The 72,089-nt window shown below is 45.2% G+C and overlaps 3 protein-coding genes across 6 annotated transcripts in view; 1 reads left to right on the forward strand and 2 right to left on the reverse strand.

Annotated features, from left to right (window-relative positions):
* Window positions 1-10,122, forward strand: part of LOC119659597 (sodium-coupled monocarboxylate transporter 1-like) — a 16,447-nt gene extending 6,325 nt beyond the window's left edge. Inside the window, exons 3-11 of the mRNA XM_038067762.1 lie at window positions 1,123-1,240; window positions 1,297-1,364; window positions 1,429-1,583; window positions 1,641-1,781; window positions 1,840-1,948; window positions 9,039-9,148; window positions 9,220-9,484; window positions 9,551-9,711; window positions 9,823-10,122. Of these exons, the coding sequence (XP_037923690.1) occupies window positions 1,123-1,240; window positions 1,297-1,364; window positions 1,429-1,583; window positions 1,641-1,781; window positions 1,840-1,948; window positions 9,039-9,148; window positions 9,220-9,484; window positions 9,551-9,711; window positions 9,823-10,099 (1,404 nt within the window). The 3' untranslated portion in view covers window positions 10,100-10,122. The remainder of the gene's footprint in view (window positions 1-1,122; window positions 1,241-1,296; window positions 1,365-1,428; window positions 1,584-1,640; window positions 1,782-1,839; window positions 1,949-9,038; window positions 9,149-9,219; window positions 9,485-9,550; window positions 9,712-9,822) is intronic.
* An 11,527-nt stretch (window positions 10,123-21,649) lies between these two features.
* Window positions 21,650-39,773, reverse strand: LOC119659598 (protein pygopus). Of its 3 annotated transcripts, none has more exons than XM_038067763.1 (3): window positions 39,260-39,773; window positions 22,200-23,862; window positions 21,650-22,122 (listed from the first exon to the last, which is right to left on the reverse strand). In XM_038067763.1, exons 2-3 carry the CDS (start codon window positions 23,666-23,668, stop codon window positions 22,002-22,004), a joined length of 1,590 nt encoding a protein of 529 aa, XP_037923691.1. In that variant the 5' UTR covers window positions 23,669-23,862; window positions 39,260-39,773; the 3' UTR covers window positions 21,650-22,001. The 3 variants fall into 3 exon arrangements, with proteins under 3 accessions (XP_037923691.1, XP_037923693.1, XP_037923692.1); XM_038067765.1 differs by lacking the exon at window positions 39,260-39,773 and adding an exon at window positions 38,865-39,029; XM_038067764.1 differs by lacking the exon at window positions 39,260-39,773 and adding an exon at window positions 38,577-38,839.
* Window positions 39,774-65,984: 26,211 nt separating this feature from the next.
* LOC119660303 (tubulin polyglutamylase TTLL13P-like) overlaps window positions 65,985-72,089 on the reverse strand; it is a 14,751-nt gene continuing 8,646 nt past the window's right edge. For both annotated transcript variants that reach the window (XM_038068776.1, XM_038068775.1), the window contains 2 exons: window positions 66,569-66,858; window positions 65,985-66,508 (listed from right to left, as the gene is read on the reverse strand). In XM_038068776.1, the coding sequence (XP_037924704.1) occupies window positions 66,412-66,508; window positions 66,569-66,858 (387 nt within the window). In that variant the 3' untranslated portion in view covers window positions 65,985-66,411. The remainder of the gene's footprint in view (window positions 66,509-66,568; window positions 66,859-72,089) is intronic.

The raw sequence follows: 72,089 nt of genomic DNA on the forward strand, positions 1-72,089 counted from the left end.
CGCGCAAGATTGGGAGGGCATGATCCCCTGACTGCAATGGATGCCAAGGAGGACCGATAGATGATGCGGTGTTACGCATTACGTGCAGGTTCTTCTTGGGCAAAATGGCAGGATTGATATATTTCCTTGAACTCCTCCACTTCCTCTAAGGCGGGGGCGGAAGAACGAAAAAATGTGTCAAACACTTCTAAGCCAGTTCTTTGATGACGGGGAGGTGTTCAGTAGCTAGCACGACGGCATACCAACGGATCACATCTAGGCAATAGCCTTCTACTTCGCCGGACCTTAATAGTGGACTACAACGTGTGATATATTTTGGAGGTCATAGTTAATGATACATTCTACAAAAATTTTAAGTCACTAAACCAATTGCTGCACAAGCAGTTGCTGAAAAAATTTGAGGCTCTGTATCGCTGCTGGAACAGGCCTCATTGTTCTAGATGTGGTACAGGGCTTAGACAATATGATGAGGGGGCTAAACGAAGGTTTCAAGGTGAATGTGAATATAGCTGCGTAGATGATCAAGTTAGAGCGAAGTTGCCTTTTTTTCCCGTAATTATAAAAATCTAGATCGAGCTAGACTACTGTATTTAATTGTAAGTGCACTCAGGGTATGGTTCTGTGTGTTGTTACGAAACACACCGCGAATAGATGACCTGCCATTTTCTAATACGTTCAGCGCAACCCCAGCTCTGCAAGCGCAAGTTTCCGTGTTGATGACTAGGTTGTCCGTAGCCTATACAACGGCGAATTTTATGAAAGATACCACGACCACCGTTTGGTTGTGGATAGAATACAGTTCAATAGGTTACAGTGGGCGAGTTACATATCCAGATGAGTAAAAATGATTCAGGCCAGAAAGTCTAAAAATCTGTATATCTATGGTAGAAAAAGAAGACATAGCAGACACTGCCTAAGATAGCGCAGGCCAGGACACCAGAAGGCTTTGAAAGCTATCGGATTGGTTGATTTCGGTGCAAAGTCGAGATATGTCTTCTGGTGACTGGTTACTTCACTCACAGCAACGCCTTCATCTCGACATATTGGAATTCATTTCCCACACCTGTAATATCATATATCAAATCACTAACACTTATGTAGTCACCTTTACTTTTTTTTTAGTATTTGGAGCTGCGGTTCGATAAGAAAACTAGGCAGGTGGCAACTGTATCTTTTCTTATAACCGTCTACCTACTCATGCCAGTTGTTTTGTTCATCCCTTCGTTAGCCTTTTCTCAAGGTAAGTAGGCAGTTCCATAACATTTTTATTTGTAATTCGAAAATACCTAATTTTAGTCAGCGGCATTAATGTTCACACAATAAACGGAATGGTTTCCGCAATCTGCGTGATATATACAATGCTGGTATGTATCCCTTTACAAAAGAACACTTACAGGACTAAGTAAAATGTTGATCTCAATATTAAAGGGCGGAGTCAAAGCTGTAGTCTGGACAGATTTCATTCAAGGAATGGTGATAGTTGGATCCGCTTTTATAATTGCAATTTCGGGAGTTCATAAAGTTGGAGGACTTGGCGAAGTTTTTACCCGTGCCAGTGCAGGTGGTCGTCTCGATATATTTAAGTAAATATCTAAATGTAATTGAAATCTTGCATTTATGTCAATTCCTTTTTGTTCCAGTTTTTCACTTGATGTTACAGTCAGAGTTACATTCTGGAGCGCTTGCTTCGGCGGAATGATTGTATGGTTCGGTTTTTTGGGCATCAACCAATCCTGCGTCCAAAGGGTGATCGCCTTGCCATCTTTAAAGCATGCCAGAAAGTGTAGTATTCGAATTGTGACGATTTGTTTAGTTTTAACTAATTTCGATCTTTTCTAGTACATTGTGGATATTTTTCGTTGGGTTCTGTATCATCACTGGATTATGCTGCTTCAATGGGATGGTTATGTATGCCAAGTACCACGATTGTGACCCAATTACTTCAAAGGTAAGTAATGTAACGTGAAACCATTTTTGTGGAAAAGATACAATTATTACACGCAGCTTAACGTTTATTATATAAAGACAATAGTACGCTGTACGGTATGGAGGGTTTGGGCAATGTTGATAAAAGGAGTGGGCATCATAAGGAGGATGTGGAAGCCTGGGAAAAATTGGCACCTAAAAAGGAGACAAAGGAGGATACGACTAGAAATGATTGTCATCTCCAAACGAGGTGGAGATTCATGCGTCGACTTTCTCAGAAGATTTAAGACAAATCCAGAACTTACCAAATCGGGTAAAAATGTTACTCGCATTAAATGAAGCTCAAGAAACCCAACGTTGTAACCCTCAACAAATTCTTACGCTGGAATGAGAAATCCTTACGACAAGGAGCAACATAAGCATAAGGATTACGCAAGGCAGAGATCGTTATACAGTGTAAGGACATTGATGAATTCGCGAGGTCTCGGAAAAGATCTTCGATCTTATCGGAAAGCCTACCCTGGGACACAGATCGCTATCATCAGCCTACCCCTGGGGGTAGCACTAAAACTGATGGTAGCAGGGAAAATCAAAATAGACTAAGGTATTGTCGACTTCGGAAGCAGGTGGCATTAGAGCATACTTCAGGTGCCTTGGCTTTGGTTATACAGCGAAGACATGTCTCAATCCACTATCGACACATTGCAGGTAGCAGCAAATAAAGTAGAGCTTTCAAAGCAAATCCTAGAAATTAACATCAAATTCGCGGGAAAAACTGCTATGTGACCATAATTAATAAACCATATCGGCAACATGCTGAACGCATATCATCTAGAGATTAAACGGGCCAAGCAGTGCTATGAGCGTGCGCAAACCAGGCCTTTTAGGAAATAATAGTAAATCCGGAAGAGAGATTCATCAGAGCGAAAATGAAAGATATAGTTGCTATGCTCCCTCTAGTTCTACATTTTCCTAATATTAGCAGATGATCTGCGTTCCAGTATTGGATATGAGAGGACATGAATCGAAAATCATAGCAGCGAATTTTAACACGAGGGCTCTTGAGGGAGGCAGGCAAACAGCAAATGTCAAAGGACGTGTTCTCTTCGAAGTATTCACAGAGCTAGGTGTGACACTCGCAAATGTTAGGATCTCATACACTTTCCGAGGAAGAAGCCTGGGCTCTTTATCTGACATACGTACTTGACATGTTAGTGGGGAGTATACCCACAGCGCCCATCAGGCAATCTGCACGGAAATTAAGTTTCAGGAAGAGCTCCCGCAGATTGCCAAGTGGACTGCTCGGATGAACGGCGAAGGATTTTAAGGGGGACACGTTTACTGCAGCGCTCGCGCTGGATTGTACAATCATAAAAAAATTTACCCAAATTCCCAATGGACCACGGAAGCATGCGATGTTGCTATGTCCAGAAGAAAATCGCACCTTTCCGAGCTACATGTTTTCAGTCGAAGAGACTTTAGAGGCTTAGAGGAAAACTGAGTAACGACGTGTGCGATATTAGAGAGAGAGGGGGGGAGGGCTAGCTGTCAAATATCTGGGGATGGCGACTGAGACCAAACTAAGATTTAGAAAGCACCTAGAGAATGTGTACCAAAGGACATATGCTATCTGATGACTCTTAGATCTACAGCGCTGGCAGTAGCAGGAAAACGATATGGTGAAAGTCGCATAATCTGTGGCAAGGCAGATCAGATAATTTCTCAATGTAGCAATTTACACATAAGTTATTCAGCTCATACCCTTTCCGAAGAAGAGACTTTGCTAAGCCATATTTGTTACAAATGGTGCAACCTCTAATCCCTATGACAATTACGTCGGCACCATGGCATTCAAAGAACATATATATTGAACGCTATTTTAATTAAAGGAAACTTAAGAAAGGGCTTGATCTACAGACAAATGCGAAGTGCCATTACTGTCCCTGCGTATGGCAAGAGCTCATAGTTAGCTACGCCATTCAAATCGAAGGCAACAATGAAAAACATTCACACACATTTGATTGACCTTATCAGCTTTCTTTTCAATTTTGGTTCTCTAGATACCTCATATCGGCTTAATCATATTTCGTTAGTTAATTAAGTGAAGTGGATGGTGGGATTCTGGAGAATACTCCTCTTCCTCTTGCAACACTCTACTTTTATACTGTTGCTGAGAATCACCACAAGGCACGGTTTCTTTCCTCCGGGAGTGGGTTTCAGACAGAATCTTGGCTTCGTATTCTAGTTCAAGTTAAGGACCATCACAATTTGATAATGCTATGCACTAACAGAAATTTTCAATATAGTGAAGAAAAATGCTTTCTATGAGCAATTACATGCAGTTCAGGAGTGGTTTCCTAAAGGTAACATTATGATCGTGATCTGAATGCGAAGGTGCGCTCTGACAACACCTTGCTCGGACATGTAATAGGGAATCATTATCTCAGTGACCACAACAACAACAGACTGCTACAAATTCAATTGAGTGTCGACTGGCCAATACGAACATCTTATCAAACCGATTAGCAGTGGATTTAGCGGTTATCTCGTTAATGTGCGTAACAAAAGAGGTGCTCATATCGCAAACATATGGCAGGGAAACAGTGTGGCCGTCATCGAAAGCGCCTGTGTTTCTAATGCGACATATGTTGCCGGTCACGTCCCAAAAGGAAGTGGCATGACCTTATTGAGACAATCAAGAAAGAATTTGCAAATGGTCGTTGGCCTTTCGATGGTTCTGCAAGGAACATTAATGATGCAGAGTCGTTACATTCACTTATTGGTAAAACCTCAGAATCCAAGATCTTTCCCAATGAGTGGAGGAAGGGGATAATCATTAAGATTTCGAGGAATTCTGAAGAATGGCATATTCGCACACTGTGATCACTGTGGAACAATGTGTGGAGAGATCAACGCCAGAGCTGCCTTTCATCGATTTCGAGACAGCTTTCGACACCGACAACAAGAAGTGTATCTGGAATGCTAGCTAGCTATATAGCTAGCTTCAGAGTCATATTTAATAACACAAAATGTCACGTTTTGCATCGAGGTAAAATTTGAAGTCCAAACCGAAGTCCGCTAGGGATGCATCTTGTCACTAATACTTTTTCTCCTCGTTATCAGTGATGTTCTTCATGCTTCCTTGATTGGAGGACGCGGAGAATGGACGATGGCATCTTTCTTAAATATTTGCACTAAGCTGCAATAAGGGATTTATGGCAACAATAATACATTCATCTTTCATACAGGGGTCACACAAGATCCCTCAATTGACAAAGCAAGTACGTAGTCCAAAGAGAAATGGACCAGTACCAGCTCCTTTCACAGACAACTTGATTTGCAAAAAATGTGAACCGAAGAAAAAGAGTTTCGGCCAATGGCGGAATTGGATTTATGTTGCGCATCGGTGGGGGATATTCGGTTGAATATCCTGAGTAGTACATTGTCCCCTTACGTTATTTTATCATATTCGTATGTTTTGTGCCAGACGCATTCTGAACGAAGCCGGTCTTTCGAAGCAGGCTTAATGCTTAATGTAACACTGTCTTGAGCACGAAGGGCGGATCCTGGTCGGAGTGTCTTCAATACCAAGGAACTTGAATTGGGCATGCTCCACCAGACTTCACATGGAAGCGAATTCTCGAGATGGCGACGAGGACAGGGCTAGTTGCTTTAACCCTCGGATCCACCACAACGTACCGGCGTTCAAGCTGCCAAGGAAACCTTCTAGATGTAACCTTGGCATCGGAATCACTGGTGTGAGATTTCTCAGCAAGCGACCATTAATACATTGCGTTCGAAGTAGCTGACGCAACCTCTCGGTGTGCACTATCCCGGCGCTCTTTCTGCGTGTGGACCGTCGCGAAGGTGGACATCGAGAGATTGTTCGAAGCTCTTGGAGCAGATGGGGTCGCTAACACTCTCGTAAATTACGTTGTGAACCTCATAACGATAGCGTGCTGAGCTTCCATGCCTATGAGAGCATCGAGATGTGGCAAACCTTCTATGTATTGTTGGGCGGCGGAAATTGCCGACCTGCGGAAGGAGTGTCACACACTGCGCCGTTTGACACAACGCCTAAATGACCGCGTGAAGACATGTCGCACAAAAGGAAACTCCACAGCGCGATAAACGAAAGCAAAGCTTGCTGCGGGCAGGACTTGTTGGATGAAGTTAATTGGAATCGATGTGACTGTTTACTCAAGGTCAAGTAGATCAAGTAGGTCCGTATTGTACAGGCACTTTTCTCTATTAAAGAAAAAAAGAAGGCACCAGGACCCGTGGTATCCCGGCAACGGCATGCAAACTGATGTTCCAACATCGACAAGACCTACTTCTTGTTCAATTCAACGCTTACCTGAAAGGGGACATTTTCCTTTCCGCCGGAAGGTACGAGGCTTGAGCTCATAAACAAAGAGAAAGACGACCCTGAGCGACCACTTTGTATGCTTGACACTGCCGAAAAAGTGTTCAAAAACTTTTCATGCTCGCTGAAGCAATACGTGCTACCAGAGATTTATTTCCACGACAGTTCGGTTTTAGAGAAGTACAATTCACAATGGATCTTGCGGAAGTACATAGCCGTTGAGCTCGACGCGTGGTGCCCCTCATAACGTTTGATCTAAGAAATGCCTTTAATTCTGTAAGATGGAAACACATTCTAAGCGCACTAGACAATATTTCCCAGGTGCCGAGCTATCTATTACGGATATTGAAGGATTATCTGAGAAACCGCCCTCTGTTGAGACGTTAGGAGGACAGAGGAGGATGGAGATTGCGTGAAGGGTAGCACAGGGATCCATCTTAGGGCCGGACCTCTGGAGCGCTTCTTAAGATAGTCTGCTAAGACTGGACATGCCTGATCGGTTATACAGATGATGTAGCGAGAGCCACAAAGCAAAATTGGCATATTGATGCGACGTGAAAGCGTTCGGACAACTGTTCACGATTTCAGTATTACACGGGAAAAAACCGAAGTAGTCATCCGAACTAAAAACAGAATTCCGACCCTGCGGCCCATATCGATCGATAATCGAGTAAACACTAATGGTTAAGTACCTTAGACTGACACTTGGGGGGTTTTCCTGAGCAAATCAAAGCAGCAGCAGACGAGGCTCCACCTGGAGTTTCGGTTTTAAATCGGCTAATGGCGAGGATCGGAGGTTCTTCGTCCAGCAGGGAACTTCTTTTAGCAGTTTGCTCTGCACTACGACGCAACAGTATGGGCTGATACTCTTGATAAGGAAGTACATCCTAAGCACCTTGCCCAAGTACAGAGACGGCGCATTTTGCGATTGGTTTCGGCCTATCGCTTTTCTCTAAACCGATCCTGATGGTGATCGCGGGAGTGATGTTTGTTTCCTGGGGCATGATGTTTTACAATGGAGTTGCAGATGATATTCGTCAACAACTTTATTGAAATACAGGGAAGTCCCCTCCAGAGAACATTGTCAATGTTGAGGAGCGCTGACAGACAGGGCCGATAAGAAGAAAAATAGCGGAAATTGGAGGCAATGCCAAAGATTGATATAAATTTTCGCATCCAATAAACATCGATTATCTCTAGAGATAGGAGCTTCGGAAAAGTCTAGGCGCAGAAGTCGTTTCCTGAGATGCCCTGTACATACGCTACAGTCCATTCTTCTTCAATTCAATTCACACTTGCACACAATTTGATCTCTCACCAGCAACCACGGAATATAGATCCCAAATCGATCACCCATTTAACGGGATGAGCATGATAATGAGCGCAACTTGAGAATTAAGGCTTCTAGTAGATTATTGATCTTTCTCCAGGAAACTACTCCGCACGAACACGCGCTTGAACTGGAGAAAATACTAACCTCGCAAAATATCGAGGAGTTTTCGTTACTTCATACAATTTCAGAATTTCTTATAGAACCTAACATATATGCACTTGACTTTGTCAAGACCGGAGATGTCTGTTTTACTCAAAGAGTCCGCCTGAAACGCCCGGGGACGGCCGAGAATGTTTTTCATAGAGCAGCCGCTCCAACTTTAAGGAAGCAGAAAGCGATCTTCGCTCCTGCTTCAAAATCAAACAACTGCAAACTACGCCTTGTGTTCAAGTACTCGCAAGAGAAGAATTTTCTTTATAGCTCCCGCCATGATGTCATCTGTTACCGCCTCACTGAGTCATGGTTCTAGATTTGGAGGAGAGAAAGAGAGTCGGACTGAATATAAACATCAATGTTCATAGTCTGACAACAATCTTCCTATCTGCATTAACAGACAGAACATCGAGGGATTAATCAACTTGCCTACGATGGTAGCGCTGCCGACGCAGCGTTGTGTTACAGCAGTTTTAACAGCGCTCAATCCACTTTCGTTGTTTTTGTCTAAGATTTGGACATACACACATCTCAACACCAACATCAAGTTGAAGTTATTCTGCGCCAAATTTTCTCTCGATGGGGTTACATGGGAGCAACACATCAGTTACTCAAAGGCTCCAAACCTTCGTTGAAACCTGTCTCAACGTAACGTTTACTCTGGCCCGAAGAAATCTCAAACGAAAAGCTGCATCAACGTACGTACCAAGCGCCTGTAGATGTGTTGATTAGGAAGCGTAAGTAGCAGTGGATAGGTCAGACTTTAAGAAGGAGCGACAACTCCATTGCTGGGGTATTGAGAATGCAATGGAATCCACTATACTAGGGTGATCGACGAGTGAATCAACCTAGATACACAACATACAGAACAGCAAAGGATGAGTGTACAGGTGTCTAGGATTCTCAGAAAGACCCGGAGAGAGCTGAAACACATTTCGGCGAACCGCTGTGATTCATATTATTGGATAATGGCTGCCATATGCCAAAAGGATGTGCACTTACAAAGTAAAGAGAAGGTTCAAATTTTGTAGACTGAAAAGGCTAAATATTGCTTGCATATCAATTTCATTCCCGCATTAATTTTGAATAATATGTTACTTTGGTATATAAGATTCGAATACTGAAAGATACAACCAATGAGCTATGAATGAAAAACAACACAAACATCAACAAAGACCAATTGTAAACAGATTCCTTAGATAAATAATTGTTTGTAAAAGTAAGTGGAAAATAGTTATCTAATTTTTCGCTTCTCCACAGCAAGTGACTAAAGCGGATAAAATGATGCCATTTTTTGTACAAGATATTCTGGGTCATATTCCAGGGATGGCTGGGCTTTTCATATCCTGCGTATTCAGCGCTGGATTGAGGTAAGGTTCCTATATATTTTTGACATATTCGTAAACCCATCCTCTACCTATCATTTTGTTAAATATTTCAGTACCCTATCTGCAAATATCCACTCCCTATCTGGGGTGGTCTACTTTGATTACATTCGCCCATTCATCAATCACACAGAACATAAGGCGAATATTATTATGAAATCATTGGTTTTCGTCACTGGATTCTACTGCATCGGAGCGGGATTTCTAGTGGCTAAATCGCCGTCTATACTCCAATTGAATATAACATTGGCCAGTATTGCTCAAGGAACAATGGTTGGAGTTTTCTTGTTGGGGATGCTGTTCCCTCGGGCAAATTCGATAGTAAGTAATGATTTGGATGAACGTTTCCTTCTATCTCTATATGATATCGAATCTTCTATCTTATAGTCTGCCTTCATTGGAAGTATCACAAGTTTATCGATAATGGCATGGATAATTATTGGAGCGCAAATCAAGCAATGGCAGGGGAAGGTTTTGCAGAAGATGTTGCCACTTCGGGTAGATGGATGTCCTGCCACAAATGCTACCACTTTAGTTGACCAATTCATGTAAGTTCATTCAAAACTCAATAGGACTTTAGAGATTTCACTCCAAAGATACATTGAAGAAATGAGGATCGGAAAAGAATGAAGAATTTATATCAATTTAAACAATTTCAGATCGTTAACGACAACCCCTCGCTCAGTCAATTCTCACTTTGAGGAAGGCTTCTCTGTGTTCAAATTATCCTTCATGTGGTTTGCGTTACTTGGAGCCTTGATAGTTTGGATTGTTGCGGTCCCATTAAGTTTTATTATTGGGAAAAATGACACGAACAAATTGAATCAAAATCTAATATCGCCGGTGGCTCGCTTTATGATTCCAAAGGAATATCGATGCGAGGAGGTGCCCCAAGACGATATTTGTAAGAAGATTGAATTGAAATCAGTAGAATAAATAAAATTAGAACTGATATCCCATTTTCGAGTTATATTCTTTTATTTGTGCCTTGTGTAAATGACTAACAACTATGCTGATAATAACTTTCTTTCTCCCCCAAGAATTATGCCGTTCTGACTCTAAAAAGAAGGTTTAAAAAACAAGAGATGTTGGAAGCCCTGTGGGCGGTTTATGAATTCCATCTTTAACTGGATCGTTAAAAAATTTGTCCTCACCATCATGACGGATTTGACTGCACTGTGATATCTTGCCTTAAATCGACAATTGAGTTCTAACTCAGTTTTTCAACCCTCTGCATTATATCAGCCCGGGCTTCGTAAGGACCTTCAAAATGTGCTCAATAAATTGATTCCTTTGGATCGATTCGAATGCAAGTTATCACAATTGTAATGAAGGGACCACGACTGAGGATACCAATAAATTAATAGGAGGGACGAAGAATAAAGCCAGGCATTCTGAAAACTCGACTGATATCAAGGAAATATTGATTAAATTGAATCTTCCGATAAGTTGAAGGCACTCAAGTTACTTCGGTTACATAGGTAAGGCCTAAGCCAGGAAAAAAGGACGTAAACCAAATGATTTGAATTAGAAGTTGAGCTTTATCTCGGCCAGCGTCGAATGATGTCGGGTGAATCGCTGGAAAATGAGGAATAATCCCTCCTATCGTCCTTAAATCAATTGTTTGTTTATTTGAGTTTGAAGGGCTCGAAGCATCTTGATGAAACAATAAGTTAACGCAGAAAGCCTCATTGGTTCGTCTATAACGCCTGCGATAACGTGAATTGAAATTAACTAAACCAAGTTTATAACTTCCAAGTCACAGAATTGAATTTACCTTACCTCCGGAGCACCGACGATCCTCCATAACAACAAAACTTGCATGTGCATCGGGATCACTTGGTACTTGTACCCTCTATTACCGCTGCACTCGTGGGATCATATGTAGATCATTTCATAAGAACAAACAATAAGAAACCAGAACAGCAACATGGAGAAATTGACTTGAGAACAGCACCGGAGGAAGCAGAGCACCCATAAATCAATGTATAACTTAAGGAGAGATAGAACCCCAAAGTTCGATAGCTGAACAAAGCAAGCACAAACTCTGCAAAGAAATCTATGGATACAATCACGTCCGGAATGGGTAGATTAACCATATCGAGAAATAAATCTGACCGGAGCCAAGAAGTGAAAGACAATTATAGAACATTCAAACGAGAAAAGGGCACCTATTCAACCGTGTAAGCGACCCCACCCCTGGTTCTACCCCGGAGATAGTAACAAAACTCAGAACTAACTTACAAGGGAAAGCTTGGAATTCACAATGTCCATAATTTCTATTAGGCGCTCCAGGGTTTTTTCGACTCCCTCAATAGATGAATGTGAAGTTAACTACCTAAGTTCAGTAATCCACGAAGCAGACGGTACCGTTTAAGGACGATCCTGCAATTACACCTCTGGGGAATTCCAGAAACAAGGTATTCGCTTGCCTTAAGCAGTTGGAAAGGCGCCTCAATCGAGATCCGGATCTTTGGTTTCCTTCACACAAAGCATTGCAGGAGTATATTGATCTGGCGCCACATGCAACAAGTACTACCATTTACTGGGGAAGATAGAGACGGGTTATCAAGAGGAAGAGCTCCACTACAAAGGTTCGACCAGTATTCAACGGATCTGCAATAACAACAACCGCGATCAACCTCAACGATAAACTGTATCATCATCATCAATGGCGCAACGATCCGATTTAGGTCTACCCCATCGCTCCATCTCAGGCAGTGTCTGCCTCTTCTTTTTCTACCATAGATATTGTCCATATAGACTTTCCGGGCTGGATCGTTCTCATCCATGCGGATTATGTGACCCGCCCACCGCAGCTTGTTGAGCCGGATTTTATCCACAACCAGACGGTTGTAATATCGCTCATAGATTTCGTCACATGCCTGCTCGTCAGAACGTTGTTGCAGCTTGCCGAAGATGAAGTAGCGAATTTCCCACTTCCGGCAAAGAAGTTAAGGACAGATTTTTATGTCGACAATTTGCTAAGTGGTGCAAGCACAACACAAAAAGCGAGAGTTCTCATCAAACCAATCTCGGGCATGTTAAAGTCCGGTAGATTCAACCTACGTAAGTGAGGAATCCAGGGAAATGGGGTTGCATGTGTTCATACAAGTCTCAGCGATTGACACCCTTGGTCTGATATGGAAACACATTAGAGCAACAGGTCAAAATGGAAGAGCGTAACATTGAGATACAACTTAAACCAGTAAATGATTACCTAGTACAGTGACGGATTCCTTACGCAGAGGGAGCAGGGGCTGGGGTTATTGGTCCAAGAAAACCCCACTTTGAACTAAAGAGTAAACATACCATGATATTTCAAGCGGAAATTTACCCCATAGACAGATGTGCCTCCTTCAACTTTGAAAGCAACTATAGGAGGCAGAACATTGCTATTCTAACCGACAGCCAAGTGGCTATTAAGACGCTTAAGTCCTACCAGGTCAATTTCCAAACTGATATTGAAATACCTTAACAGAAACATGCTCGGTTCGCTCAATAAGGTCTAAAGACTTTGGGTTCCAGACCAAATAGAGTTAGAAGGCAATGACGCAATGGACGAGCTGGCCATTAAAGGAGCAGCGATACCGCTATATGGACCAGAGCCATTCTGAGGAGCCGGAAATGGGTTCATTAAAAAAAGGGCTTAGTCCAGGGTGCTCATGGCGGGATATGAACCCAAGCGCTGAAAGAATCGTTTAAATTTTACCAAGAAGAGCCTCTGGATCATAGTGGGAATACTCACTGCCACTGCAAGCTAAACTATCACCTAGGGAAGCCAGGGATATCTACGGACACTGTCTGTAGATTCTTTAAGGAGAGTGATGAAACCTCCACACAAATTGCAAAAGAACCCCCACGGTACACACATATGGTAGATGATCCGAAATGGAATATTTGGTCGGTTGTTTATATTTCGTAAACAAAACGTGCCGAATGCAAGCCAAAATTGCAAATTGAGATACGCACAAATATATGAGCTGGACTATTCTCCATTTAGGAACTTAAACATTTACATATGCGTATTTCGTAAGTGGCAATTATTTACATGCACGTACTGTGTGAGTTAATCAGCCAACCATGTTTGCTTCAGACACAGACATGTTTACCTGGTGTCTGATACACATTGTCTTAGATAGGTTCAGACATTTCCTGTGAGGAGTTGTCAGATTTCCCATCAGGCGGGTCTCTTCATGGGGATAAGGGAATGCTCGACAGATGCGTATGAATATGTTCTTGTACGCATTCAAAGTTGTGTGTGCATGTTCTTGTTTATGCACAGCTCGGGTAGGTGGGAGAAAAATGTCCAACCGTGGATAAAAAAGGCTACGGGAAGGTCACCCAGAATAACAAACCAATATGGACGAAGAGAAGGTATAAATCCCTCGACTGCAGTGCCTCGGTGGTGGACAACTTGGCGACCGTAGCATCTAATGCTACAAGCAACTTAGACAAGCTGTTTAAACCGAGCGTATCGCCATACTAAGAAGAGTTAAAGCTGACCATGATCTCAAAGATCCGGAGGATCCATGCTGGAATTGAAAAGGTCCGAAGAGAGCAAAGCCGAAGTCAAAACTTTACTTGGGAAAAGTGCTGCCGTGCCTGTTCAAAAGCATGAGATCGCTACACAGTGCAAGGACCTAGATGAGGTCATTTCTAAGGCGGAAATCTGCACTGCCTTAGCGGAGCAGTTCAAGCTGCACGACTTGCAGGAGGCATCCATTGTAAGCCTTAGAAAGACGTATGGAGGTACACAGACGACGACCATCCGACTACCAGCAGAAGCAGCGCTCAAGCTGGATGTCGGAAAGGTCCGTATTGGATGCGTAATCTGGCGCCTTAGAAAGCAAATCTCATTGAAGAGATGCTTTAAGTGTCTCTTATACGGACATCCAGTGAGAGTGTGCACGCGTGGGGTTGATCGGTTGACCGATGCAGACGTTGTGGAGAAACAGGTCACATTGCTCGGGATTGTAATAAGCATCCCAAATGTATGTTGTGTGGTGAAAATCAGGGCCCTGACAGCGGGCATATTGCCGGAAGCGACAAGTGTCCCGAGTTTGAAAAGGCGCTAAATGCAGTAAGAAAATGAGGTTGATCCAAATCAATCAATCAAATCACCCACGTATCAGAAGTCCAAGTGGCTATAATAAGCGAACCTTATAGAAACTCTAGCAATAATGTATGAGTAACCGATCTAACAGGCGGGGGGGGGGGGGGCCTTGTGGGCATGCGGGGACCACTCATACGGAAATGTATGAGGTAGTCCACAAGGTGGTTCGTATGGGCAAAAATAGGCGGCATATACGTCTACAGCTGCTATGTTCCTCCAAGCCTGACGTTGGCTGAATTCGAGGACATGCTGGACAGATTGCTTATGGATGCAAAAAGACGGAAACCAAAAGTCATCACCGGTAGCTTCAATGCATGGGCCAGAGAATGGGCGCTGTCTCTTGGAGGGTTTCACGCAGTTAGATACCATATTGGCTAACGACGGTCAGGTTAATACTTACCGGAAAGGGGGATCCGATTCGGTTGTGAATTTGACATTTCTTATTCCTTGACTATCTCGCGATATGTGCTCGAACGTCAGTGAACAGTACACCCATATCACTATGGGCCAGGCAAGTCTTTGACGTGAAGAGCAAATCAAGCGATTGGAAATCTGCTCGTCCAAGAATGAGGAGAACGTCAACTTCGTCTGCGAAAGCAAATGACGAGCAAACATTCATAGATGTGTGGTTGGGCCAGGACACTATACCAGGTACACCCTCGGAATGAGCCCTCCATACCACAGTGTATCGCGAACGCATGCGACTCATCGCATCGACTTTAGATGTGGCTGTAATACCCCCAGTGACAACGAAAAAAATACTGGAGCTTTGCAGTAGGTTGGGAGACAACAAAGCGCCCGGCCTCGACGGCAAAACAAGCAAAACCCTGAAGCTAGCCGTTAAGTTGCATGCTTGGTGGATAGAATCTTTCCCGAGACATGGAAAATACAAAGGTTAATTTTGTTGCCTAAACCTGGTAAGCCTCCTGATGGACCATCTTCCTATAGATCTATATGTCTATTGGACACTATGGGGAAAGTGTTGGAGCAAATAATATACAACAGATTGCTCCAACCTGTAGAAAGTCTGGGAGGCTTATCAGGCCGACATTTCGGCTTCCGTACGGCCAGACCAACCGTCGACGCCATCAAACTGATCACTGGCTTAGCTGAAAATGTGATGCACGGAAGGACTGGCACTAGCAAGTATTGTGATGTGATTACTCTTGACGTGCAAAAATGCCAGTTGGAACATTATCAGGAGATTATTGGCGGCGATTGGTGTACTCAGTTACTTAAATGCCCTAGTCGACAGCTATTTAAAAGATAGAAGACTCTGGTACGACACAGACAATGGAACCAAAGAATACATTGTCTCCGCGGGTGTTCTACAGGGATCTGTGCTGGGACCGCTTTTGTGGAACATCATGTACAATGATGTCCTCAACGTGCCATTTGCTAGCGAGTCCACAATAGGGGATTACGCCGATGACATAGCGGTGATGGTTGTTGCAAAAGATCTGGCGGATGTGGAATTATATTCATCTGAAGCAATCACTGCTATAAAGAAGTGGAGGAAAAATGTAGGTCTTGCACTCGCGGAGGATAAAACAGAGGCGATGATTATCAAGAAGCGGTGAAAGGAAACCACTGCCGATATCAGAATTGTGAAGCATATCCTCACTTCAAAGCCAGCAAATAAATACTTTGGAGTGACGATAGATCTGAGGCAAATTTTCGAGTAACACATACAAAATTTTTACACCAAGGCGTCCAATGTTAGCATAGCCCTGGCAAGGATGATGCCAAATGTTGGGGGCTCGCAACGCACTCGTAGACTGATTATAGCTAGAGTGTTGAGGCCTATAATGCTCTACGCAGCGCCAATTTAGTCAACTACGTGGTATACCGCATGCAATGCTCAAAAGATGAGCACGATTTATAGAAAGAACGCCTTAAGAGTGTCGTGTGGTTATAGAACCATCTCGGCCGAAGCGGTCTATGCAGTAGCCGGAATGATGCCGATCGACATTTTGGCCGTTGAGATGTTACGTATCTTTGATGGACCCAATTCTTCCTCTGATCGGCACGTGAACAACGATGAAAGGGAGTAATCGTTAAGCAGGTGGCAGCAACGGTGGGAACGGGCGAAAAAGGGTCAATGGACCTACAAATTGACTCCCAACATAAAGGTGTGGACGCAGTGAACGCATGGTGAGATATACTATGATCTCACGCAGTTTCTCACGGGACATGGCGGTTGCCGTAAATACCTCTATAGGTTGCCATAAATACCTCTATAGGTTTAAACTGGGCAGCACATTCAACTGTCCCAGCTGCGATGGTATTCCGGAGGACCGGGAGCTTGTTTTCTTCTATTGCCCTAGATGCCCTGGGGAAAGGAGGAATCTAGAGAAGACACTGGGGCGAACAGTAGCACGAAAAAATATAATTGGGGGAATGTTTGCGTGTCATAAGAACTGAAAAGCAATGAACATAGTAGGGCGGATTCAGTGCCGGTTGAGAGAGGCGGAAGAGGCGAGAAAGGCGCGGCTGCGAATGCAATCAATAAGCGAAGGGAGAGGCTAGAACCATGTCTACCCCGCGACGAAATACTTTGGGGTGGTTTCGCGGGGAAGAGGACAGGAATTAGGTGGTGGCGTTAATGGATAAAAATCTCACGCTGGAACATATGTACCAGTCTCTTTGGAAGAGAAAGTCTATGACATTTTACTAATGCAGAAGCACACTTTGTCTGAAACAGACATTTTTCTGATGTCTGATACAAGGACAGACATTTACCTGACAAAATCACAAACGAAAAAGAATGTTGTGTTTGCTTTCAAGTGTTTTCTCATCACGAAATAATTCTTTAGCCTTGAAAATATCTTTCCAGTTTATATGTACATTATTTTTTTTGTCTATACCTGCAACGTCTTTTAATTTTCTTATTGGATATTAAGTCCGACTCCACTATACATACGTACAACATTATCATTAAGGGACCAATCCCAGCGAATTCTAATATTTCAATACAAAAAAATCGTATTCGCACTTGGAAATACTCGTATTAACAAAATACGTACTCGTACTCATAAATACGAATATGTTTGCATTCACATTCGAATGTACTTGTGTAAATCCCAAAATTTTCACTTTTTCTATGAATACGAATATATTCGTATTCATAGAACATCGTCGTACGAATTTATTCGTATTTACGAATATAAATATGCCCAACACTGCGTATACATTTTCGTGATCCAACTTTTGCTTAGTGGTGTGGGAACGATCTCTCTGACCGGAGAGCGGACATCTTGCATCATTCACGGGGGAATGTATAGAACTATTATCTCACGCGCAAGTTATCGGCTAAACCCCGCTATAAGAGTAGACTGACTGCAGGCGGATGACCGACCATAAGGGATGAAGATGTAAAAGTGGAGGTCGGTGGACATACGGTCGTATCAAAACCGGCTATCAAATACCTGGGGGTAATAATTGACACCAAATTGAGTTTTAGGGAGCACCTAGAGTATGCATGCCAAAAGGCAGCCAGTGCCACCACGGCACTTGCAAAAATGTTGCCAAATATTGGTGGGCCGAAACATTGCCGGAGGTTGGTGCTGGCCGGAGTGGTGCGCTCCATCCTGCTCTACTCGTCGCCTGTGTGGGCAGAGGCGCTTGCAAACTCTCAGAGACGGAAGCAGGTGAACTCGGTTTACCGGCGGATGGCTTTGAGGGTTTGCAGTGCTTTTAGAACCACATCAGATGAGGCAGTATTGGTGGTGGCAGGCATGATCCCGGTTGACATTCTGGCCAAAGAAATGAGTGTCCTGTACAATGCAAGACATATGGAGGAGCATGCACAGCGTAGAAATGCGGCAAGGTCAGAGTCGCTTGATCTCTGGCAACGCAGATGGGACGAGTCTGCGAAAGGTCGGTGGACGCACAGGCTCATTCCCAACATTAGGGTGTGGCTTGAGCGAAAACATGGGGATACCAACTACCACATTACCCAGTTCCTCACGGGACACGGTGGTTGCTATAGGCAGTATCTGCACCGCTTTGGGTTGGATGACTTTCCGAACTGTCCCAGATGCGATGGCATACCGGAGGATCCAGAGCATGTGATGTTTCACTGCCCACGATTTGCGATGGAGAGAAGGAGCTTAAACCAGGTGCTGGGCAGGAGTGTAACCCCGGAGAGCTTGGTTACTGAGATGCTGGAGTCCGAGGAGAAGTGGCTTGCGGTTGGCTCCGCAATCATCCAAATGCAGGAGGAGTTGCTGAAAGAACAAAGAAGGAGGAAAGCTGCAAATAGGAGAAGGATGAGTGCCTAAGGGCAAACCTACCCCGCGAAGTAATACCTCAATGGTGGTCCCGCGGGGCTGGGGCTGGAGAGACCGGGGGTGGTTTTTAGTGGGTGTGAATCCCACACGCGCCCGTTGTTGTTCCGCCGTTCGGGCGGTGGAGCTGCGGCGGACGTGTCTTTCTAAGATTTTCCACCTCCGTGTACGCACAAAAAAAAAAAAAAAAAAAAAAAAGGGATGAAGATGCTTGCTGCCGGAAGTCTTGCACTTATACTTTGATACCGGTGCTCAGAGGTGACGGTGAGGAAGACGGGACGGCAACCCTGTCGGCCAAACTAAAACCAAGTGGTCGAGGAGAACCTCCATAGTGGTGGCACCGGGAGACACTGTAATCACTTTGGTTTGCCGGCCGTGATGCAGTAGGCGAATGCTCCAAAGGCTTAATCAGGGCGGTCAGACCCGAGTCTGCACGGGGAATCTGAAGTTGCAAATTGGTCACTAAACCTCACCAGGGGTATACTGGTACCATGGGAACCGAGATAGCCCATGGACTCTCATACTTCGGGTGAACTCCCGTTGTATGTGAGTACAGCTCGGTTATTTGCGGTTAGCCTCCTAGTGGGAGCTTCATGGGGGTTGTTGGTTATGTTCAAGCGAGAAGAGACCTTCGGGCCTCGGCGTGGTGTTGCGTTTAAACACGGGTGCCGTACTCCTTAGTTCGCTGGAGATTTAGGTAGGTCTTGCATCCACCAGTATGAATGCTAAGCCATGCACTTGGTATAGACTGGTACCGTTGTTGCTTGTCTCAGCGGAGCTCTGATTGTGGCCACAAAATGAATCCGTGTCTTAAGACCATGGGATTAAGTTGTCCAGACAGGTGCTCACGTTAAACCGTCAAGGACTTAACTATACTTTGGTACCGCAACAATTCTCGGGAAGTGTCATTACAAATGGAATTCCATCTATCCATAACATCCGATGAAGTACCACCTGGCGTGGATGAAATGGCTTTAGTTATCGTAAGGGGTCATTCGCAATAAGACCAACCGACTGAGTGGCTAACCACTTTTTGATTTTAAATTCTTGTACGCACCAGACCGCGGCGGTGAATAGAGAGCAGCGGGCCAAACAAAGCGGCTAGCCTCCAACTTGACTATACACTAGACGATTGTATTCCGCGGCGACCATCTGTGGGCTTCCATGAGCTTCGACACGACGTATTTATCAACGGAATTTGGAATTTATGCGGACAAGCGCGTCTGGCGGTTAGCTGCGGCAGTCAACCGCCTAAACGATTGGCCACGAGTGCTTACAAACCCTAACAATTGGAGGATTATTTGCGATGATATTAGCTAAAATCATCCGCTGTCCAACAGGCTGATTTCAATTCTCGATCCTCGTGCACTGATTACATTAACACCCCTCGGATCGCAGCAATAGCAACTAAATCAAGGATCTCACTCTGACCCCGGTCAACGCAGACATCGTAAATGATTAAAAAATTGAAGAACGTTAATTAATTTGTATACATCGGAAGGGTTCTTTCTGCGACGGTGGCACTGAACTTGATATCACTTGTCGTATTAACAGGATTCCTGCTGGTTTACTCAAAATCTGGAAATGCAGTTATCCCAAGTCCTAGATCAAGTTGAGACTCTGAGATATGGAAGTAGCACAATGAAAGCGACCATCACTGTTACTCGAAGCCTCCAAAACTTCGTCAACAATTTTCTTTGTCGTGTCATCGGGATACACTGCCCTAATAAAATTTCAGCGAAAGTGGCAACGGATAAGTCACACATTGGGGAAAGGTTACAATTCCATTGTTGACCACTTCATGCAGTGGAATCTACCAATCTGCAATCTGGCCGAAAAATGTGTCGCCCCAGGAAAGCATGGTGCAGGAATGCAAACGTCTCGGCAAGTTCAGGAGAGAGCTGAAGCCCATTTCAACGAACCGTAAACGATTGATGCGCTACGCCACATATCCAAATGGCAACAACATATCTAATGCGCAACTCACAAATCTGCTGTGATCTTCCAATTAGACGTCCCAATTATTGAAGGTGATCATTTCCAAGTTCCAAATATACCGGGTACCAACGCCCGTCAACGAGCCCTTCTTTTACATTCAATCAAAAAAGCAATATCCGATCGAGAACAAACGCCACGACAGTTATTTCGAGCTGCGTGCACATTCTAGTTGCAAAATCATTGCTGACACAGCAGCACAATAACACATCGGCAATCTTTCCTCAATACAAGGTCAGTGGGCAGAAAGATAATTCCACCAGCGTGCTGCTTGTGCTAACCATCTTCTGGATAAGGAACATTTCATAAGGTACTGGCACTTATACACTTTGTGGCGGAATTGAGGGCATAATAACGATCACTAACCGCTCTTTTCTCGTTAATCCGCCACACAGAACACATCGAAGAATTTGAAAATAAATTCAAGAAGGAAACAAGCACAAAGACGAACACAACACACCCATGATGACCGGAATTCAAATTCAGAGCAACGAAATCAAGAAGTCAACGCTCTATGACCTCAACAATTTCGCCGTCAAGAAGGAAAATTATTTCGCTTTTTCATTATAAGTTTATGCATGCAAAAACAGGGTATAATGTCACCAAAGAATTAAGATTTATGAATTAATAACTTTTATCAGTAATTCTTTCTCTGTTCTCTTAAATCCTCCAAAGCATCTCATATCATCGGTCTGGATATCATAATGATGCACATTTAAAAACACCAAATTGGAATTGTGAAACTTTACAGTTACAACACCAATAAGTGCACTCTATAAGGTCACTTTAAATATGTTCCACGCCCCGTGTGGCACGATAAGATCCTTGCAAGGAACGTGGGCACTGAGCGTGTGAAGTTTGGAGTTTCCAATGACCTCCAACTTTGAACACATATGGTTGGGACAAAACGAAAATGGAAATAAAAAGTTCTTACTTGTTGAAGGCCCATTTCCTGACCACCAAACTCGAACTCTTGATAAATTTTCATTTCCTACGCCAAATTTCTGCCTTCCTCATTGATTTCGCCGCTTTTTTCTTGACAGCTCCAATGAAAAATTCTTGCATATTCATTAAAAACGCTCAGCATTCGTCCTTTATGTTTTAAATAATTTATTCATCATTTATTTTTTTTTATTTTCATTCTGCTTTAAGACGAAAAAAAACATTTTTATTAACTAATTTTATTCCACTTTCATTCAATCTCACACTTTACTCACTTGCAGACCCATATACACACGCACGCACACAATTTCTTAATAACCTTTCGTCCTTCATATCATTGATTGTTTAGCATTTGTATTGTTTCATATCAACTTCAACTTGTTTTTGTTTGATGTTCATTTCTTGTTGTTGTTTTTAGTGCTTTACAATATTATCTGTTGGATTTGCTTTATAAAGTTCTTCATAATTTGTTTTAAAATACAGACGACAACGACATTTAACATTTAAATTTAACTATTGGTATAGACTTGGAAGACAAGCACTTGTCACAACACCATTCGGCGAAGCATTCCTTATTGATCAGTTGAAATGCAGCTTCCGTTAAGCCACTACACGTTCTGCAAGAGAAGGAAAGTCAGTCGAAATCTCTGTTAACGGACCAGAAGCAATCATCGTCGGTGGCTCCTGTACCTACCTATGAAAAAAGAAATTACATCCAGATTCACAAAACATCGCTTCATCGTTGTCGTTCACTTCTTTATGACACGAGCCACATGTATATATAGGCGGGGCGTTAGGATTTTGCGGGTTGAAGACCATCGGCTGTCCGGCTGGATACACTTTTCCTGCACTCACTGACATGGGTTTCGGTCCGAACATACCAGGAGGTCCTCCCATTGGATTAGGTGGGCCATTCATGGGGCCGCCCATCCCACTTCCTGGGCCACCCAAGTGTCCCATATGGCCTGGCGCGATCGGGGCCATGGGGCCCATTGCTATGCCGCCATGTCCCATTCCTGCATTCATGGGATGATGGCCACTGTTCATTAGTCCTCCCGGTCCGCCACCTCCTTGCTGGGGCGCCATAGGAACATTTTGGTGGTTCATCGGTGAATGCGGGTGGGGTCCAACCATTGCGTTTCCTATTGGGCCACCCGCACCGCCGCCTATCGAACCGCCCATTGTATTTATACTGTTCGTTGTCGTCATTTGAGTCGATGATGTCATTGGATTATTGCCTGGTCCGGGTCCTGGACCCATGGGATTCATTTGATGTGGCATTGGACCACTTGTTGGGATAGCACCATTTGGAACGTTCATTCGCGGCCCGGGCATATGGCTGGGACCGTTCCCCAGGGGACTGTGCATTGGAGGGCCCATTTGTCCATTGTTCATATGTCCTGGGGGACCACCTAACGGGCTGCCCATCGCATTTCCCATAGGTGAACCCATCGGTAGTGAATTCATGGGGCTCCCTATCGGTCCACCACTCATCGGGCTTCCTATCGATCGATTGCCGTTTGGACCCATATTTGGATTCATTCCCATGTGTGAGTTAGGCGGTCCACCCATCGGCGACATCCCGCCCATAGGCCCCATCGGTGATAAACTCGGCCCCATATTTCCCATGGGACTCATTCCGCCCATTGCAGCACCAGGGGGCATTCCACCCATTGGACTCATACCACCTCCCCTACTATTCATATGTGGTGGTAGTGGGCCGCCGCATTGCATACTGCCAGGCCCCATCGCTCCCATACTTCCCATTGGACTCATATTGCCCATTCCTAAAGGGCTCATTCCTCGCATCTGTGGTACGCCCATAGGATGGTGAATGTGTGGATTCATGCCACCGCCCCCTTGCATTCCCATGTGACCAAGCGAATGACTCATCGGTGGTGGGTTCGGGGGCGTGTCGTCAAAAGGATTCGATGCAACTATCGTATCACCATATCCCGTCAGTGGAGGCGGGAGTAAATCTTGTGGCGACGGGGGTGGTTGTGAAGGCAATGGATTGGCAGGTGCACTAGACGTTTTCCGACGTTTCTTCGGATTGCTGGGCGCCGAGGTGAGTTGCGATGATTCTGAAGGCGGTTTGAAGTCGGGCGGGCATATCCCAGGCCCTGGCAATCTGTACGGTGCCATTCCTAAATTATGTGTCATACTACTAATATACTGGATTGCTTTTGTGTTTGGGTCACTTATATTTTTGAACTTGCGATGAGCTCTTTCTTATTACGTAGGTAAACTTTTATGTAATGTTGATTCGTTGATGTTTGCAGTTCTATCTAACACGTTTCGGTCTCCTGAGGAGCATGCGACTTTCTTCCTGTGAGCGCACCCGAAGCCGTCTGGTCCTGAAATAGAAAAATAAATTTCAATATTTTCCTAGGAAGGAATTAAAGGACTATCAAAGTGCAGCGAGAAGAAATTAACAATTAATTCATTTTGGTGGTTGGTATGCTCCATTATCAACTCTACCGTGTTATGTACACAGGATAACAACCCCAAACTCAGATCAAGGAAGAAGGTTTGAAGTAAAGCATTTACAATGTATATACTTCCACTGTTCCCATTAAAATTTGTAGACACCAGGTAACACACGACTGGAATAACTTCAGCATATTAAATCCTACCTGTTCACCAACGAGCTGTTGGAGGAGATGACGATCGACGGTCCGACGGGGACTGACAAACCCCCCACGCAAGCAGATCACGCTGAGGGTAACGCAGATAAATCTGCAGCACTCGAAGTGCGCCTCGGCTAATCTGCTTGTCTTTCTCTTAGAGGAAGACATCGACGTCGCACTAATACAGGAGCCCTGGGTCGGAGGCGACCGAACCATCAAAGGGCTTCAAAGCAAATATTTTAATTTATTCCACAACACAGGAGACGCTGATCAGGATAGACCTAGAGCATGTATTCTTGCGAGGAAGAGTCTGCACGCTTTCCTGTGCCCGGACCTGAATTCCAGCGACCTAATCGTGGTTAAGCTGGAGCAGGCAGGGGCAGAGAACGTGTATATTTTCTCGGCTTACATTGCTCCGCCAGAAGAATTACAACATCTGACGAACACCATAGCAACAAAAAAGCCAACCTGCTGATAGGCTGCGACGGTAATGAAAAGTACGCTTTGGGGCAGCTCCGAAATCAACGAAAGAGGTGAGTCATTCTTTGATTTTATTATTACTTCAAATCTATCGGTGTGTAACAGGGGCAGTACACCAACCTTCCATTTCCCCCGCTCGGAGGACTGTGACGGTTGGGAAGAGGTCCTTGATAATACCCTAATAACCGACAATGGGATTCTTTGGGTGGAGGACTAAAGAGTGTCTGACCAGAGATCCTTCTCTGACCACAGTTGGATACTTTTCAGTCTAGATTTCGCCGCAGAGGTCTCCAAGCCCTTTAGAGATCCCAGGAGGATCGACTGGAGATATCAGGTAATTAAGAACAAACTCTCCGGTGCGCAAATTAGTAAGATTGGCACGACAGACGAACTGGAGTCGAAGGTCGGAGCTCTGGAAAAGGCATTCGATACTGCCTTTAAAGTCTCATGCTCTACTAAGTACAGCAAAAGGACCCTGCCACCGTGGTGGAATGAAGATCTCTCCAGCCTCAGGAAGCACCAGAGAAATCTTCAACATCTGCTACAGGCAAAAATACTGGCAGCCATACAAGGACTGCCTGAAGAAGTACAAGTCGGCCATCAGGACCGCCAAGAGGCGGTCTTGGTTGGAATATTGTCAGAACATCGACAGCACAAGTGAATCCCCGAGGCTCAGTAAGATTCTATCCAAGGAACATAAGAGCCCATCCTTTGTTAACAAGTCGGAAGGCTCCTGGACGGAATCTTCTACCGAAACCCTGGAGCTGCTGGTTCAAACGCACTTTCCCTCCAGCGTGGAGGACTGTGAGTCAGAACCTTGCTTGGAGGGTTTGCGGCAACTCCAGTTGTGCGGCACTATCAAATCGGTAATTACCGAGGATAGGATCGGCTGGGCTATAAAGAGCTTCTCCGCATACAAATCTCCAGGGTCAGGTGGCATAATGTCAGTCATGCTACAGAAGCAGCAGGAAAGAGTTGTGCCGTGGCTTGTTGAGATTTACCGGAGCTGCATCTCTTTGGGATACGTACCCCAGTGCTGGAGGCACGCACGAGTGGTTTTCATACCGAAAGTGGGTAGGCGCGGTCATAAGTCCGCGAAGGACTTTCGACCAATCAGCCTGACCTCTTTCGTGCTGAAGACCCTAGAACGCGTCCTGGACATTCAATTAAGGACGATTATGGAGAGAACGCCTTTCTCCCAGCATGCCTACCTCAAAGGAAAATCCACTGAAACCGCCGTCCACGGGGTAATTGACACGGTTGAGCGGTCGCTGCAGTACAAACAGTATACCCTTGCTGCCTTCTTGGATATGGAGGGAGATTTTATTAAAAACGTCAGTACCAACGCCATCAAGGAAGCCTTGACCGATATTGGATTGGAGGGGTATCTCACGCATTGGATTATATCCATGCTAAGTACCAGGATAATCCAGTCGGACCTGGGAGGCAACCACTTGACCAGAGCTGTGAACAGAGGCACGCCCTAAGGTGGCGCCATCTCACCGGTGCTCTGGTTAATAGTAATGAACAAAATTTTATGTACATTGGACAGCAGCGGGGTGAAGCTGACTTGGTGATATTAGTATCAGGGCTGTTTCTGTCCATTATGAGCGACATCATGGAAGGAGCGTTGCGAAAGGTGTGCCTGTAGGCCGCAAGATGCGTACTCAACATAAACCCAATCAAAACGCAACTGATGCTATTCACCACCAAGACAAAGATATCTGAATTTCATCCACCACGGCTGAATGAACAAAGATTGGTTTTTTCCTCTAATGTAAAGTATCTGGGTGTTATCTTGGATCCTAAGCTAAATTGGAGATTGAACATAGAACTGAGGGTTCAGAAAGCCTGTATAGCCTTCTATGCCTGCAAAAGAAACTTTGCAAAGAAATGGGGTTTCCGGCCAAGGATGGTTCTCTGGATGTACACCGCTGTAGTGCGTCCGATCCTAAGGTATGGCTCTATTGTATGGTGGCAGGCTTTGAAGAAAAAATACAATAGAACGAATTTAATGGAATTCAAAGAACCGCGTGTGTAGGTGCTACTGGGGCTCTAGTCTTACCCGGCAGATGCTCTCAATGTACTCCTGCATCTCATCCCCCTAGACCTCGATATTAAATATGTTGCAGCGTGCAGTGCCGTCAGACTACCTGAGTCCGGATTGGCCAGACAAGGCCCTGCTCTTGGCAGTCCTTCGGCGAATAAAATCGGTGTTCCACTGGCGGCTGTCGGGGGCCGAGTCTACTCGTACTACTACTCCCTTATAGCATAGGCCGATCACGAGGGCTCCTGTGCCAGACGCGTGCAAATGAATTCAAGATTTCGGCGGTCTGCACGGGGCACTGGTCCATAGTGGACCATGCCGCTAGGCTCGGCATACCCTACAATTCACATTGCCGAAGCTGCGGAGAAGGAAGCGAAATCCTCATGCACCTTCTCTGCCATTGCCCAGCTCTGGCTAGAGTCAGGCTACGGACACTAGGTAAACCATTCTTTGGGGACCTGAGGGAGATTTCTAGGTGCAGGGTGAGAGAGCTGCTTTCTTTCGTGACTGCTACGGGCTGTCTCTGAAGATACGAGCCGGCTCGACTCTACCTCCATGCTCCCATAAGAACAGTCACGGTCTTAGGAGTTTGTGGCATCAAAACGGCGCACCAAAGCGCTTATTGCCATAGATCTGGTGAAAGGCTTTGGAAAGAAAGAAATCTTGACTTGTCTATTGGGATCTGAAATAGGCGATCGCTGTACACGCTACTGCAGAAAATATTAAAAACGTGAAAAATGAATTTGCAAGATACCTCCTCGAAGAAGAAATTGTTCGCAGAATTGCCGACAGTCATATATGACCATTTTGGCATAGGTAAGATCTGTGGAAAACGCCAAAAATAATTACACCAGATCAGAAATATCTGCACTTTGGGTGTTGCTGCAAATTTTAAAATTTCTGTAGCGAGAACAGAGAAATTTTGGACCGGATCTAGACACTGGCGATAAATTTTTGGTTCATCATTATAAATTTAATTCTACACAAACCTCCAGGCGTTGGCCCAAAAGGATACACTAGTCGCAAAGAAGTCCAAGGTGTCCTAATCGGCTGAATGGCTACAGTTTTTTGGATTTCACAAAAGATTAAAATTAATCGACTCCAAATGAAAATATATAACCTCTGATAGTACTTTGGGCTACTTGAAAAATTAGACTATGCAATGATGAGGAATGGTGGGGAAAGCTAATAAGACCTGACTGATTGCGGAAACGTTGAGCCGGATTGAATTAACGAAGGAGCGGAGATGAACACGACACGTCAGGGTTCTGTTGTTTTGTTAAAGTATGAAAAGTGCAGCGTTGTGTACGCCGTGCTGAAAGAAATTCGACCATTGGAGGCAAAAGTTGCCGAACATAACAATGATTTCGCTACCGTATATCGCATCAAGAAAGAGAAAATTTTCGATGGTTCTGTGAGAGACATTAACGGATGGCTTCTCATCCACGATGAGGAGAAGTTGAAGAAGTAAGAGTATTTCACAACGATTCTGAATCACGAACTGCAACTCCGAACAGAACCGAAACTATATTTGATATCTACACACTCAAAAGGAATGAAACTGCAGGCTTGGACTCTAGAACTATTCCTAGCAGCCACCATAATTTCTGCATTTACGATTTCCACTTATTCGTAAATCATTGGAATCGGTTATCCTTCCTAAGGGGTGAAAGAAGGGAATGATTGTTAAGGTTCGGAAGAGCAACCGTTTTTAGTGCAACAATTGGAGGGATATTATTGTGCTTTTTGCTATCAAGAAGATAAAAACTTGAAAAATCCTAGAAACCATCAAAGACCACCACGAAAACTTCATCAGCAGAGAGCAGCAGTATGCGGTGTTTAGATCCCCGCTCCACCTGCTCTTTATTGATTTCAAGAAGGCTTTCGACAGCAACAACAGGAAGTACTTTACACAGGAGGAATACTCCGGAGAAACCAATAGCTGCTATTAGAGCGATGTAAAACGACACGAAACCTCAAAGGAGTTTGAAGTTAAAAGCAGAGTCCGCCAGGGTTATATTTTGTCACATTTACTTTTTCTTCTCGACACTTCCCTTCGTACAGCCTTTGCTGAAGGACATACAGCGTTTCAACGAAAATATCCGAAATTGCACCGAGGTACTTTTGCAAGATTATTATGAACGGGTTGCGATTCAAGAATGAAATGGGAACATTGGACGACTCATAGAGACGTAGAGAAACGTAGACAAAAAAATAGGCAATGGGAATATGCTGCTTAACAACCATATTGCAATTGCAACTAAGGATCCAATCAGTGTCTATACTCAAATCGACCAATCCGTATGAAACTTTGGAGGTAAAATATTGCCGCTACTAATATGATTAAATTACATTTCCATGGATTGATAGATGTGCAATTCACACCTAATGTTTTATAATATAGGAATCGAAAGAGATCCTTAATATAATTACTAGACCGTCTGACGAAACAGAGCGAAAAGCATCAATGTTTCGAATATCTTTCCGGTCGGACGCACATAACTACATATGCCCGATCCCCAAATTTCCATTTTTCTCATACTTGAATGGCAAAAGTTCTTTTGTACAACCCACGAGGCACTGATGAACATTTCCGAAGTCGGTCTAGACCAAGCTCGGCTAGGCAACATAACCAAAAATGGTTGGCGGCACCAGTGAAACAAACGACAACTAGCAGCAAGAACTGTATCGAACGTAGTCATCCCAAGAGCCTAAACAATAATCAGTCCCGATCAAAAGTAACCAAAATATCTTAATTTCCTGAGCTCCTCGAAGAATATCGGCTGGACATTCCAAAACAGCGCAATGCAATATGCTCCGCACATTGTAGACCTGGTAAGAAATAAAAGCAGGTCAGACCCTCTACTAATTGAATCCTATGCAGGAACCAATCAAGGTGAACTAAACCTCAAAACCATCTTCATGATGATCAGTTTACAGGGCAACAATCTAATAGCAAGTCATCGGGAAGAGCTTTTCTATACACTATTTTAGCCAGGATCAATAGGCGAAAACTCTGAGGCACAAACTAAGCTAGGAAAACAGACATTAATAGCCAATATTATAATATACTGAGCCCAATATTGACATTATACTCCGTATGATTCCTAGAGTGATAAGATTTACAGTTACAGGCTAGCTTTCTAACAAGGTCCACACTTTGGGATATTATGAAGTTATTTGAATGTTGGATGTCCTAGTTAAAAGGGTGGCGGATTCAACCCTTGCCTTATTTCGGTCAATTTCTAGCATTTTCTACGTTCCCCAATCAGTAAGCCACAGGAATACGGTGTATGGGTAAACTTCTTCCCACACAGAGCCACAGCAATCATATGAGGGATGAATGTAGAATACCATGAATTGCCAAGTAGTTTCACCATGCACTGCATATGGTGTGAGATTGAGTTCCTACCCCTTCATAAATTCTGAAGGCAACCAATTCCCTCTTAGGTGATCTTTATCCTAAAAATAATGATTGAATCGTTCTCTCTCAAGGACAAGTAAGTTAATAAACGTTAACCCACCATATTTTTTTCAACTTGCGGGAAGCACAACTAAGATTCTGTTGAACCGATCGTGCCGAAATTTTCACACATTTGACTACACATCAGTAGTTTTGGTCCGAACCACTGGTTTGTATTTTCGTTGATAATTTCTTTCAAACCGAAGCACCTAATGTAATGAAGTCTTTCAAGTATCCTGCTCCATTGATGAAGAAGTTGACAAACATATCCACCCAAATATGTAAAACTCTCTGATACCCTTTATAAAAGTGCTCACGCAAAATTCAGTTATTCAACTCCATAACTCCAAAATTTCTGCCTTGAGGTAGAAAAATAATTGAAATCGCCGCTTATAATGCTGCAGGACTGTTTCAATGAAGGATAGTCAACAAATATGAGACCCATGCACTTGTTGGATCTGAAAATTGGCTAGCAATGCACATTTTTAAGGTTTTGTGTGAAACAAAACCTTATTAGAATCGAGACGGTGTCTGTCTGTCCGTCTGTCTGTCTGTCTGTCTGTCACACCCGATTTATTCGGAAACGGCTAGACCGATTGTCACAAAAATTGGTGAGAGTATGTAATCTGGTGATCCCTTTACATGCAATAAGTGGCGCCATTTTGTGTTAAGTTTAAGGGGGGGCTCCCCGTACATCTGAATGGAGGGTGCAATTTTTTTTTTCACAGAATGTAGCCATGTAGGGTATCAAATGAAAGGTCCCAATTAGTACTTTTCGAATCTGGTTCAATATTTGATATTAGATGAAACATAGGGGAGTGAGGGTTCAAAATATGACTCACAAAAAGTGTAACAGGTCTCGTTCTCAGAACCTATCCAACCGAAAAATCTGAAAAAAATCACAGTGGTGCATCTCTACGAAATCTAGGCCTCAAAATATATCCGGTTCCGATATCTGCACAAATAAAGTTAATAATAGTATATTTCCACATTTTAGAAATTTACCCGGCACCCCCCCCTTATGTTCATCTCAGAAGTACAAAATTTGGCATGCGTATAATGAAGAATATAATGCACAGTTTGGTCAAGTTTGAAGAAAGTCCAACTATTATTAACAAAGTTATAGGGGGTAAAACTTTACAATTTTTTGTGAATTTCGTGCACTCTACAACCCGCATGACGTCATCATCACATATCAATTCGTCAATACCACAACGAAATGAATTCTTATGAATTGGGTCGCAGACAATTATTTTGTTTTAGTTTTTTAGTTATTTGTCAACCAGACATGTGTGTATGTAGGTATATAATAGATGCGTGCTAATGAACTTTGCGGGTAGTGCCTAATTCAGATAGATATAAGACGTAAATCGGAATTATGGGTACGATAAATTTAGATACGTGCATATATGTGTACAGTAGGTAATAGGCAGTTTGTTTGTTTAGGGTGAGCGTGATATCTATGGCTGTAATATGTACGTATGTCTCGTAGTTTGGAAAAATATGAAGGATTATGTTGGATTTGTAGTTATATACGGACAGAAAAATGTGCGTCTCTTACATAAGATGAACACAAAACCTTTATACCCGAAGCGCGAGCTTCCGGTATTCCGACTTGTTTTCGATCAAAAGGACACGTAACAACTAGAAAGAGGAAACATGTCGTTGTCCAATATGGAAGCTCGTATTGCCGGTAGATTAGAGCCATGCATGCATGCAAATGAACTTTTCGAAGAAAATGAAGGACTACCAAATGGATCAGGAATAGCTGATAACTACTGTAAGTATTCGAAAAGTGGCACTTTTTCTTATCGAAGACTTTGAAGCTCGTATAATAAAAATTTGAGAAAAACTAATGAACCTTCTGGAATGAATCATAGATTGTTCTCTTCAGTACTAAATTATCTTCTACTTTAACTAAAAAAAAATTGTTGAAAAAAAATTTCCGCTTTCTTTTTACCAAGTCGAAATTACTTTTTTCTGAAAAACTACATTTTTCTTCTTAAACCTTCAAAAATTTGAAATTTTTGGATTTCTCCCGGTCTTTCTTAGTTCCTTCAGAAGAAAAAATATCTCAGAGAAATATGAAATTCAAAGCAGAGTCTGCCAGGGTCAAAGTTTGTCACCGATATCATTTCTTCTAGTTATCGGCACCATGAAGACCTGATCCAGAGGTCGTGAATAGTTCCAAACTATATGGAACTTGGCCAGATGACTCTGAATTTGTCCTAGGAGCCAAAGTCGAGAAGAAGATGCTGAAGCATATGACCAAGAAGCAGCAACTACAGTGCGTAGGAATGCTTGCCGTTAGGAGGTAACTGATCACTACAAAAAATGAAAGATAGCCCAAGATATTTATCTGAGAGAATATCCGAAATTGCACCGAGGTACTCTTTGCAAAAATTATTATGAAAGTGGTTCGATTCGGGATTGAAATGGGAACCCTGGAGCACTCATAGAGATAGTATATGCATACATAGTATGGACAATAGAATGGCAAGTAAGGCAACTCCCGAGAATTTGACTTGCATTGGAGTACCGCAATTGCAACGAAGGATTGCGAAGCCACCGAGAAATAAAACATTGAACGTGTGAAAATCCAGTAGGAAAGGCCAATCAACATGCTTACTCCAGCTGACCAATGTAGCTTTGAAGGTAAAACAATGGCTTGATTCGTATGAATAGTATTGCATTTCCGACGTAGGTAGGATATTCGGAATATAATTACTAAACTATTGACGGACAACCCTTCAAGAAGCGTACTGGGATGTCAATAGCTCTTTTGGCCCTCCACGATGCACTAAGGACTTCTGGAATCGCATCGGTGCCTTTCAATGCACCAAAGCGACTTGAAAGCGCGACTGAAAAACGATCACCCCGATCAACATAAATGTTCCTTCCACCACTGGATACATTCAAGCGACTAACATAGCTCAAAATCCTGAGTTCCTCGAAGAATATCGAGTCGACGTTCCAAAACAATGAAATGCAGTATGCTCCGAAAAACTTCTAGTCTAGACATGATGTTACCCTGTACTGCAGAAATGATCTATGGTGGTCCTCATGGAGTATTTGATTATGGTTTCACCGCGAAACACTTTTATACATGGGATGTTGGTCAAAACTAGAAGTCAAAACATGTGAAGCATAAACCTATCAAGAAACCGACACTCAGTATGATTTCTAGGGTGATAAGATTAATGTTATAGCTACAGGCTATGATGAGAGATATGCTAGGTGGAAACATGTCAAATTTACTCATGTGGAGCCCTATCTATAAATTTCTCAGTCAGTAAACCACGGGACCCGGAGATGCATAGGTAAACTCTTCCCCAATAAAAAACCACGACCCTATCATATGTAAAATTAATATAGAGTACCATTAATTGTTAGGTAGCCCTTCCATGTTCTGCATATGATCTATCTATTGAAGCTTGTGGGGTTGTACTTGCAATTCAAGCCGAAAATACATATCTTATATAATAGAAATATAATAAGCCTTGTTTCCAGCATTGGAGCCCCTACACCCTTCATAAATTGAAATCTTTGAAAAAAAAAAAATAACGAATGAATCGCCCCTCTCAAGACCAACCCAGTTGTCAAAAGTATACCCAACTCTCTTAGCCCGTCTACCGAGAGCAACTTCTCAAGGACGTGCGCTATTTCCTCACTGGAGTAGAGCGCAGAAATCTAGACAGAAAAGCATGCTCTGGAAACATATTGATCAAGGGTCCAAAAAGTTCTTTTCAAATCAAATAGCAGCTATGCGCAAGTATGCTCAATCTGCACTAACTTGCAACAAGGAATTGAGATTGCTTAGCTGATCAACTAAGTACAGTACACCTTCGTTGTACCAACTTTACAGATTTGTTAGATCGAATGCATGAATCCTTTACTAGAAAGATATAAGGACAGTCATGCAATTTCATTAACCTTGCTGCCAGCCGCAAGTAAAAGTATAAGTAAATAAAAGTATAAGTTTATGAATTTTGATATAAGCTTAGTCTTACATGTAATTGAAAACAGAAGTGTACATATGCCACGGTCCGATGGATATTCAGGAGATCATCTCTTCCTGACAGGCATTTTTTTGTTTTCATCTTAGCGCCTCCTCAGGTTCCACAAGATGGCATTGACACTGCTCTGTTCACATTACTAGTCCCCTTTCTTCTGGTGAAGGTTTAGGAGAAGGTTCTAAGAGGTAGAACTTAACCTGTAGCTCCTTAACTAGTGCGAGACCTCATAAAGTGGTTCAGCCAGCATCATCGAACGCGCTTTCAGGGTCCGCAACGTGAACGTTCAAATCTCGCTCAAACTTTGCTTTTACTACTCTCGTTTTGGTTAGAAATCCCTAAACTGACGATGAAATGGCTAAAGTGGTTGAAGCTTGAGCTTCCCGATTACGATCTCGGGCCCTGGTTCTTTACAATTTCTTTTGTAATAAAGGAATCACCAGAATCTGCAACCAGGAACTTTGAAATTGAGTCTAGTTTCAGTTATGTAGATGAATAGCAAAAATTTCTAAAGCATATTCAGCAACCAAAGTGTACAAATCGGGGAGAATTTGTTTACTGTGAAATGAATGAAATCCAATCCAGATCGGCTTCCAAAGGGATAGAAGCTTGAGAAGACCACGTTACTTTTTTGGCAATGAAGGTAAATATGCCCATGTATTAAGTAATAAAGTCACGACGGAAACCAAAACAATATCTCCTTAGAATAGAGTAGACAAGAAAACGAGAATTCCAGCAAAGTAACCAAAAATATAAAAGCCTATCTGCGTCAACAGAATGATCCGCGGTGATGCGCAGCGCTTCTATCGCTGGATGAAGATGGCCCCTATATTGAAGTATAGATGCACGACGAAGTTTAGTCTTAAAAGACTTTTGAATTGGCTAGAACATTTAGGGTTTCAAAAGTCCAGTATCAAGCAAGTAAGAGTAGACGAGTGGGCGAATGGACAATTACATTGACATATGGGACAGATACCTTTGGACGTATTAATTAACAGTGAGCAGTGTGGATTTCACATCATTGCAAGGGTGGACCAATTACCCAAGAACTTTCTCGGTTTATGCATCGCTAACATCAACGTCGCCTGGGAGGGCATAAAGCTCAAGATAGTCCCATACGACAAGATTTCCAAGAGACCGGTGACTTGCATCTGATTACCGTATGGATCCGTATGGATAAGAACAACGTGAAATCCCTGCATCTTCGATCTCTCGTCTAGGATCCCAATGGACGAGGGGTAATCATGGAGGAGTCCCAGGTGAACAGCCAAACTATTCTGCTCCATATAAATGGAGAGTGAGGCGAATGGAAGCACTAGAAAAGGCGGACTATAAAGTGCGGGTAAAGGACGCACCTTCGAGAAGATTGGGGAACGAGTAGTGTTAATGCCATACGGAGCATCATGCTTAACTGGCTCAGAGAGACTACACTTCCTGGTGGTGTCGCGGTATTTTTCAAGAAGTGGTGACCAGGCTGAAATTTCCCCTGGCAAACTAAGTGAAGTTGTGGGGTGTATGAAGGACCTATGCTGCATATCCATAGCAATAGAGGAAGTCTGCGCCTTATATGGGGACGCTGATGTCACCCAAAATGAAGCGCCACGAAAAGGTCCCACGCAAGGCAAGACTCAAGTCTACTTGCCTGTAGCCGTAATTTCTGAAAAGAGACCTCCGCGCCCGGTCTATTTAATAATTGGGCCAATTAAGGGGTCATAGACCGTAAGACGACGTGTTGCTGCGCTTCTTGTAGACGTCGCGGCGTCCCCCAGCGAATCCAGTTTTTTGAATTCGCGCGAAGAGTGCATGGGCTGGTACATTTAGTAGCCCGCTCCGCAAACCTACGACGGTACTAGCACGCGCCTGAGTTCGTTGCGGACCGCAGCGCACGACTATGCGAACGTCAAACGTGTTCGCGACCGCTCTCTTGGACGCAAAGTATTTACCGAAGCCGTCAGTGTGGCCACATTGACCGTAAGCGTCGTCAGCCTCGCGCTATAGCTCCGAAACCACGGGGCGCGCCTGAACCTCGTAGATTTTGACCGCAGCCGCGGCAAACACCTCTAGTGAACCGCCACCGGCACGCTCTAATAAATCTTAACTAGCCTCCGGCAGTCGTAGAACTTTAGAAGCTAAGATATAACCTTGTCCCAACCCAGCTGCTTCATTTCCCGATGTAATAATTCATTTATTAATTAAGTAATTCTTACATTATATTTTATTTAAATAATCTATTAATTCAGTTAATAGGTTTGCTAACAGTAATAGTCAATACATACTCTTTTTTTTTTCTTTTTAACATCGGAAAAAACAATTTTTCCGTTGACGGAACATGACAACATCAAAAGCACATTTGAATCGTGCATGTTGCAAGGAGTGTTTTCAGACCTGAGGAAGTGGCAGGGATTAATTCTGCTTCCGAAGCCCCAAAAACCGCCTGACGCACCGTCTTTATATCACCCTCTCTTCGAAACACTATGGGGAAGATGTTGGAGAGGTTGATATTCAGCAGGCTGCTCTCGTTCTCGAGCTATGTATGGGTTTTGGCGAGCCCATTCTACGGTCGAGGCAATAACAACGGTCGTGGATCTGGCTCATGAAGCGTCATACCAATGTATGTGCTGCGCGGTGGTGATCCTACATACCAGGAATATCATTAACTAATCCAATTTGGATCGGAATGGCTAAACTGGGGGTCCCTGGTTAGTTAATTCGGATAATCGAGTTATCTCTCGGAGAGACTAATTTAATATGAAACGGATAACGGGCCGAAAGAATATGGTGTGATAGCAGATGTTCCCCAAGGCTCCATTTTGGGGCCTCTGCTGTGAAAGATAATGTATGACGGACTGCTTGGTCTTCGAGTGCCAAAGGAGGCAACGTTGATTAGTTTTGCAAACGACCTGGCGGTGGCATTAGTTGTCAAGTCACCCCAGGACAGGAAAGCGTATGAATATGAAACCATTCATACCATGAAAGGATAGTTACGAATGGTTAAACTGGCCCTGGCTGATGAAAAGGCTTAGACGATTCTTATTACCAAACGCAAGAAAAAAAAATACTGTAAAAATCGAGGTTGGAAATCTCGAGGTCGTTCCAAAATCTATGATTAGATAATGGCGGTAATGATCAATACCAAGTTGAGCTTTAAGGGGCACGAGGAAATGCAGCAAAAGCTAGTTCATCTCTAGCAAGGATTACATCCAATGGAGAGGCAAAATATAGTCACAGTCTGGTTATCGCAGGGGTGGTGAAATCCATCCTGATGTAAGCTGCTCCTGTCTGACCGGGGGCATTAGACAACCAGAGAATGCTTCGCTGGGGGTATGCAGCGCATTTAGGAGAGTACGGTGTGAGGCAGTGTATATCATCACGCAGGCATCCTTTCTCTACCAAAGACTGAGGGCGAATCCGACCGATGTAACTGCGGACTTCCGAACAGCCACTAGAAAGATGCTGTACAGAAGATGACAGTAACGATGGGATAATCCCGGAAGAGGAAATGCCATCAATATACTCCTACACTTCCTACGTCTGAACCTTCACATTAAACACAATGTAGTATACAGCACTGTCTGACTTCGTCAGTCTGGAAGCGAAGAACAACGGCCATAATAACACCTAGACGAAGTACCTCTGGAATTCACACAAGTAGAACTGAAAGAGGATTTTTTCTGTGGACTGTCCAGTCAGGGCAAAGTGCAAGATTACCGATGAATTACAAAGATTTTTTAGGATACACACAGTATAACCAAGTTGCAGGGTCTTCCCGAATTCGCCAGGGAATTCCAGGCGGAGGTGCTTGCGATACAGGAGGCCTGTCGATCTGAGACATGATCCGAGCCCCAAGCGTAATATAGAGAGGAAGGCTCACCACCTATAACACGATCTGATTATCTGTAGGATTGCCATACCGCGGGACTCGGGAACCCGACATAGAGAAACAGTCAGGCACTTCCTTTGCGATTGGCCAGCTGTAGCTAGAATCAGGCTGAGGACACTAGGTAAGGAAATCGTTGGGGACCGCAGGGAGATCTCTTGTTGCAAGGCGGGCGACCCGCTATCCTTCATGAATACTACGTGCTGGCTCTGAAGATTTAAGCCGAAAAGCGCTACTCAGACTTCTCGGAGCCGTTCCGCGGCATGAGACAGTGGACTGAAGCGGTTAGAGTAGTTGAAGAGCAAACGAGATTATTCATAAACACGAAAAAATCAGAAAAATCGAATTCGTATTGTTGAAAATTCCAATTAGATAAGAAAAAGAAAATTCAAAGTTTCACAGCTCAGTCTCCTCAATTCCCGGAACTTTCCAAGTCTCTGGCAAGTGTGACTTTAAGTACTTCTACTGAGGAAGACGCCTGCACACCTTCATTGCCCGTAGATCCTTAAATTTTGTTCCAATTCTTTTAAATTTTAATTCCTACCAAAATGTCAAACTCACCGACTATCACGCGGGTAAGGGACTGCACAGTACCGGCTCACAATTGGAAAAGGACTAACAGTACTGCACCCTTATTGGAATACAGTTCCGACTTTCCGTTCTATTGGCGGAATTTTATGCATTTCCAAAGTTGTTTTATGAAGCGGGCACTGAAGCCGCTCTGATTAGCCACCATGCGGTCGCGAGCGGATTGTTGTTTGTTATTGTTCCCGGTTTGCACTAATGCCGGCCCCGAGATCACTATTTACCAACTACCGACTATGCTACAGACTAAAAGCACTGACTCACTCAATAATCCTCATGTTTTCCAGCCGAAATCCCGTTCTGGCGCAAGAAAAGCCAAATCGAACGGCACCGAACGGAGCGAAACCAACTTTGACAGCTCCATCACTGCTTGGGCCGCGAAATGTCAACCGCATTCATCTGACGGGCCCAGCAGTGAGGGAGGCTGACGAGGCCACGATCTTCGAGATCCAAGATGAAAGCACGGACGGACGGGTCCCATCAGCAGAACCCGTCTCCGTTCGTCGCTGGGCCATCGCGAGCTCGGCGCCTCCCTCCCTCGCCTATGACATTTCCCAATTCCACTTCACACGTATAGTGAGTGCGGGGCTCCCGCAAAACAAAAGCAAATAATTTCTCGCTGCAACCGATACCGCGGCAGCGCCCGCCGCAATACCAACCTGAACATTATCTCGATTTTTTCTTGATTTCCATCAGACCGCGAGCCATCAATGTAATGTCGGCCGCAAATGAGTGTTTTTGCTGGCCAGCACTGGCACGGGGGACGACGTCTCCCGGACGGGATCCAACTCGGGTTCCTGGTGTCCTCCTCGCAGCTCCCAAGATGTCACATATGCACTAGAAATCCGAGGAATATCTTGAGTTTCCCGTCACTGTCGCTTCACGCTTTTGTCTAGTGTTTGTACGTGTTGCGAGCACTTTTCTATAGACGCGTGTGTGAATGTATCGCTCAAATGAAAACACCGCACAATCACTTGGACTTTCGCACGGAACAACGGCACAAACGCTGCAAACCGCCCAAACGCATAACAAGTAGTGTCCCGTAGGCTTCTGTATTTACAGTTAGTTGCAATCAAACGCGGTACAGGTAAATAAAAATCACTTGAAAAGGCCAATCAAAATTTTTGTACACAACCTAATGCACGCCATTCATGATGGATGCCTCTGGTGCGCCATGATGCCGACAGATGTCCAATTGGACGAAAGTTTCGTCCATTCACAATCGCGACATTCAATTCATCGAATTTGCTGTGAATGTTCACAGATTTCAAAGATGGAATTTAATATTTTTGGAGATTGAAACTGTTGCACAATAATATATGCCAAATACATTATTTATGTTTACTTTCAATGAGAGAGAGAGGCAATTACACCATTTAGGTTTGAATTTCTTTTCAGCTGGTTATAGAAACGACTGACGAGTGTTATCGTCTCCTTACCAAGTAACCTTTTAATTAGATAAAGTATCTTCGAAGGAATTATCGTTACGAAATTTTCACAAAAAAAAGTAGGACCTCAAAGAAACGAAAGCATATCTGTTTTTGGCTGAGCGTACTAACGCTATTAAAGATATAGGGGATTCCCTGAATCTCTTGCGTTTTCCTTAACGATTAACACTATTAAGCATACTAATCTTTTTCGATGAAATATCAGGGAAGACGGAGAAGCAGAGTGCGTTTGGCGCAGCACAAAAATGCGTCGTTCACCTCAGCGATCAGCGAGGGCTGACATATCCGATGCGACGCGGGTACGCCCAAATAAAGACGAAGCCTAATCGAGTGGTACGCCTGACCGTGCGGGGATGGCAGCTCCAATATCCTGTAGGAGCGACACTGTTCCGAAAAAATCCCAGTCAGAATCCCTAGTCCTGAGCAGATGGATTCGGACACAAACCGAGTGCAAGTGCAGTCGACTGTCCTAGATAGAGCCGAAGAGAAATGCGCAGCAGCGGTTAAGCGTATGCGGCAAAAGCGTCAAAAATGGGCTGATGGAATTGGAGGAACTATTTGATCGCATCTCCTTCTACAGGCGAACGTGGGAAGCAGCGAAAGACGATTGGAAAGCAGAAACAGGCGCACTCCCTGCTGAGAACGCTGCTTGCGCCAAACGGACCGCAGGTAGCCCACTGCAAAGCGAACTACGAAGAAAGTGGAAAGAGGATGACGTGCCTGAAGGAGACTTTACCAAAGTAGTTTCCAGGGCTCAAAAAAAGAAGGAAAAAAGAAAAACAACTGACTTCGTAGCCAGAGACCCATCTGTTCAAAGATAAGGAGGCTGCAAATCAAAAACCAGTACCAGAAAAGCCGAGGAAACGAAGAAAGACTAGACCATTGGCTTTGATCATTAAACCAACGGAAGGCAAGACATCTCCGGAAGTCCTTAGTGAAATCCACTAAAGTATGAAACCCGCAGACAACGGAGCAGAGGTGTCTTCCATACGGAAAACGAGGAGTGGCGGAGTCCTCGTTGAATTGGGCCCGAAAACGACTAGCAAGAGTACCTTCTGCGAAGCGGTCAAGGGATTATTGGGAGAGAAGGCTCTTCTTTCTAGCCTAAGCTTATGTGTTCTCTAGAAATCCAGAATCTTGACTGCCTCATAGAAAAGGTCGAAGTGGAGGAGGCCATAAAGCGTGAATGTCCAGAGGCAATCAATGCCCGGTTAGGTATCACCTCTGTAAATGCTCGAGGCCAAAAACTAGCCGTGGTGGAAGTCCCGGAGCAATATGCGAAGAAACTCCTTAGCAACGGGAAAATCAAAATTGGGTGGATAGTATGCAGTGTACGAATGCGGATAGTCTTCACCAAGTGCTACAGGTGACTGGACTATGGGCACACGTCAGCAACTTGCAAGGGACCGAACAGGAGGAGATGGGGCCAGGTAGGTCACCACATGAAGATCTGCAATGCAAGCGACAGTTGCGTTCTCTGCAGGGACCGGGAAAGGGCTAGGGCTCGAATAGTATGATCCGCATTTTACAAATTGAGAGGCACTGGAGTGCAACCGCTCACCAGTTGCTAGCGCAATTTGCTGCGGAAGTAAATGCTGATCTAGTGTTCGAGTTCATATTTTTGCCCAAGGCCAAGGGAATGGGTTTGTCTGGGTTCGGTGGTTAGGGATAACGTTTTTTTGCGTTTAGCTGACGTCAAGTGAGATGATGCGGGACTTTCGGCGCCGGCTTGATGCTCTGTTTCGAGCACGGAAGGGTGAATCCAAGATTTTAATGCTAGGGCCCTTGAATGGGGCATGCAGTTGCCAGTACTGTTGCCAGAGGGAAACAGATTCTGGAAATGGCGGCGAGAGCCGGGCTCGTAGTTTCAAACACCGGATCCACGCTAACGTTTCAGCACCCAGGCTGTAAAGGAAGCATTCCTGACATCACTTTTGCGTCGGAATCTCTGACATCATCTATGGACGGGTGGCGAGATTTCTCGGCAAGTAATCACCAGCACATCGCGATCGAAATGGTTGACGCTACTTGCCCGCGAGCACCAACCCGACGCTCGCCCTGCGTGTGGAATGTCGCGAAGGTGAACATTGGGAAGTTCTTCGCAGCGCTTGGAGTAGGCAGAGTCTCGATGGCGGACGCTTCGGAGGGTGGTAGCGTCACAGCTGACACTGTCGTAAATTCAGTGATGAGCTCGATAACGGCGGCGTGGAAGGTTTCCATGCAGAGACAAGTCTTCTATGTACTGGTGGACGGCAGAAATTTCCGACCTACTGAGGGAGTGTCTTACGCCAATGACGAGGCATGCGCCATAAATCAGCAAAAAGGAGACTTCGCAGCGCGATAAATGAAAGCAAAGCTCGCGCCTGGTAGAACCCGATCAACGGGGTGAATCAGGACCCGTGAGGACTTGGCTATAAGCTTGTCACCCGGAAAATCGGGGCTTTGCGGAAGCCCTACATATTAAGTACCCACCAGATGGACCGCATTGTACGGAAATTATTCCCCAGACATCCTGTACGGGTTGATGTCAATAGCGCGAAAAGCGTCGAAGATTGCCCCCTTTTCACAATGAGAGAGCTCGAAGAAGCGATTCTCACTATGAAAAACAAGAAGGCGCTAGGTCTTGATGGAAGTTTACAAACTGGTATTCCCCCAAAGGCCAGACTTGCTGCTTGGGGCGTCCAACGATTGCTTGAAGGAGGGATTTTTTCCTTGTCGCTGGAAGGTGGCCAGATTCGCGCTCGTCAGGAAGGGAAAAGGAGACCCAGAGCTCCCGTTTGCATACCCATCGCTATGTACGCTTGACACGGCCCGGGAAACTGTTCGAGAAGCTTATCAGGAGAAGACTCGATGAAGCGATTCGCGCTGCCGACGACTTATCCCCAAGGCAGTTCGCGTTCAGAACAGGGAGATCTACAGTGGATGCTGTTATGGAGGACGCGGATGCGGTTCATCGAGTCGATGCACACAGTCGCCGATCTCGATGGATAACGCTCCTCATCACGCTTGATATCAGAAGTGCCTTCAATTCAGTAAGATGGACACATATGCTACGATTTACATTAGAAAATTCATTCCACGTGCCAAGCTATCTCTTGCGGACATTGAGGGATCATCTGAAAGACCGCTCCCTGCTCTATGAGACGCCAGAGGGCCAAAGGAGGATAGAAATCACATCGGGAGTAGCACAGGGATCCATCCTAGGGCCGAACATCTGAAACGCTTCCTAGGATAGTCTGCTGAGACTCGATATGCTCGAAAATTTGCACCTGGTCGGTTATGCAGACGCCGTTGCGGCACTTGTCGAACGCACTGTTGAACAGGCGGAAAGCAGACTTGGCATATTGATGCGACGGGTAAGCGGATGGATGACTGCTCACGGTTTCAGCCTTGCGCTGGGAAAAACCGAAGTAGTCGTCTTGACCAAGTCAAAACCAGCGATTAAATACCTTGGTTTAATGCTCGACTCGAAGATGAGCTTTTTCGAGCAAATCAAAGCAGCAGCGGGCAGGGCTGCAGCTGGAGTCGCGGCCATAAGTCGGCTAATGGCGAATGTTGGGGGCCCTATATCTACCAGGAGACGTGTCCTTATTGAAGCAACATAGTCGGTTACTCTATGGCGCGGAGGTATGGGCTGATGCCCTTGACAAGGAGGTGCATCGTAAGCGTCATGCTCAAGTGCAGAGGCGGGGAGCTTTGCGAGTGGAGTCTGCTTATCGCACCGTCTTCGAACCGGCCGTGATGGTGATCGTGGGAGTGATCCTCGTTGCCCACCTTGCCAAGGAGCGCAAAGCTATCTACCGCCGTAAGGGCGAGAACTTAAGAGAGGTGGTTGCCGGTGAAGAACGTCTCCCTTACCGAGTGGTAACTTTCTTGGCAAAATGAGCCAAGGGGTAGATGGACTGCGCGGTTCGTCAACAATTTAGACTGATGATTGAATCGAACGCACGGTGAGATTGATTACTTCCTTACCCAAATTCTAAGCGGGCATGGAGGTTTTCAGTCTTACCTGCACAGGATTGGGAAGGCGCGATCTCCTGATTGTGTGTTCTGCAAAGGAGTGGCGGACGGCGCTGAGTAGACCTTTTTCTTTTGCGAGAGGAGGGATGGCTTTCGTCGGCAACTTTATGCAGACACAGGGTAGCTCTCTCCAGACAACATTGCCAGAGAGATGCTGAAGAGCGCTGGCAGCTGGAATCGTATTGCGCATTATGTTCGGGCTCTTCTTATTGTGGCGGAGGGATCGGACGGCAAGGGGTTCCCTGAACTGACTACTTCCTTCCTTCGCTCCCTTCCCGTTGATGAAAGGAATTTCCTGACCTGAAGGCTCCCAAAGCCGGGAGATCGGGAGGGCTAGCCGGAAGTAATGTGTCAAACGGTTCCAGGTCCGAAGGCGTACTGTTGCGGGAGTCCAACACTTTGTGCGTAAACGCATTCACCTACCCTACGCCCAAAAGAAAAAATATACGCATAACGGTCGGAAATTAGTTTTCTTTCTCTGTGTCGGTAGGAAGAGCATCGAGGTCTATGAGGCTTCATCTTGTTAACTTGTTGGTAGAGCTTCCCTGCCTTCCCCATTCAACGCAGTTCGTGGTAAGTCTTTGCGGATTCCCGCATTCTTTAAGATTGCAGTATTGCCCGATGTGCAGTACTGCAAGTGTTCTCGGTCGGAGAGGCCCATGTATATTTGTGGACAAAGCACAAATACAACCTTTTCTTACGACGCTGCTAGTTGGATAATCCGCAGTTCATTGTCATTGACAGTTTTGTGTAAGCTATGGGAATCATCGTATGGCCTGAATACAGGCTGTCCCTACTTGGCTGTTAAAATCTCTAAGTGTGATTTTAATATCATACCTGGGGCAGGCGTTGAGGTTTTGTTCTACTACCATGTAAAACGTATCGCTCTCCGACACTACAGTCTCTTCCGTAGGGGCGTGAACAGCAGGTTTCATTTTTTGACTGATTAGGAAATCTACTCCGAGCACATGGTTTGCTGAATGGCCACTATAATACATGATGTATTGGCTTTCTTCCAGGAAATCAGCCCCTGCCCAGGGCACCTCTTGCAATGCTACTATATCAGCCTTATATTAGGACAGAGTATAGGCTAACTGCTTAGCAGAGGAGTACTCTCCACTTCACTTAGACCAAGAAGGTGCACATATTCCAGAAACTAATCATAACCCGTTTCCGATAGCCGAAGATCTTAGCCCTGCGGTCACCCTCTACCAGACATTTCGGTAGCAGTCAAATTTCAAAATTTGGGCATTGCTGCAACATCAAAACCATCTCTACCTTTTCGCAGATCAAGAACACCAAAAGGGGGATATCTATGAATAGGTAATAAAACCGCTGGGAACGCTCTAGAAAGGGTCCATAGAAACACAGGCTATTTACTATCATCAAGAAATGATTGGGGAGGTAGCATGGGGAAAATCTTATGTTGAGAAGCAGAGAGGATCTGGGTGTGATCAACTCTATGATCGAATTTATCCAGAGTGGGCTGTGGAATATCGAGGAGGCCAGGTTAGCGCTGTTTCAAATATTGTCTTTTCCTTATGCAATAAAGCTAGAGTGAGCTAACTCCACCCGTGAAAAAGTAGTACTTATGGGAAGGAGGCGAAGAGAAGGTAGTTTAGTGAGTCAAAATTCCATACTATGACATGGTTAGGCCATGGTTTTTGAAGATTTCAACTCCCTTAGCGAAAAAATACAGATGGGCGAAGACATTGAATTGATTTCAATGTTTTCATTTCACATGAAATCTTCAAAACGGATATTTGACTTACAATCAAGGGTTTAATTGAGCACGCAAGAAAAGTGATCTATGAAGATGATCCTGCCTCCAGTGTGGGAAATTTTCTTTTCTTCTTCTGTTTAATATTTTTTTCAAGGACCACTAATGGAAGCATACCCACAACATAAAGCCAACATGGAAAAAGAGAGAAGGAGGAAACTTAGAGTGCAGGGGCTCGGAACCTCAGTTCCAGCGACTTTTGGGGGTGAGCAATCGGGTTCCCGGTCGTCGATATCCCTCGACCGCAGTGCCTCTGTGGTAGATAACTTGGCCACCTTGGCATATAATGTTACAAGTGACTTGGATCTGGAGAAGGAGGTGTTCAAGTGAAGTACGACCTTACCGAAAACACCAGTAACAGGACCAAACAAAGATGAACTGAAGGCAGATTGTTGGAAGACAAAAACCGTAATAACACACACCGCATATGTTCAAGATGTGCGACAGCAGGAAGTGCTTCAGGAACAAGAGATCCATTCAAAACAAGCTCGTCAACTTTGAGATCTCCACCAATGCCAAAGACGATGAAGGATAAAGTACAGCCAAGGTCAATAAACGCCAAAAGTGAAGGAGCGTATAAAAGAAGTAACCCTGTGGGGGCTTATAGGGAGCAGAGTCCCGATCCGGAGGAATTACCCTTCACCCAGCTTGGGGCAAAAATAGTTGAACTGTCCGAGTTTATCAAGGACAAGCGCAACGTGCACCAAGCCCTAAAGCATATGGTTAGGGCTATTAGATTCCTCTATAATAGATGGCAGATGGAGGAAAAAAATACTAAGGATACGCCGAACCCCGCTGTGCCAAAAGTGTCACAAGCGACCCAAGTGACGCCTAACCGTACTACCATCGAATCACGGCGAAATAAACGAGTACGTGAAAAAGAGGGGGATCCTCTAAATAATCAGCAGGCGCCTAAGAGAAAAAAAGGCGGACAGGACATTCTGAAAACCAACACCAACAGCTCAGAAGGAGGAAAGCGTACAACGAATGTAGGAAACTCGACCAGCGTTGCGAAGTCCAAGATGAACGAAATCGATGGATGGACTAAAGTTACCAACAAAAAACCGAAACGAAAAGCAAAAGTGCGAACTCGTCCAGATGCGATTGTTATCTTCAGTAAGGGCAATCTGTCCTACGCTGAGATACTCAGAAAGGTCAAAGCTGATCCCGACCTAAAAGATCTGAGCGAAAAAGTGAACCGAATCCGAAGAAACTGGAAAGGGGATCTCATGTTCGAGCTGAAAAGATCCAGCGTAGACAAAATGACGGACACTTCGCGAAGGCATGCATCAGCAGCATTGATCGATCCGATCGATGCAGAAGGTGTGGGGAGAAAGGCCATATTGCCAGAGAGTGCAATAGGGCATGCAATGCAATGCAATAGGGACCCCAAATGCCTATTGTGCGAAGTAAAAGAGCGATAGGATAACCGGCATATTGCCGGAAGTGGTAAATTTCCGGAATTTAGGAAGGCGCTCGCTGCAATGACAAAATGAGGTTTATTCAAATTAACCTGAATCATTGCAGGGTGAGCAGACCACGTTCGAATCTGAGATGGAAATTGCCATCATAAGTGAACCGTATAGAAACCGTCACGGTAGTATATGGGTCACAGATTCAGCGAGTGGAGCAGCGATATGAGCTTGCGGTCGACAGGCCATACAATGTACTGCGGTGGGAGCGAAAATAAGTGGTGTATATGTTTACAGCTGCTACGCCCCACCAAGTTTGACACTGTCTGAATTCGAGGAAATGTTTGATAATCGTGTTTTCGACGCAAGGGAACGAAGTCCAAAGGTGATTGCTGACGATTTCAATGCTTGGGCCGCAGAGCGTGGTAGCAGAGAACCAAATGCTGGGGGCCCAGTTTATTAGAAGTTTTAGCGCAGATAGACATAGTTTTGGTTAACGAAGGTGCTGTTAACACCTTTCAGAAAGGGGGGTCAGGCTCGGTTGTAAACATGACCTTTGTCAGCCCTGCGCTGGCGCGTAGTATGTCCTGCTGCGTCAGTGAACGCTTCACCCAGCGGGCATCAGGTAATCTTCTTTGAGACATGTGTCGAGCCTCATGCCAAAGAGCTATCATGCCCGAAACCGAAAAACATTTCAGGCGGTCCGCAAAATCTTTGGATGAGCAGATCTTCATAGAGGTGTGGTTAGGTCAACCTGATAAAGTAGGCGCCTCTACGGAAAGAGCCATCCATCTGGCTCAATGCATCGCCAAAGCATGTGACGCGTCCATGCCTAGGAGGTGCTCATTCCCCAGTAGAAGACCAAACGACTGGTGGAATGATGAACTTGCCGACCTTCGATCAGCCCTCCACCGAGCCAGAAGAGCGGCTCAGAGGGCGGTAGGTAGAGTCGATCAGGGGCAGAAAGAGTGCGTCTATAAGGCAGCCCGCAAAACCCTCAAGCACGCCATCCAGCGAAGCAAGAGGAAATGCTTTAAGGAGCTCTGCTCAGAAACGGACGTAAACCCGTGGGGGAGTACCTACAGAATAGTGATGGGACGATTCAGAGGCCGTTCATCTCCGCAGATCACGTGTGCCAGGAGAGCACAGACACATTCCAACCACCTCTGAATGTGACGGCAATTCCGCCAGTCATCAAAGACGAGCTGCTGGAGATCTGCGGTAGAATAGGAGACAATAAAGCGCCGGGCCTGGACAGAGTAACGAATAAGGCCCTTAAGCTCGCCGTGAAATTCAGACCGGACATGTTCGCTGAGTTGTTCGAAGTGTGCATGTCCGAGGGAATATTTCCTGCGGCGTGGAAGCGACCTGCCTAAGCCTGGTAAACCTCCAGGTGAACCATCATCATACCGACCCATATGTCTTTTGGATACTGTGGGGAAAATGTTAGAGTGGGTAATCTATAATAAATTACTCTCTGTTGTTGAGAGTCGAGGCGGCCTTTCAGATCAGCAGTATGGGTTCCGTAAAGCCAGATCAACCATTGATGCCATCAAATTGGTTATTGGCTTGGCCGAAGACGCAATCCACCGAAAGGGCAGTACCAGCAAATATTGCGTGGTAGTAACCCTGGACGTGAAACATGCATTCAATTCGGCCAATTGAAATCTAATACGGTAATCCCTAGCGAAGGTTGGTATTCCCGCCTATCTCGCTACTATGATCGATAGTTATTTAACTGAAAGGAGACTCTGGTATCAGCACGTTGTTTCCGCGGTTGTCCCGCAGGGCTCCGTATTGGGCCCACTACTGTGGAACATCATGTACAACGATGTACTTAATCTTTCTCTTCCAGAGGAAGCCACGATGGGTGGGTTACGCTGATGGCATAGCATTGGTTGTTGTCACAAAGCATCTCGAAGATGCTAAGTTATACTCAAGCGAGGCAATCGGTGCTGCTAAAAGGAGGAAAAAACAGAAGCGATCCTCAGCACTAAGCCCCGGAAGAGAAATTACGCCTGTATTAGAATAGGAATCATATCATCACTTCCAAGCCGACCATCAAATACTTGGGGGTGGTGATAGACAGGAAGTTAAGCTATAAACGACACGTACAGTATGTTTAGGATAAACCATCCACTGCTAGTATGGCCCTGGCGAGGATGATGCCGAACGTGGGAGGGCCACGGCATACCTCTAGGTTTCTTATAGCCAGAGTGGTGACCTCAATCATGCTCTATGTAACCCCAGTTTGGAGGGAGGCGTTGCGGATGTCAATTAACACTAGCAAACTGAATGCAGTCTACAGGAGGACAGCCCTGAGGGTATGCTCTGCCTTCAGGACTGTTTCAGATGATGCAGCATTCGTCATCTCTGGCATGATGCCGATTGACATCTTGGCAGATGAGATGGCGAACATATAAAATGCGAAGCCAACCTCTTCCTCATCACGGACGAAGAAGATTGAGAGGGGAGATCCATAAATAGATGGCAAGAGCGGTGGGAACGCTCGGGAAAGGGTCGGTGGACTCACAGGCTCATTCCTGCCATCAAGGAGTGGTTGGTGAGATTAATTATAATCTCACCCAGTTTCTTACGTGGCATGGAGGATATCGCCAATACCTGCACAGGTTTAAATTGGAGACCTCACCCGATTGTCCAAATTGCGATGGAGTCTCAGAGTATGTATTCTTCCACTGTCCGAGATTTGTGGAAGAAAGGAGGAATTTGGAGGCAACCCTTGGAGAGGTGGTGGTACCAGAAAATCTGGTGCCGAAAATAGTAGCACATCAAGAAAATTGGAATGCGGTCTCCATGATCGCATCGATCCAAACCAAACTGCGAAAGGCAGAGGAGAGGAGAAAACCGTGGTCACGTACACCGGGTATAGAAGAAAGGTGACTAGCCTAGAGTGAGCTAACTCCGCCCCGTGATGTAATACCTTATGGTGGTTCTGCGGGGCAGGGAGGGAGTCAGGGATGGTTTTAGTGGGTAAAAATCCCACACGCTGTTGTGTCCAGACCAATGTCTTTTGAAGATTTCCGCCTCCTGGGAAAAAAGACAGGCAGATAGACAGACAGACCCTGTGAGGAGTTGCCACATCTCCCATCAGGCGCGACCCCAGCTGGTGAATTGGGGCATTGATGTATAATTATGTGTTCATACACTTTTCTTTTCTGACTGTGCATGGGCTAGTGTTTGCTCATCTCTGATGCGTGGACCAAAATGGCTATGGGAAGGATACCCAGAAAATAAAACCAATATGGACGAATTGAGGGGCTTGGAACCCCAGTACCGGCGGCTGTTGGGAGTGAACAAGCGGGCTCCCGGCCGTCGATAACCCTCGACCGCAGTGCCTCGGTGGTGGACAACTTGGCCACCGTTGCATCTAATACTACAAGTGTTTTAGGTTTGGAGAAGGAGGCGTTCAAACGAAGCGTAACTCTGCGAAGGACACCAATTGCAAAGGCAAAGAATGATGGGCTAAAAAGAGATAGCTGGTCAGAAAAGGCGATTTCGACACACATCGGATTTAATCAAGAGGTACTCCAGCAGCAGCAAATATATCTATCCAGGAGGAGCTCATCAATTTTACGATCTTCTTCAATAACAAAGCCGGCAAAAGAGAAAGCTCATGGGAGCTCAGCAATTGCAAAAGGTGAAGGAGTCAATAAAAGGAGTAATCTGGCCAGGACTCACCGAGAACAGAACCCTGACCCAGAAGAACTACCTTTTATGTAGCTTGGGACTAAAATAGTTGGGCCGTCCGAATTCATTAAGGACAAGCAAAACGGGCACCAAGCGATTAAGAATATGATGAGAACCATCAGGGTGCTTTACAATAGGTCACAGGAAGAAATAACAAAGCCTAAGGAAAAGCCGGACATCCCAGCCTCAACAGTGCCACAGGCAACCTAAGTGACACCAAAGCACAAAGTTATCGATCTTCGCTCAAGTAAGAGAGCGCGAGACAAAGAGGGGGAAGTTTTGGGAAATCAACAGCCCCCTTAAAGGAAAAAAGGGGTCGTGATCAGTCCAACAAATGGAACTAAAAGTTCAGAAGGGCTCAAAGTGCCCAAAGTAGGAAAGCCGGCAAGCGAAGCGAAACTGAAAGAAAATAAGAATGTGTAAAATACTGTAAACTTATTCACTTTATCATTGCCTACTATGTATTATTTTCTCTAAAAATACTGTAAACTTATCATTGCCTACTATGTAATATTTTTCCTAAAATACTGTAAATTGATATGTACCGGCCTACTAAGTATAGGTAAAAATTGTATAAAAAAGGAAATATAAATTAAAAATACGTAGTTCGTTGGAACTATCAAACTCAAGCTTAACGTGTTTCATTCTGTGGAGTCCAAGCAATTCGCTGCTCCCATAATTTACACTGCTTGATTAGGTCATTGTGGAGTTCAGGCAATTGCTGCTCCCATAACTGGTTAGTCTGGAGTTTTGGCATTTAGCTGCTCCGACTAACCATAATCTAATCTAGAAAGAAAGAAGAATAAGGTATTGCCGAGTGGACTGGCAACAATCACATAAGGTGGCACATCACAGGGATTGCCATCACAAATGATGGTTAGACTAAGGTTGTGAATAAAAAAAGAAACAAGAAACCAAAGGTGCGAATTCACCCGGAAGCAATTGTAACCTCCAGCAGAGGACGTCTAACGTATGCGGAGATACTGAAGAAGGTGAAATCTCGCGGTTCGTTCCCAAAAACATGAGGTCTATATACTGTGCTAGGGTCTCGATGAGACCACATCCAGAGAAGAGATCCGCACTGCCTTGAAGCAACAATTCAAGTTGGAGGAATTCAGCGAAGAATTTATCGTGAGCCTAAGTAAAGCTTATGGCGGTACTCAAACGGCCACATTACGACTGCCAGTGGAGTCAGCGCAGACGTTATTGGCCGTGGGGAAGATTCGGATTGAATGGGTTGTTTGCCGACTAAGGGAACAAATCTCTTTAAAAAGGTTCTTCAAATGCTTAATGTTTGGACACTTCGCGAAGGCATGTGCTAGCGGCATCGATCGGTCCGATCGATATTGAAAGTGTGGGGAAAAGAGACATATTGCCAAGGAGTGCAATAGAGACCTCAAATGCATTTTGTGCGAAGAATAGGAGGAAAGGGATAAACGGCATATTGCCGGAAGTGGTAAATGCCCAGAATTTAGGAAGGCCTGTAGTGAAAAAATGAGGTTAATACAAATAAACCTCAATCATTGCATGGTCGCACAAGATTTGTTTGCGCAGACCACTTACGAATTCGCGATGGAGATTGCTATCATTAGTGAACCGTATGGTGGTGTATGGGTCACAGATTCGACTGGTGGAGCGGCGATATGGGCGTGCGGCTATCAAGTCATACAATCTAGCGTGGGTGAGGCGGCTAGTGGCTTTGTGTGGGCAAAAATAAGCGGTATATTCGTATGTAGCTGTTACGCCCCACCGAGGCTCACACTGCCTGAGTTTGAAGACCTGTTAGACGATCTTGTTCACGACGCAAGAGAATGAGGTCGAAAGGTGATAGCCGGCGACTTAAATGCGTGGGCTATCGAGTGGGGCAGCAAAGAGACTAACACAAGGGGGCGGTGCTTATTAGAAGCATTCGCCCAGTTGGATGTAGTTCTGGCCAAAGAAAGCGATGTAAACACTTATCGGAAAGAGGAAAGTGGTTAAATTGTAGATCTGACTTTTGTCAGCCCTGCGTTAGCACGTGACATGTCCTGGCAAGTTAGCAAGGACTTCACGTACAGCGACCAACAGGCAATCACCTTTGAACTAAAGATGGAGCCACAAGGCAGGAGACCCGCACTCCGGAAGCCGAAATCCAAAAGAACACCAGGATGATCTGCAAAAGCGATGGATGACTAAACATTCATGGAGATGTGGTTAGACTTGCCTAGCAAAGCAAGCCCCCCCACGGATAGAGCTCTACATGTCACCCAGAGCATCTCTAAAGTATGTGACGTGTCAATGCCTAGGAGATGCTCATTTCCCACTAGAAGACCAAATTATCGGTGGAATATTGAACTTGCCAGCTTCGATCGATTTGCCACAGAGCCAGACGAACGGCTCAGAGGGCAGTAGGTAGGATCGACCAAGGACGGAAGGAGCATGCCTATAGGGAAGCTCGCAAGAACCTCAAGCTCGCCATCCAGCGGAGTAAGAGGGAATGATTTAAGGAACTCTGCTTGGAAGCGGACATAAATCCGTGGGGTAGCGCCTATAAAATCGTGACAGGATGATTCAGAGGCCGATCATCTCCGCAAACCGCGTGCCCTATCCTCTTGTTGAAAATAATTTAGGGGTTATTTCTTCAGCAAGAGGGGAGTGCTGACAACTTCCAGCCCCTTGAATGTAACGCCGATTCCACCTGCTGCTGGAAATCTGCAGTCGAATAGACGACAACAAAGCCCCGGGACTTGATAGCATACCGAATAAGGCCCTCAAACTTGCGGTCAAATGTAGACCGGATATGTTCGCGGAGCTGTTCGAAACGTGCATGTCCAAGGATATCTTTCTTGCACCATGGAAGCGACAGAAGCTGGTGCTGTTGTCCACAGCTGGCAAACCTCCAGGGGAGCCGTCCTTCTATAGACCCATATGTCTTCTATACACTATAGAGAAAATGTTGGAGTGGGTTATTTATAATAGATTACTCCCAGTCGTCTAGAGCCAAGGTGGCCTTTCAGATAGGCAGTATGGGTTCCATGAAGCCAAATCAACCATTGATCCCATCAAAATGGTTACTGGCTTGGCCGAAAATGCAATTTACGGCAAGAGTTGTACCAGCAAATATTGTGTGGTAGTCACCCTGGATGTGAGGAACGCATTCAACTCGGCCAATCGGAATCTTATACGAAAGTCTTTGGCGACGATTAGTGTTCCCAACAACCTCGCCGCTATTATCGATAGCTACTTGCAAGAGCGGACACTCTGGTATAATACCGATAATAGACCCAAGGAATACGTTGTCTCCGCGGGTGTCCCACAGGGCTTCGTACTGGGTCCACTACTGTGGAACATCATGTACAATGATGTACTTAACCTTCCGGTTCCGGAGGAGGCCACGGTGGTGGGTTACGCCGACGATATAGCACTGGTTGTGGTCGCAAAGCGAGGATGCGGAGTTGTACTCAAGCGAGACAATCAGTGTTGTGAAGGCTTGGTTAAAGAGTGCTGGATTGGCACTCGCGGAGGAAAAGACGGAAGCCGTCCTTATCACTAAGCGCCGCAAAGAAATTACGCCTGCATTAAAATCGGGAATCGTATGATAACTTCCAAGCCAGCCATCAAATACTTGGGGGCGATGATAGACGGAGGACTTAATTTTAAGCAGCACATAGAGCATACTTGTAAAAGAGCATCCATCGCGAGTATGGCTCTGGCAAGGATGATGCCGAACGTAGGAGGCCCGCGACATACTTGCAGGCTGACATAGCCAGGGTGATGAGTTCTACCATGGTTGGTGAAACGCGCTGTAGGTTTTAGGCAATGCATATAAACTGAATACGGTTTACAGAAGAACAGCCTTAAGGGTGTGTTCTGCCTTCAGGACCGTCTAAGACGATGCAGCGTTCGTCATCTCGGGAATGATGCCGATTGACATCCTGGCAACCGAAATGATGAACATTTATAACACCAGGTCCATCTCTCTCTTATCGCAGGTGAAAAAAGCCGAAAGGGAGAGATCCATAAGCAGATGGCAACAGCGATGGGACCAGTCAGAAAAGGGTCGTTGGACTTACAGGTTGATCCCTTCCATCAGGGAGTGGCTGGAGAGAAAACATGGGGAGATCAATTATAATCAATCAGTTTCTCACCGGCCATGGAGGATACCGTCAATACAGGTTTAAATTGGACACCTCTCCTAATTGTCCAAACTGTGACGGGGTCCCAGAAGACCCAGCGCACGTATTCTTTCAATGCCCTAGGTTCGTGGAAGAAAGGAGGAACCTAGAGGAAATTCCAGGTGAAGTGCTATTACCGGAAAATTTTGTCCTGAGAATAGCTTGTCAGGAAAACTGGGATGCGATTAATTCCATGACCGTAGTAATCCAGGATTAATTGCGAAAAGCAGAAGAAATGAGGAGACGCGGTTACGAACTCCGCGGATAGGCGGAACGAGACCTAGCTAAAGTAACTCCCCCCACGATATCTAAAGGTGGTTCCACGGAGTGGGGGGAGGGAGTCGGTGGTGGTTTTAGTGGGTAAAAATCCCACACTCCGACGTGCCCAGGCCAGAGTCTTTCGAAAGATTTCCACCAAGACAAGACAGGCAGACAGACATTGGCATTGCAAACAAAACCCTAAAAATTGAAGAAAAATCACTAAAAAAATAAAGCATTCTGAAGGCCACATGCGTTACTCAACCAAATAGGGATATCTTTAATGAATATTCAACCGAAATAAAATTGATCAATTAATACATAAACTAAGACATGTTTCCATACACAAATGTGTCTTCCTCCTATTTCTCATATTAAAATTTTAGCATATGATGATACCTTTTTTGCAGAATACTTAAAAGTAACTTCGTTTGGAATCCCTCATCTTTTGCACAAATGATAAATCTTATCAAAACAGAATTTAAATAAATATTAACTCCCGATTGTGATTAATCTGTTCAATTTTTGGCAAAGAATCCTTTTTTTAGCGTGAGTATATTTTTTGCAGTATAACTACTATCTCCGGTTATCTATTTCTAAAATGACTTAAAAATGCAGGAAGGATGGTTTTTCGTTCCGGACTTAGGATTCAGAAGATGACATAATGTGGGAAATATGCAAAAGTAGTCGACATACTTGAGCATGCAAAGCTTTGTTTGCATTTCCTCATTGAGTCCTTCCTTTTACTCGTTACTGGGCGGGTGCTGCACTGAACAATCTTATCCTTACATTGCTGCAGGATCCTACACACAAACACACAAAAACACTCGCGCATCCCGATAAACCGCCCGAAATCTGATTTTTCGATTTAAAAAACAACTTTGTCTCGAACGAGCGATCAAATGAGGTTTCTTGCGCGGGACCGGTTTCAACAAAAAACAAATTTTTGTTTTTAAGAATTTATTTAGGCAGAGTCCCTACCTGGAAGTACCAAATGCAACTGAACTCTCTGAGCGCGTTGCACTAATTTATATTTAATGAGTAGTGACGAACTGGAAATGCACATCTGAGATACGCTAGGAAAGTTTTCTAGCCGAAGAAAGGTTTGATCACGAATTTGCAAGAGCAATAATAAGAATTCGGAATATGGAGTATGGAACCATTTTCGATTGTAGGACTATTAACTATGTAGACACATATATTTAGGATCAGCGTCAATATGGGAACATAACTCCCATTAATCCTGATGAAAATCTGAAAATGCTAATTTTGTTCCCATAATCCAACCAATCTCGCTGAATACTTTTTTAGGCCGAAAAGTGTCAAAGAAGGAAGAGCTCAAGTCCAACCTGCCCTTATTCAGGTGGCCTACCATAACCACGTCTAAAATTAAGAATGAATTGAAAGTTAAATGGAAGCTGGCGGTCTGGTCTGATTATGCTTCACGACCTGCTGGCCTCCAGCCAGGAGACAGTAGCCGTCGAGAGCAGTACACTCGGTGCCAGCCGCAGCACCTCTGTACTGACACCAACCGCAAGGAACTCCCGGAGCGAGGCGGCAGACGGACTAGTGGCTTCCAGCCTGGAATCTACTGCCGTCAAGCTGGGTGCAGCGAGTACCAGACATAGTGCTTCTGACCCGAAACCCTCAGCGTTGGGGAACCCTCGAAAGTGAAAACCGACAAGAACGTCGGTCACCGGAAACCGGCTAAGAAGCGAAGGTCCACTGGGGTCCTGCTGGGGGTCCAGTACCAGAAGGCCATGAATATTCTCAGCAAGATTGCTAAGAATAAGGAAGCCGGTACTGTCGACGAGCGGAATGAAAAAGACCTCGCGGCGGCGATTGCTGACGAATACAATAGCAAACGCCTGGCTGACGAGCAGAAGGCGAAGCCCATCGCTCTGAAAGGCAATCGATTTCAAGATGAGGTCGAGCAAGATAAAAAGCGGAGCAGAGTGGGCAAGAGCTCAGAAGCTAAGCAACATCCGAAAGAAAACTGCGCAGCAACCGTCAGTGGACGGGTCACGAACTGCGAATTCTGCTAGCGGCAAACTAGCGCCGGAGGTGTGGACCAGTGTTGAGGCCAGGCTGTCGGGCATAATCTTTGAGTATCTTCTGGACACCGAAGGCAAACACGCGGGACTCATCCCCCACTTTGATTCCTCTCAGGTGGTCCGTGGGTTCCACGTAATAGCTTGCATGGACCCGGATCGTATGTCGCTAAGATCAGCGACGACTGGGAGGGCGTAAAGTTCAAGGTCATCCCTTATAACGAGATTCCTAGGAGACTGGTCGCTCGCATCTGGTTGCCGAAGATCCGCATGGATCGTCCAATTCCTGCGCCTTCACAACCCCGGGATTCCCATGGACGCCTGGGTTGTTATCAAGGATGAGGAGCCTCAGACAAACAGCCAACCTTTACTACTCTGTATAAACGAGGAGTGCCTGGAGGCACTGAAAAAGGCCGACTATAAAATGTGGTCGGAGTCAGGAATGCAAAACCGCCGCCAACGAACTGTTGGAGGAGATGACGACCGACGGTCCGACGGGGACTGACAAACCCCCCACGCAAGCAGATCATGTTGAGGGTAACGAAGATAAATCTGCAGCGCTCGAAGTGCGAAGGGATCCAAAGCAAATATTTTAATTTATTCCACAGCACAGGAGACGCTGCTCAGGATAGGCCTAGAGCATGTATTCTTGCGAGGAAGAGTCTGCACGCTTTCCTGTGTCCAGACCTGAGTTCCAGCGACCTAGTCGTGGTCAAGCTGGAGCAGGCCGGGAAAGAGAACGTATATATTTCGTCGGCTTATATGGCTCACGACCGATCTGCTCCGCCAGAAGAATTACAACATCTGGCGAACACCATAGCAACAAAGAAAGCCAACCTGCTGATAGGCTTCGGCGCTAATGCAAGGATGCTTTCGGGCACCTCCGAAATCAACGAAAGAGGTGAGTCATTCTTGGATTTTATTATTACTTCAAACCTATCGGTGTGTAACAGGGGCAGTACACCAACCTTCCATTTCCCCTGCTCGGAGAACTGTGACGGTTGGGGTCCTTGATATCACCCTAATAACCGACAATAGGATTCTTAGGGTGGGGGACTGGAGAGTGTCTGACCAGAGATCTTTCTCTGATCACAGTTGGATACTTTTCAGTCCAGATCTGGCCGCAGAGGTCTCCAAACCCTTCACAGACTCCAGGAGGATCGACAGGAGAAAGTTTGGTCAAGTAATTAAGAACAAACTCTCCGGTGCGCAAATTGGTAAGATTGGCACGACAGACAAACTGGAGTTAAAGGTCGGGGTTCTGGAAAAGGCATTCAATACCGCCTTTAGAGTCTCATGCTCTACTAAGTACAGCAAAAAGACTCTGCCACCGTGGTGGAATGAAGATCTCTCTAGCTCCAGGAAGCTGACCTGAGAAATCTTCAACATCTGCTACAGGCAAAAATACTGGCAGCCATACAAGGACTGCCTGAAGAAGTACAAGTCGACCATCAGGACCGCCAAGAGGCGGGTTGGTTGGATCATTGTCGCGCAAGGCTCAGTAAGATTCTGTCCAAGCAACATAAGAGCCCATCCTTTCTTAAAAGGTCGGAAGGCTCCTGGACGGAATCTTCAAGCGAAACCCTAGAGCTGCTGGTTCAAACGCATTTTCCCTCCGGCGAGGAGGACTGTGAGTCAGAACCTTGCTTGGAGGGTTTGCGGCCACCCCAGCTGTGCGAGACTACCAAACCGGTAATTACCGAGGATAGTATCGGCTGGGCTATAAACAGCTTCTCCGCATACAAATCTCCAGGCCCAGATGGCATAATGATGCCAGTCATGCTACAGAAGCAGCAGGAAAGGGTTGTGCCGTGGCTTGTTGAGATTTACCGAAGCTACATCTCTTTAGGATACGTACCGCAGTCCTGGAGGCGCGCAAAGCGGGCAGGCGCGGCCATGAGTCCACGAAGGACTTTCGACCGATCAGCTTGACCTCCTTCGTGCTGGAAACCCTAGAACGCTTCCTGGACATTCACTTAAGGACGATTATGGAGAGCACGTCTTTCTCTAAGTCCCAGCATGCGTACCTCAAAGGAAAATCCACTCAAACCACCATCCACGAAGTAATTTGCATTATATCCATGCTAAGTACCAGGATAATCCAGTCGGATCTGGACTGATCGGAGCTGTGAACGGAGACACGCCCCAGGGTGGCGCCATCTCACCGGTGCTCTGGATAATAGTAATGGTTCTTTCCTCTATTGTAATGTATCTGGGTGTAATCCTAGATCCAAAGCTAAATTGGAGATTGAACATAGAACTGAGGGTTAAGAAGGCCTGTATAGCCTTCTATGCTTGCAAGAGAACCTTTGCAAAGAAATGGGGTCTTCGATCGCTGCTACTGGGGATCTGCAGTCCTGCCCGGCAGATGCTCTCAATGCACTCCTCCATCTCCTCCCCCTAGACCTCCACATTAAAGACGTTGCAGTGTGAGTCAGGATGCTGGCAAGCGAAGCCCTACGGCCACAGCAACATCCTCGATGAAGTACCTCGGGAAATCTGGGCATTCCCCACGGACTATGCCACACGCAAGCTGAACTTCACGAGAAACTTTGCTGTGGACTTTCCAACCAGGGCGAAATGGAAAACCGGCACCGTGTTGCAAGGTTATGACCCAGTATTCTTTCCGGACGGATCAAAGATGGCCCGTGGAGTCCGCGCGGGGGTTTTCTCGAATACACACAGTGTATCCAAGTCGTATGGCCTCCCAGGTTTCGCCAGTGTTATCTAGGCGGAGGTACTGGCGATATTAGAAGTCTGTCAGCCCTTCGGCGAATACAGTCGGTGTTCCGCTGGCGGCTGTCGGGGGCCGAGTCTACTCGCAACACCTAGCAGCCGTGGGCCTAAGATGGCAAAGGCTTACGATCTGTGCGAAGTCAAGGAGAATTTGGCCCGCTTATAACATAGCCAAGATTACAGCGGTCTGTACGGGGCAGTGGCCCATAGCACTTTCTCTGCGAATGCCCAGCTCTGGCTAGATTCAGGCTATGGACACTGGGCAAACCATTCTTTAAGGACCGCAGAGAGATTTCTAACTGCAGGGTGGGAGAGCTGCTTTCTTTCGTGAATGCTACGGGCTGGCTCTGAAGGTCCCAACGGACTGGACTCTGCCTCCCTGCTCCCATAACAACAGTCACGGTCATCAAACGGCGCACCAAAGCGTTAATTGGGCTCCTCGGAGCGGCCACTGATACCTACCTACCCACCCAGAAGCTAGGGTAAAATCAAAGAGAGTGGATAATACTTCCCCAGTACTATTCCAGAGAGGTCCAGAAATAATTATAGGCTCTCTACTAAGAATGGTAGAGGACAATTTACTGAAACCTACGAAGAAGATGGCAACTACATTGAAACTAATGTTCTAACGCATAATCCCTTATATACATACCAGCGTGCTTATCGGGCAAAGCGGTCAATAGGGACTGCCCTGTATAAGCTGACAGATGCATTATCAGATACAAAATATATCAAGGAAAAAGCTCTGCGCGAATTTTTCGATATCGCCAACATATCACGTACAGAATTACAAAATATCCAACCTGCTCACGGTCAGGAACACACTGGACCAACTGGATGCAGATCTATTATCAGAAATAAAACACAAGGTGTCCGCGGAGTGAGATATTATCACCGTTTATATGAAGTATTGTAGTTGACTCATAAGAGGTCTAAAAATTACTGGAACAGTTACGTTTTTTATATAGTGGTCAATAGTAGGGATAAGTATGAACACTCCGTATGCGGCAAAATACGTTTGGGAGTGATGATTACTAGTAATGTAGGAGCGCCACATCACTTCGCCCTCAAATGAAATCTAGGAGACCGTCTTTTTGTGTCCACCATCTCGAGCTGGAAGAAATGTTCTCCTCGCTCGAGAATACGATACGGGTCTTCGTATGAAGCCTGCAGCGGCTTCCGGACAGCATCCGTCCTGACCAGGGCGTGCGTGCACGTATCCAGCTCCCTGGGAGAGCAGGCAGTTACGGATGTGTGTCGGGTGGAAGTTGTGGTTTTAAGGTGGTGGAAGTTGTTTCTCAGCAGACGCAGGAATTCAGAGTCTGTGAGATCCGATCTCTTGTCGAAGACCGAGTTACTTGGGGATCTTGGGTTCTTCCTGTATACCAGCTCCGCGGGGCTGGCAGCAAATTCCTCTCGGCGGGCTATTCGGAGGCCAAGTAGGACGAGAGGTAAGGCTTGAGTCCAGGACGTAATAGCGGATTTCAACGTCCGGTGCCAACACTCTAGCTTCCCATTGGATTGCGGATGGTATGCAGTAGTCCGCTGGCGTTTGAAACCTTGAAGATTGTCTAACTCCGAAAAAAGGGTGAACTCAAATTGCATTCCCCGGTCAGTGATTATCACTGCAGGGACACCAAAGCGAGGGATCCACTCTCGACAGAGGGCTTCGGCACAAGATTGCGCCGTAATGTCCTTCAGAGGTATTGCTTCAGGCCACCGCGTAAACCTGTTGATGATTGTAAGGCAATACTTGAAACCGTGCGAGTCTCGCAAAGGGCCTATGATGTCGAGGTATATTGTGTGGAATCGCTTGGTAGTGCTTGGGAACGAGCCCACTTCTTTTCTTACATGCCTGGTGACCTTAAACTTCTGGCATGCTATGCACTCTCTGGCCCAAGAGTTGACGTCCTTGTTCATGGAGGGTCAGAAGTATTTTTCGATGACTAGCCGATTTGTCGTCCTGATGCCTGGATGCACTAAGTCGTGAACTGTGTGGTCCTTGCGAAAGGTGGCCGAAATGTATGGCCGGGGTCCCTTTTCCGAGTATTCGCAGCAGAGAAATGTTCGAGCCGAAGATGGACAACTCCCGAAATTTGTATTTGGGGTTGGCTCTGAAGTACTGCGTCATCGTCCTGCGCCTTGTCGATAGCCGAGTGAGGCGGAGATGTTTACCTCGGAGACACGAGACAAAGCGTCAGCAACTATGTTGTCCTTACCGGACACGTGCTGTAATCGGACGTGAACTGGCTTATAAGGCTCAGGTGTCGAAGATGGCGAGGGGACACTTTTTCGGGCTTCTGTCTTAAAGCATATGTGAGAGGCTTATGGTCCGCGAACACTGTCAACGGCCTGTCTTCTAGGAAGAAGCGGAAGTACTTAATGCTCAAGTTGAACGGGGTTTAACTGTCTGGAGAAGAAGCTCAACGGCTGCCAGACTTGGCTCACCTTTTGGTGAAGAGCAGCACCTACTGCGATGTCGGAGGCATAAACAAAAACGGTTAGGGGTGCATCTTGTTGAGGAAATGTCAAGAGTTTATCGTCAGCTAGTTGCTGTCGGGATTCATCAAACGCGCGGACAGCCTTTTCAGACCACACAATCTCTCGTGTGTATTTCGTTTTGGGGCCAGACAAGTACGCGTTCAAAAGGGACTGGTGTTGGGCGGCCTTGGGCAGAAAACGACGATAGAAGTTTAGCATGCCCAAGAACGTCCTCAACTCCTTCACAGCTTTCGGACGCGGAAAGCTTGGAATTGCTTGCACCTTGGGGGTTGTTGGGTCGGTTTGGGTCGGGCTATATTCCGTCAGGGGAATGAAGTGGCCAAGGAATCTCACCTGTGTCTGAAGGAACTTGCATTTATCAACGTTTAGGACTAAACCGGCCCCAAGGAGACGTTGAATGCACTCGAGATGGATTAAGTGTTCAGACTCTCAGGAAGAAGCGACCAAAACATCATCAAAATACACGAGACCGAAGTCGAGTGAATGAACCTTTGAAAGGTTTGCACAACCCTAAAGTCATCCGCATGATCTCGAAGAGCCCAAAAAGTGTGCATATTGCCGTGTTTGGAATGTCTTCTGGAGCTACAGGGATTTGGTGATATGCCTTGGTTAAATCCAAGGTCGAAAAGATGCGGCAGTTTGCGAGATGATGCGCAGAGTGGAACAATCTGTGCGTTAAGCCTTCTGCAATCCCCACAGGGGCGCCATTCACCATTTGATTTAGGAACCATATGGAGTGGGGAAGACCAAAACCTGTCCGAAGGTCTGCAGATACCCTGTAGCATAAGTTGTTCGAACTCTTTGCGTGCAATAGCCAGTTTCTGGGGTGGTAGGGGACGCACCTTTGAGAAGATAGGGATATCAGTAGTGTTAATGTGGTGCTGCACATTGTGCTTCACTGGTTTAGAGAGACTACATTCGGCAGTAATCTGACTGAACTCTTGGAGGAGTACCCAAAAACGAGAGTCAGTAATGTCCTCCAAAAGTACGGAAAGATTGTTGTTGGGAAGAGATGAGATTCGCCTGACGAATTAAGGTTGGTTGTGGAGTCTATAAGGGACCTGTTCTGCAAGTTCACCTGCAACCCACAGTGACACAAGAAATCTGTGCTGACATCCGCCAGGATGAATAGCCACGGGAACCTCCTACACAAGCGTCACGTCCAATTGCCTGTACCCGTAAGTGTTAATACGTGAGGAATTTGCCTGCCGCAAGTTTTAAAGATTGAGAGAATAGCCGATGGTGCCGGGGTACGGGAAGAACCGAAACCTCCGCACCAGTAGAGGGTCATAAACTGTGTTAGGCGACGTGGCGCTGCGTTCTGGGTAGCCATCGCCGAGACCCCCGCGGACCTAGTTTTTTGAGGCAGGCGTGAATTTACATGGGAGCGTACATCTGGTAGCTTTTTCAGCGAATCTGCGATGGTACCAACAAATGCTTGGGTCGGTAGGTTGTCCTGACGACCTGCTACCCGATCGTCCTTTTCGAGCAGTAGACCGTGAGCGAGCCAGCGTCGCTCTTATCTCTGCCATGCTGCCCACAAGAGCGGCCATCTCACGCTTCAGCTCGCCTAATTCATCTGAAGGCTGCTGGACGGCCGCTATCGTAGGACGCGCGGGCACTTCATGCACCTTGCAGCAGCAGCTGCTAGTGCCTCCAAGGAATCGGAGACGCACGCAAGCAACGCCTGGGTGCTCTCCGGAAGTTGCCGCAGCCAGAGCGACTTCAACAGATCGTCGGCGATCTTGCTCCCAACCAATTGCCTCATTTCGTGGAGCAATTGGCTGGGAGTTCGATCGCCCAACGTCAAACCTGCCAGTAAGTGATCCAGCTTAGCTGATTCACTAACCGGCAGGCGCTTGATCAGTTCAGTTCTCAAAACGGTGTAAGAGGCTGATTTTACGATGTCGGCCACCAGGGGGATGGACTCCTCATCCAGGCCCACAAAGGCATAATTAAACTTTGTCGCGTCTACCCTGATCCCGGACATCTGGAATTGCGCTTCCAGATGGACGAACCACAGCTCCGGATTCCGTCGCCAAAAGGGAGGGATGAGCACAGCGAGGCTCCGATGGGCCTGCCGCCTCTTTATTGTCAATCGACATCACAAAAGCTAAGTTAACGACGCGAGTGTGGTCGAAGACGCGGCTGTACCGAGTTCTAAAAGGCCCTACTCTGACTACGTCAGACCGCACACACAAATGCCCTGCTCGACAGAAAAAGGGATCGACGCACTCCGAAGCGAACGCCTGATGCGCAGACCAAAATGAAAACTCGCCAAAAGAGCGGAAAGAGTATCAAAGCCGTCTCTTGCGGCGGTTTTATGATGATTATTAAGATTAGTCTTTTTTTAAAAATATGTTAACAATTCTAACAAGTTTTTTTATTCCTCGGGCGATTTTGGGGATTGACGAAGAGAAACCATTTGCCGACGTCATCGACAGCGGCCCAACTAAATTTCCAATCGACACCATTGATTGCTGCGGTTGAGATGGGGGATGCTTTTGCATCTGTGACCGCGAAAGATGCTGTGGTGGCTGTTGAGATGAAGTCAGTTGGCCTTATTTGAGTTTGAGGCCACGGTTGCCAAATAATCGTTTGTTGTCTAGGTTGCTGCTGCGAATGTTGAGAGGCGGTTGCGCTCGTTGGACTTCTGATGCGCCGGCTCTTGGAGTGGGTCTGTATACGTGGTAAATGATGGGTTCGTTGCCGCGAGTCAGAATTGCAACAATGGTGGAGGAGCCTTCTGACAGTGCGAACATCCGTTACTGTAACTTTTTGTTTCGGGGTCACCACTTTGGTCTTGATACGACCAAATTGTTCTAGATTCTTCAGATATTGGATATGAATATTGCTAGAAACTGGTTCCGATTCGGAGCCTTAATATTTTAAAATAAACTTAGGAATCAGAGCTTAAATAATTTTATTGATATAAAGTTAAGGAATAATTAGCGAAACTCTCTCAAAGTTAAAATTTTACAACTTTTCAATAATTCGTTAAGCTTCATTGAAAATTTATTGTCAACTCCACTTTTGTAAACTACCAATATTTTTCACATTTCATTTTCAAGCCTACTCCGCCACGGAGAACATCGGTGGTGGCATCTGATAGTTGAATTAACAACATTCGAAATAAATTTTGAATGTTGTTAACCCTACTGCGCCACAGCCTCACGATGTAAGTCTCTATCCCTTTTAGTGACCGTTTACGAAAGCAGGGAACACAATGAGTGTATTCTTCAGCCCCACTCGCAAGGTAATTACGAGCCAAGGCTACACAAAATGTGAAAGCAGAAAAATAATCAAAGTTCAGAATGAATTTAGACAATTTTTTTATTGAGAATAAATACAGTTTGCCCAGAAACTGCTGAAAAAAAATTTTCTATACGGGAAGTGTCAATTGTCTTTCACTTATCTAAAAATTGAACACTGTACCATCGCTTAAAGGGTGAAACTAAATAATTCAATCAGTTTGTGATGTCAAGTGCATTTGAAAGTTCCCAGTCATAAAATATGCGATTTCAAAATCTTGTCTACGCAATAAGTTGTATCTTTGTTAAATTAGATAATATCTACATTAAATTGGATTCCACTGCCGTTTAATTTTCAGAAAGTCTACGCTCATAAAACATTTCATTTTTTAAGCGATGGCAAAACTCTGAATCTTTTTGCAACATTTCCCATTTATCCTTCTTCATTTATATCAAAGACGAGTATAAAATAAAGCACGGAGACGACACAATTATGAAATAAACTTGTCCCTATCCTTTGGCAGTGTTTTTCTGTAAAGTTCGGAATATTTACCACGGACCCTTTGCAAACGTTCCAGCATATGCGATCTGCAACGAGGACAAATCTAAGCCAAATGATTCCAAAGGTTGAACAATTCAACTACTCACGGGTTAGCGATGGGCATTGATGAAATATATCTGCTGAGCAGATTTTCTTCCGGAGGATACTCCGTCCCGGACACTTTAGGAAGTCGACAGTTTGATTGGGTGTGTTGAACGGTTGCAGTCACCAGGGCTTCCCGTTGGTTGATTTGTTTGTTATGAATTCTACATTGTTCGCCGTGAGAGAAATCTTGTTTGGAATTCACATCTTCAGTTTGCTTTTGTTCATAAAGTTCTTTGAATTTTTCACGATCAGATGCACTGAGTAGGTCGTGACGATAGAAACTATCAAATATCTGGAGATTTGTTGTTATGGTTAGTGCTTCATATTTGAATCTAACAACCAAAAATGTAACGGAAATTGCTAAATTATTCGTACAAGCAACTAAATTCAATTAATCAATGAGCAAAATGAAGATGGGTATGTGCCGGGGATTTGAGGCGCAACGGGGTTAACAAAATTCGAAATTTATTTCGAATGTTGTTAAAAATTTATTTCGAATGTTGTTAATTTGATTGACAGTTGCCACCACCGGTGTTCTCCGTGGCGAAGTAGGCCATGATTTTTGAAATAATAATTGAATTTAAAAAATGAATTTTGACAAGTCGAATTAAGAAAAGAGTTGATACAAAGTTGTTTAGTTTTTATGATTGACTTCCCTCTGCGGTTTTCACCCATAAACAACAAGTTTGTAGCCTTTATAAAAGGACTTTGCAAAATCTAGAAGCGTTGTACGACCGAAGGCATATTTATCGCTACCAAGCTGTACTCCTGAGGAAACGGTTTGACGAATCGCGTTGCATTAAAGACTTGCGGAAAGCTCAAAATTCACTCGAAAGATTCCTTTATTGAGATGATGGTCACCGCTTGTGACTGGAGGAAATTCTGTTTGTGCGTCTAATACAGAATGTGGTTGCGATTCACGTTAGAAACGCTGCCCAATTCTGTATGTAAATTTTTGAACACTTTGCAAACAGATGGGGATATGATTCTGCAACCAGCAATATTCAGATTAAAACCAGGCTTTTTGCCACTAAAGGGTAAGTTTTCGCTGTAAAGTATCCACGCTGCAAAGAACTATGTGTCTGGGTATTACCGGTGTTATGAGCACAATATTCGGCGGAGCTCGAAATTCATTAGTCAATTTGCAGCCCTTGGATGTATTTATTCGAAGCACTGCAATAAGAGCAGCTTATAGGTTAATTCGTTTAGATCTAAGGAGAAACAACAGAAGTGAGGGACACAGAGCATTAGAAGAATTATTGGGAGAAAAGAATCCTGTTCTTACAATGCCCTCCGATTCTCGGGTTCTTATATATCTGTTTGGTAGAAGATATGAAGTTATCCTGAAAAGTAGAGAAAACTGGGAAGTCGCAGAAGAATGCGTGGCGGGATATATCAAAGTCTACCAGTCAGGAACTCAGTCTACTCCTTAAGTAAAAACGCGAAATAAGCTTTTCCTTTGGGGCAGTATGCAACTGTCTTTCAGGCTGAAGTATATGCGATCATAAGGGCAGACGCATCGCAATCTGTAGTGAAAGTCAAGCTGCATTGAGGGCGTTGAGCAGTGTTTTGGTCACTTAAACAAATGTGCGGAAATGTAGGAACCGATCAAACTCTATTTCTGGATTTAATACGGTGAAACTGCTATGTTGCTGCCCATTGTGGTGTAGAGTCAAATGAAATCTCGGATGCCTTAGCAAAAGAGGGTTCATTTTTCCCCATATCTGGAACGACAATTAGAGTGTCAGTTGCATGCGCTAATGCCGCTATCAATACATGGGAATAAGCTTCTCATAATGGCAGGTGGCGGAGCTCAAACTTTCCCTGTCAGAACCAATCAAAGATATTTGCAAAGTCTATAAAATCTGCACACTTCTTACTTTAAGTCGGTCTCGCGGTCATCGAGGATTCATGCTCTTTCACCGACCTCCTCCGGAATCGCCTAGAAAAGCTATTTCGCGGTGGGGTTGGCGGTGCTGGGGATTAATCAAGCAATGGGGGAGTGAAAAAAGGAGGAGGAGTTGTACAAATGATGATCTTGGAAAGAGAAATCGAATGGAAAGGAAAATAATTTCGCAGCTACGATAAAAGGAAAAGTAATCTATCTCCGTTACGAGAGAGTATATATGGTCTCCGTGGTCCCCTATGTGGGAATAGCGCATCAACCACATCTCCGCACCATCACTGTAGGTTCCCGGCATTGTGCTTTAGCTGCTTTCTTCTCACTCCCTCATTGTTTTATGCCACATAAACTTAAGGGGACCCACCCCGTCGACCATTCTGGGATAGTTAGTTCTTTAATGTATGACCTATCCAATGTCACTTCCACTTTTTGCTCAACACGTCCATGGGTATTTGACTCGCGCTCCGCGGAAATTGTAGCCAATTTTTCGTGATTCATGAGGATCTTCGACTATTAATGGGGGCTCTCAGCGTTCTGGGCAATCTTTTAAGCATCCTAAAGGACTAGTTGTGGTACGCGGTTATCCAGTGGCGTTTGAAACCGAGGAGGTTGTCCAACTCGGGGGAAAATGGGAGGCCTCGAACTGAATTCCATGGTCGGTGATTATAACTGTCGGTACACTGAAGCGTGGAGTCCATTCTCGATAGAGCGGCGAGAGGCGCTTGGTTTCAGAGTCAAGGTCAGGGGCTTATGGTTCATGGTGAATGACATGGCTTAAAGGGAATGTTGGCAGTATTTAATCATTTTATCGCTAGATATGCGACTAATAACTCATGATGGTAGATGTTGTAGTTTCGTTGAGCGGAGTTCAAATTTTTGGAAAAAAACTCAACGGCTGCCAGATTCGATTTATCATTTGGTGAAGGGTAGCAACTACAACATTATCTGAAGGAAGCATCAACGAATATGGCTAGGGGTGCATTTTGCGGAAGGAATGTCAGAAGTGCAGCTTCGATCAACTGTTGCGTGGTGATCTCAAGCACCTAGGCAACTTCTGGGAACCACGCAGCCAGGCTGGAGTCTTTGGTCTTCGGACCAGATAGGTAAGCGTTAGGAATCAATTGGTAGGCGGTAAAAATTTAACATGCTGAAGAACCTTCTCAGACCCCTAACTGTTTTCGGAAGCGAGAAACTCGAGAGCACTTACACTTTGACTGTGTTCGGTTGTAATCGGCACAAGGTCTCTATTGGCCATTGGTTTCAGGGACCATGTGAAGTGACTAAGATCAACAGCTATCTGAAGGTCTGCAAATACCTTGCTTAAGGAATTTTCCAAACTCTTTCCGCACTGTGCTGATAATGGACGCACCTTAGAAAAGATAGGGGAGCCAGTAATGTTAATGTGGTGCTGAATATTATGCTGAACGGGCTCAGAGAGACTACGCTTAGTAGTGATCTTGCGATATTTGTGAAGAAGTGCGCCAACGCGTGGTTCGGAACGTCTACAAAAACGATGGATAGAGTGTTGGGTGTTCAGGGTGAGATTCTCCCTAATGACCTATGGGAAGATGTGGGAATAATGAAGACTCTGCTGTCCAGTTCAACTTGCAATCCATAGTGCGATGTTAGATGATGATTCCGGGACGAAGGAAGAACCGAGACCTCAGCGTCTGCATTGATTAGGTAGTGGCGTTAGCATCAAGGATCGTAGATTGCCAGGTGACGTAGTGCTTCATTCCGGGAAGCGGTCGTCAAATCCGGATAGCTCGTGGTTAGAGCACTAGGCTATCATACGGAAGGTCGCGGTTCAAATCTCACTGGCGGCAGTGGAATTTGTATCTTGTTGGTAAAAGTTGCGCACCTAGTGCGGTTGCTCCCTGTATTTCTCGAATTTACAGACTTGTTGGTTCTCCCAGGCTTCCTGTTTCCATCTGTGAAGTCGCTTCTCCGCTCGACGCAGTTCTTTGAGAATGCAACATTACTTGGTATGCGGTATTCTTCCGTTCCGTTGCTAGCTTACATTCATCGTCAAACGAGCATCAACATCATTTGTTGATGCTTCATCTCCAGGAAATCTGTTAGCTGCGGTTATTGCGGCATCTATTTCCCCCTTATAGGTGTTACGGAGGGCTGTGTTATGAATGGCTTTAGTATTCACTCTCACCTGATTGTCAGAGGAGACTGTAGGCAGTGTTGTAATTCGAGCCCGGAGAACTATGCCAACGAGATAGTGAACCGAGTCTATATTGCCAAGGGAGTGTATCTGAAGTACTCTACGCAGGAGGGGCATTCCGAGGAAACTAATAGTTGATTATCAGATCGACATATGGTGCGGAACATAATGTGACGCACCGAGGTAAAATTTCGGAGAATTTTGAGGTCCAAAGTGGAGGCCGATGCCCGGATAGCTGAGTAGTTAGAGCACAAGCTATCATACGGAAGGTCGCGGTTCAAATCTCACTGATGGCAGTGGGATTTGTATCGTGATTTGCCGTCGGATACCAGTCGACTCAGCTGTGAATGAGAACCTGAGTCAAATCAGGGTAATCATCTCGGTCGATCGCAATGCTGACCATATTGGCTCCTAGAGTGTACTGTAGTATACCGTTACGGTCTTGAATGAAGTGCTCTAACACACTTCAAGGCCCTGATCCAATATGGATTGTTGCGCCAACGATTATTATTATTATTAGTCGTCAAATCTACAGTGGTACCAGCACGTTCCAACACTTATTGGGGGTCCTAACCACCTACTACCTTATCGTCTTTTTCGGGAGGTCGATCTGGACCCTGATCTAGTCTTACTTCTCGAACGCCAAGCACTGACTGTCTTCGCCAATCTAGAAATGTGGCTGTAAGCGCTGCAACCATCTGCTGCAGCTGAGCAGACACAAACAATATAGTAGCTCGGTGCCGACTTTGTCGCCACCCAACTGCTTTATTTCACGCAGCAACTGACTTGACACACGATCACCAAGCGTTAGCTCTGCCAGTAAGCGATTTAGTTTAGCCGTTTCTTTCACTGAGAGGCATGTAATCAGCCATACCTTTAACCTTTTGTTGGCGCAGTTCTCGCGCACGTCGGAGACAAGCTCAATTACCTTATTTTCCAGCCCGACGAACTCATGGTTAAACTGCTTAGAATCCATCGTGACGGTGAATAGAGCAAACTCTGCCTCGAACCAAGACATGCTTCCGGGTTCCTTTTTTTCAAACGATGGAACCCGGGCTACCACGAGGGGATCTGTCTATTTATATTTTATGACGAAGCGATGTAGCCCACAAAAGGAACAAGGATTGGAAAGAGCAGATTAAAAGAACCTCGTGTCAAAGGAACAAGGGCTGGACAGAGTTTTAATCAGCTCTTTCCTTATACCATTTTTCTGCCGTTTTCGTTTTAAATTTTGAAAATAGATTTTACAGATTTTTATGCATATGTACTGATTAATTCTAAAGATTAAAATTATTCAGTTGTCTGATTTAGCGTCAGTGCTGAATTTTTCCAATTTGGTCCCGAAATTCTTGGTCCGGGCGATTTTTTTTTGCAAATTGTCTCCGCCCGCTGTCTACCGAACATTGGATTCAGAGTTGATTGAACCTCGTCTATAGACTTCACTTTC

Source organism: Hermetia illucens, chromosome 6, assembly GCF_905115235.1.
Source record: "Hermetia illucens chromosome 6, iHerIll2.2.curated.20191125, whole genome shotgun sequence".
NCBI classification, from domain to species: Eukaryota; Metazoa; Arthropoda; class Insecta; order Diptera; family Stratiomyidae; genus Hermetia; species Hermetia illucens.

Excerpts from the sequence above, each read along its gene's own strand:
- LOC119659598 (XM_038067763.1), bottom strand. The coding sequence starts at position 23,668 with ATGACACATAATTTAGGAATGGCACCGTACAGATTGCCAGGGCCTGGG. Across the intron at positions 22,123-22,199 it reads TGTAATTTCTTTTTTCATAG|AACGTGTAGTGGCTTAACGG; the intron begins GTAGGTACAGGA and ends CTTCTCTTGCAG.